The sequence below is a fragment of the Glycine soja genome, chromosome 14 (genome assembly GCF_004193775.1).
Source record: "Glycine soja cultivar W05 chromosome 14, ASM419377v2, whole genome shotgun sequence".
Lineage (NCBI taxonomy): Eukaryota > Viridiplantae > Streptophyta > Magnoliopsida > Fabales > Fabaceae > Glycine > Glycine soja.
Window position 1 is genome coordinate 43579388 of NC_041015.1, and position 60948 is coordinate 43640335.

Genomic DNA, 60948 nt, shown 5'->3' on the forward strand with positions numbered 1-60948 from the left:
CTATTAACAAATTTTAACTGATCAAAATAAAATAATTTAGAATCTCTCTCTTCCCTAAAAATTAGTCAATCAATATCATCTTTTTTAAAATTAACCAATATCAGAATTAATGTCATTTAAAGTATTTTATTTATCCCAAAAAAGTAAATCCCTATTAACTTTCCTTTAACCCATCCCAATTCCCTAACTAACGTATCTCACTCTCCAGACTCCATTCTTCACGTTTTTTCATCTCCTCATCTTCTGTTCATAAAAAAAATCTATTCTTCTCCTTCCCTTGAATGAAACCTATTGTCTATTGATCAAACTTTGTCTTCGCAGCTCAACCTCTCTGGATTTGACATCGTCTGGATTCTGAACGCCTATAAACCGCATACATCCTAGCGTCCCGCGTACGGAGCCTTTCATCTCCATCCCGGGGGATTGGTGGAACGATTCATTTCACGGGCATGACTCTGGGTATGCAGCAATACAACACGTATCACGTAATACTCTTGTGCCTAACACAACATCTAAACAACAAAATCTCTGTCTGTTTTCAATTCCAAGTTCTATCGTTCTGTTCATCGATCATCATTTTCTATATTTATTTTAGAGTTTAGTTTATTTAGATTTCTTTAATATTTAGTTAATTTTTTTATTTTGATTATTTACAAAAGAAAATGTCAAATAGAAAGTATGAATCTAGTTATGAAAAATTGAAGAAAAAACGAAAAGTTGAAAAGCTAATTGAATCTCAACGTGGTGCCCTTGATAAATTTTTTATTATTCATAAAAATGATGCAGAAGCAAGTTCAATAGGTGAAAATGTGATAGAACAACCACTGATAGATCATACTGACAACGAGGAAAATGTTATAGAACAACCACCTATAGATAATACTGACAACGGTGTAGAAAAATCACCTAGAGATGATACTGAAAATGGTGAAAATGTGATAGAACAACCACCTATAAATAATACTGACAACACAAATAGTCATAATTTCAATCAAGAACTAGAAGACAATATTTTAGAAATAGGAGTAGAAGGGAATGTTGAGCATAATAACACTTCTAGTGAAGTACCTACAAATATTTATGACCCAGGACTATGGAAAAATATTGATGGAAAATTTAGAGATTTAATGATATAAAAGGGTCCTATCAGACATGACAATTTTCAATATCCAAAAGATGAAAATAATAGATATTTCTATTCATCATGTTATCAACGAACACTGTCAAATGGAGGAAAACATGATAGAAGATGGCTAGTTTATTCTAAAGATTTAGACAAAGTGTATTGTTCTTGCTGTAAGTTATTTGGTTCAACAAATGTTAGTCAACTAGCAAATGAAGGGACTAAAGATTGGAAGAATCTTGGTTCCAAACTTAAGAGTCATGAAACAAATCATGAACATATAATTAATATGACCAAGTGGATTGAACTAGAAAAGAGATTGACAACAAAACAAACAATTGATAAGCATATACAAGAACAAATTAACAAAGAAAAGGAACATTGGGAAAAGGTTCTACTTAGGATTATAGCTATAGTCAAATATCTTTCTAAAAATAATCTTGCTTTTCGTGGAACAAATGAAAAGATATATGAAAAAGGTAATGGTAATTTTTTGAGTTTGATTGAGATGCTTGCGGAATTTGATCCAATTATGCAAGAACATGTTAGGTGCATAAAAAGTAATGAAACTCATAATCATTTCTTGAGTAATACCATACAAAACGAGCTTATAGAAATGATAGCCTTCCAAGTTAAAAAGTCAATCATAGAGAAAGTTAAAGATGCAAAATATTTTTCTTTTATTCTTGATTGTACTCCTGATGTAAGTCATCAAGAACAAATGACTCTTATCTTGAGATGTGTTGATACTTCTAAATCTCCAATTAAAATCGAGGAGTATTTTTTAGAATTTTTAAAAGTTGATGACACATCAGGAAAATGTCTTTTTAATGAGCTTGTTAATGTTTTAAAAAAATATGGCCTTAATATTGATGATATAAGCGGACAAGGTTATGATAATGGTTCCAACATGAAGGGTAAAAATCAAGGAGTGCAAAGAAGATTATTAGACATAAATTCTAGAGCATTTTATACATCGTGTGGGTGTCATAACTTGAACTTAGTTTTATGTGATATGGCTAGTTCGTCTCCTAGAGCTATTTCTTTTTTTGGAGTTCTACAACGTATTTATTCTTTGTTTGCTTCATCTACCAAACGGTGGAAAATTTTGCAAGATAATGTATCTAAATTTTCTGTTAAATCATTATCACAAACTCGTTGGGAAAGTAGAATAGAAAGTGTCAAAGCTATTAAGTTTCAAGCTCCAAAGGTAAGAGATGCTTTGACTGAATTATCAAAAAATTGTGAAGATCCTAAATTAAAAAGTGAAGCCATGTCTTTAGAAACTCATGAACTTGAAGATTTTGAATTTTTATTAGGAATGAATATTTGGTATGATACTTTGTTTGCTGTCAATTCTGTTAGCAAGATTCTACAATCAAAAGATATGCATATAGATGTTGCTATAGATCATTTAAAAGGTCTTATCACTTATTTAAAACATTATAGGAAAAACGGGTTTGCATTGACTTTAGAATCCACAGAAGAAATGGCTATCGAAATAGATATAGAGCCAAAATTTCGTGAAAAACGTAAAATTCATAGAAAACCTCATTTTGATGAAAATATTAGTAATGAGATCACACATTCACCTGAAGAATCTTTTCGTATTGAGTATTTTTTATACATATTAGATCAATCAATTAATTTTATTGAGACACGATTTGAACAATTTTTTACAATGAGACTATTTTTGGTTTTTTATTTGATTCCAAAAAAATTAAAGCTTTAGATGAGGATGAATTGAATAAATACTGTACTAATCTTGAAAAGTTTTTAAGGTTTAATAAATACTCTGATATTGATGGTCTTGATTTATTTTCAGAATTGAATGTACTAAGAGAAGTGTTAAGAGAAGAAATTAGCACACCAGTAAAAGTATTGAGTTATATTAAAACTTTAGATTCTTTTCCAAATGTTTACATTGCATATATAATTTTATTGACAATCCCTGTAACAGTTGCTACTGTTGAAAGAAGTTTTTCAAAATTAAAATTGCTTAAATCATATCTAAAATCAACAATGTTACAAGATAGATTGAATGGGTTAGCTATTTTTATCTATTGAAAGTGAAGTGTTAGAATTGCTTGATTATAAAACTCTGATAAATGATTTTGCAGTTAAAAAAGCTAGAAGATTAATATAAAAATTGATATTTTATATAATATACTAGGTCTCTTTAAAATTCTTGTAAAAAAAAGACCCCTTTAACATTTTTGCCTTAGGCCCCAAAATGTCTGTACACGACCCTGGTAAGATTGTATTCTTTCTCACCGTATTCAAGAGCAGTAGCCATCCAAAATCATTCCCACGATGACACTCATTATACCATCAAGTGCCAAATTCTGTCACTTTCAACGTGCTTCTCACTCAGCACAAAATTACCTGTAGTAGCCTGGTAAGCAACTTTGTAATTTACTTGCCAGCAATTCCTTATCTTCCAAGTTTTAAATTTCATATATTTTTGACATAACATTATTTTTAATATTAGGACGTTCCAAGCACCATGTATTATTTTCTTAAAGACAAAGGCTTGACTCATTTGAATTTGGAGGACATTGCAGAATGCCCAATTGTGTTCAATCACGAGAGAAAGACAACTAAAATTGGAGTTGGATGGAAATATTTTTGTGAAATCCAGTCCTTCAAAGCTGGCATGGAAATTGTCTTCAAATTCCCTTATCCAACAGTTAACTATGTTTTATTTTGGCCATGTTTATGAATTAAATCCAAAATTATTAGGACTTGGAACATTATTCCTTTTAGCTGTGCTTTTGCTACAAACAATTTGTCAAATATTATCCCTTTGTTAGTTACCAGTTTCTTATATAATAGTTATTTTACAATGTCTTGATCATATTTTTTTTGCAATATTGAAGTAACATTGTGCGAAAAACACTATCTTTTAGTAATTATTTTGGCCATGTTTATGAATTAAATTATTTTCAATTAATCACACCATTAATTTTTAAGGAATCTAATGTTAGTTTTTTGTAATTTTTAAAATTTTATATATTATTATTTTTTTACCAGTCTAATTACTAAATACATTTTTTTATACCACTATAAAATAATATCACCAAATCAATATTTCTAAAATTGCTAAAACTATTACAAAAAAAATTACACTACAAAACAAATTAAATATATAATTCATATAATTTTGTTTACAATTAAAAAAAAATTAGAAACCTACGGATTATCAACCCCTATGGTTCATACAGATCAGCAATCCGTATGAACCATACGGATTAACAATCCATATGTTCATACGAATTGCTGATCCGTATGTTCATACGGATTTAAGGCGTACCTCTTCTTCTTCTTCTTCTCTGATGATGAATAGGAACCCAACTTCATCGTATACTCCTAACAAAGCACGTACACCACCAAAGACCAAATACGCTTCGAAAACGACCCTAATAGAAGCAACCTCAACTATTGGAGTGAGATTTCGTGGAAATAAAAAAGCGCTGCATAAATGAAAAATTGATTATGCTATTTATAACAGGGTATTTTCGGCATTTTAGAAAGTTGTTGGGTCCCCCAGCAAAATGCTGGGTGCCCCAAGCAGCTATCTATATTCAACCATACATAATTTACAAGTGGCCAAATTAGACATGTTGATAAAAAAAAGTTCTATTTTAAAGGGTTAGCTTAGGCCCAACTAAACACATTTCGGTCTCAACAAATTCAAATAAGACAATAACATTCTCTCAATAATTTGACAATAACACAAATATTCAATACAAGATCTCATAGAGTTAACAATCTATTATCCAAAACATCAAATATTCAACACTTTGTTATCTATAAGTAAGGATGGTTACAAATAAATGAAACAACAAAATACTAACACTATTCTTGTTGATAACAAACAATAACTACTAACACATGATTTTGTATTTCAAATACAAAATACTTCAATCCGTTCAACAAAAAAGCTGAATCATTGATCCAAATGCAATGGATATTGCATTAGCTTTTTTAATTTGCAATATGGCTTATGTGGGCAAATTTATTGTAGAGGGTCACCATTACAAACTATTTACGTAAAGGGGTCTCTTTTCTAAGTATTTACGGAGGGGGTCAGTTTTTGAATGGAAGCCGCCACCAGCAATTGTGATACCACTGATACCGCCATCAGAAGTGGCGAGAATGGTGCTGACATGGCTGGGTGTCGCCAACACCAACAGCGATACACCCCATGCCGCCAATACCAATGGCGGGACATGTGCCAACGTGGACAGTCCCGCCAGTGGCTCCTGCGAGACCCCTAGAAAGCCCATGCCGCCAATACCAATGGCGGGACATGTGCCAACGTGGACAGTCCCGCCATTGGCTCCTGCGTGACCAAGGTGGACATCAATCAATCAGTCAGAAAACTAGGGCACTGTTCAGCCTTCTAACTAGGGCATTGCAGGAGGTTAGGGCATTCAGGCTAGGCATGCAGCATGTCACATGCATTGCAGGTTACAAGTTAGGGCATTCAGGCTAGGCATGCAGGAGGTCACATGCATACAGTTTTGCTTTAATGGCGTGTAAATTTACGTTGCAGATCACATGCATGCTTCAGCTTTGGTGTAAATTTTCTTTAAATAGAGCACTTGCAAAATTTGACACTCAGCACTTGCAAAATTTGACGCTGAAGAGAGTAACAAAGTAGTGTGAAGAGAGAAAGAAAGGCTTTCGTTTTGCTTGAAGTTTGTTGATTCTATAGTAAGAATATTTTGTATTTATTTAAAGAAAGCCTTCTTTCCTTTTGTTTATTTATCATGTACAAATTTTTTATTTTGAAGTAATAAATTTTGTGGTTAGAATCAAATTTGAAGCTCAAATTTAAGTGTATTAATGTTGTGAATTAGATTTTTTATTTAAAAATTATTAGCAGTAATTATTTGTAAGCCTTTTTTTTTATGGTTTTGCGTCTGAAATTTTTTTAAGTGTAACCCTTCCATTTTGTGTCTGAAATTTTTTTGAAGTTGAAAGACGCTTTTAAAAATGACTAACCTGTGTCCCAGTGGTTTATTTTCTACTTGGGAAGGAGTCCTCTTTGGAGCCAAGGTTGGACATCGTTCCCATGCCTCATTTGTAGTAAGATGCACATACCTCCGATTGATTTAGTTTTACAATCGGTGGCACTGCACATTTCTCTGTATAGAAAAGCAAGTACGGCAGCTCCCCATGCATATGTGCTACAGTCTTCAAAGTCACGTAAAAATTGAAGGTACCTTAGCGAAACTTTGTTACTGCTTTTGTCAACGAACAAGACACCTCCAATGAATCTTAGTATCCATGCACAGGCAAACCTTCGTACTTGTTCTTCGTCGTCGTGGTTATTTATTTGTGCAAAATGGTGAGCCAGCCAACTTAATTTAACCACACTACCTTTAATTTCACCTTCTTGTGGTCTGACTCCCAATAATTCCTCACATAAATCAGCCCAATTAAGATTTGTTGGACCGATTAATGGTAAACCATCCACACGTAGACCTAACAATACAGAGACGTCTTGGAGAGTAATAGTACACTATCTGCATCTCATGTGAAACGTATGTGTTTCCGGCCTCCATCTTTCTATCAAAGCACTAATTAATGAGGCATTTATTTTCAAGTATCCCATCTTCATAATCCAGTAAAAACCAGATTGTCAAAGAAAAGGAAAAATTTGCTCTGGAATTTCTTCTTCCCCTTGATACGTGGGGACAACTCGTTTGATATGTAATTTCCGATCTTCTTCCCCATTCCAAACATGTTCAGAAACATGCTTAGGTTGCATCCATAATACATCACTGTCGATCGGGTCAGACTTAATTTTAATATGTGATGGACATGACGATGAAGATGCCATTGATACTGCAAAATAAAATATAATACAATAAATTCACAAAACAATTTATACATTATTTGTAGATAATATAAATTAAACTATGCAGATTTATAAAAACATTATTACATATATATAAATAAATTTGAAATAAATAAAACTGGGCAATTTTGAATATATTCTATAGATAAATTAAAATACATGTGAAGACAAATTTAAATATATAACAAAATATATTTATTTGATAACAAAATATATTATACAAATAATAAAATTTAAATATATTCTACAAATAATTTCAAATACATACACACAAACAAATTTAAATAAATAACATAATATATTCTACAATTAACAAATAAATAATTAAATAAAATATGGACTACCAAATAAATTAAAATACAAACAAATATTGAAATGCAAAAAATTATTTAAACAACGTGTAATACAAAAATAATAATAATTTACAATGTATCATATATTTAATCGCGTAATTTTCTAAAACAAATAATGTTAACCTACAAACTAAAACTAACAAATAATATATATAACATTCTAACTAAAAATAATTAACTCAAATAATATTAACTTATCAACTCATTTATTTAAAATTGTACTATCTATATATAACATACAAAATTATAATACTAAAAAGATAAATTTATGTGTGTGAAGTGTCTAATATTACAATTATTTATTTAGGTGTGAAGTATTTAATATTACAAAAACAAAAAATTTACGTGTGCCTAAAATTTACAAATATATACCTAAAGCTAATATTAACTTGAGCTAATATCACGTGTGACTTGGCTAAAGTATCATGCGTGTATAAGCTAAAATATCATGCGTGTAAATATATATAAACTTTACGTGAGCCTATGAATACTAAGTAACCTACTATTTTTATAACTAACCTATTTTTACATGAGCCTACTTTTATAACATACCTATTAATACTAACTAACCTACTATTTTTATAATTTAACAACAAAATATATATCTTATTTAATTTGAAAACCACTTACCAAAATATATAAATTTTACGTGAGCTTAAAATTTACAAATACATATCTAAAGTTAATATTAACTTGTGTCTAATATTACAAAAACTTATATTAAGTGTACCTTAACTAAAGTATCATTCATGTATATATATATATATATATATATATATATATCACATATATAATATCTAAGAATATATACAATAACTAAATAATATTTTCATACTCACTAACCTAACCTTGAAATATCTATTAATACATAAAAATTAAGAACAGAAATAGTTACTAACCTAAGCTTAGAATACATGCTAATTAACCTAAACTTACCATACCTATTAATACTAACTAACCTAACAGAATATAAAAACTTTATTTAAGAAAATCACTTACCAGGAATTATGGAAAAGAAAGCACACAACAAAACTTTAAGGAAGCGCACCGCGCACACACTGAAACACTCAAAGGATACTCAAGAAAGGAGAAGCTGAGCTTGGGAGGAGAAGTGTAGTATTTACGTTGATGGAGGTTTTTTTTATAGCAGAAAACGTAAACAAGCAACGGTAAAATGGCTACTCTACATTTTTAGGTCCAAGTTGTAACTTAGCCTGCATAAGGCTGCAGCCCTAAACACTGCTGTGACTGACCTTGGGCAAGCTGTAACCTGTAACGTGAAGGTCTGACCCTGGGCAACAGTGAAGCTGCAACGTGAAGGTGTCTCGCCAATGGGAGAGGCGAGACTCTATGTGACGTGTCTCGCCAATGGAGAAAGCGGCTCCCTCCACGTCAGCCAGTATCGCCAGTGCCACTGGCAGCACCTTCCACGTCAGCACTGTATCGCCAATGGCAATGGCGGCTCATGCTTTCTCGCCATTATCGTTGGCGGCTTCCATGCAAAAAGTGACCCCTGCGTAAATAGTTACAAAACAGACCCCTTTGTGTAAATAGTTTCTAAATGTGACCCCTTTGCGTAAATTTGCCGGCTTATGTGAATTTCAACCCTTCAAAACGTGCATCCTTTTCAGAAATATTCTTAACCGCTGCTCTATCATTTACCTTCAATTTTTTTTTTAAAAAAAAAGGTGATTTAGTAAATGCTTCTTCCTATTACATTAAATGTAAAAAAATATACAAACTCCTAACATGAATTGATTTCTAAATATCAGGTTGCCTGGTATATGATCCAAAATATATAAAATATCAACACTTCACTGAAAATATTGCAATTGATATGTTGTAATCTAATTTATACCTTGTGTAATACAAAAAAATATAAAATATTTGATAAAAAAATGTACCTTCTATTTCAGTGTTCTATAAATTTCGAAAAAAAAACGTAGAGTAGGCAACATTTTTAGTGGATTTGCATACTTTTCCATCATCATCGAAAATCAACTTTTTCAATCTGTTTTGATTTTACTCTAATATCACAAAGATAGTTGATTCAGTTTCATCAACAACATGCACCTTAACATGATACCTTGGGACAAATCCAAAATTTTATTAGAATTTTATCAAAGTCAAAAAACGTAGCATCTAGCAAAGTTAAACAACATATTAGACCATTCATTAATTTAATTAATTTGGATACATCCAAATAGTCTGGAACAACCTTTTTGACATGCCTATTACATTTATCACAAAACCATTGTTTTTCGTCAAGATAGACAGACTTATTGCACAAGCACAGGGTGTAGCACCAATCTTCATTATCGATGATATGCTTCATAATTCCTATTACCAGATAAGAATATTTCTGCACATATTCCCGATATCATTATCAGTTAACTAAATGGGTTAACTAATGCAACATAGATAAAATAAACTAATCTAGAAAAGAAAGCATTGAACTAACAAGTCTCCCATCCTTTAACTGATCAATTGCTTTCCTAGCACCCATATCCAAAAAATCTTAAATAACACTAACTTCAGAAGAACTTGTCAACTGACTCAGAGTCTGACTTGGGGATTCCATCACTTCTAACATCCTTTAAGTAAAGAAATGAGTTAAGCATTATTTATTTTATCAATTAATGTATAAAAAATAAAATAATATTCACACAAATAAAGAAAGTTTATAACACCTTTTCCTAAGATTGGTAGCCTCATCAAAGTTGGGATTACACATAACCTTCGTAAATTTATAGCAATTATGGACATTAAATTTGTCTGTCAAAGAATCCATGGAAACCAACTTTGTTTACAACTCAATATACTTATAATCCAGGTGGAGTCCGAGTTAAATACTCATGACCCGTATTTCTCTTTCCATTAAAACGAAAGAAGTGGTCAACATAACTACCTTGAAAAGTCTTAACTTTTCCAAGCAGTACCAACACAACTTTGTTCCTAGGCTCACTAGTCCCTTGAAATAAGTTAAGTTCATCAACAAAAATCTTGAAGAAGGTGATCTCAACCTTAGACCTTTAACTAAAATGAAATGCTTTCCATTGCAGATAGTAGAAAAGTAAATCAATCTTGCGAAAAATGAAACTAATTACCCATCAGCTTCAAGTTGGATGACTTTCATTTTGGTTTTCCTTTCACTGTTTAAAAGATACCTTTCAGTTCCAACACTGATAAGCAAGCCTATAAAAATCTCAGATACAAAATTCAGAGTTAATACTGTTTTATAACAATAATAATGTCAACAAAAAGCAAACAATATTTTGAACATACCCACTAAATAATCCATGCTAGACCCTCCACCAACAATATACGAAATTGACACCAAGTTGGTATACACATTTTTTGGCACTGTATTATTGGCAGCTAATACCATCTTAGATTCATATTGGAAAGTTAACATCTCTTCTACATGTTTTATAACTCCCAGAATTTTCAGCAATTCCCATATTGTGGAATGAGTAAATAGAATCATCTTTTATATCCTTTTGAAACCTATATACCAGTGTTTTCTTCACGTGAGCATGGATTCTTTCACCCTACAAAAGAAAAAGCTTAAGCGAATTTGATTTCTGTCATATGATGCAATTCAAAATAAACGAAAATCAAATCATAAAACTACAACCTGTGAATCCATAAGTAACATCTCCAAAGACAATGGTAGTTTTTTTTATTTCAAATCAGACACCACCCAAACACGAACTACCCTCACTACCAAAGACCAACGTTCCTTCTCAACACTAATCTAAAAATCAAACTTGCTTTGGTAGCCATTATCACTTTGCTTAAGCTTCCCTACTTATCTTACTTGTCTCTCTAGACATCGCTTAACCAGTAGTGTAGTTCACTCTGTACTTCTCACTTCATATGGATAACTTTCAAATCGAAGATTCTTACCAATATTTTCAAATTTTGAATTTATGGATTCAAAATACAAATTTGTATTTGAAAGAGAGAAAAAATAAATTTGGTGTCCATACCTTTTTCACAGAAATCCATACATGCATGAAACCTGTTGGAAATAAATTTATGCCAACGATGCAAGTCATCATGTAATCAATTCTAATTTTAATAATAAAGTATTATTTTATTTTCATTGTCATATTTCACTATTTGATTAAATGGTCCATTTGATAATGTCCTTGATTAAAATTAAAGACTTGTTATTAAAATAGAGATTATGATAATGAGAAACAAGTTTATTCCAGTTATCTAAGGCTCTGTTTAGATCCTCACTTGCTGCAAACGAAAAGGTTGGACCTCATGTTCTTAAGATGATTGATCTCATAGAACAACTAGAGAAGTTGGGATGCACTCTTGGGAAAGAGCTTTCTCAAGATTTGATTCTACAATCACTTTCTGATTCATTTTTGTTGGATCAAGTGGCCTTGGAATAATTAAGAAGGGGGGTTGAATTAATTATTAATGTGTCTTGACTAATTAAAAATTTATCCTTCTTAATATTACTAGATTCAATTAGGCTTTACTACTAAGTTATGAGAAAGTAAAGAACAGAAACAATAACTTAGACAAAAGTAAAGCGGAAATAAAAAGTGCACAGCGGAAAAGTAAAAAGTGTAGGGAAGAAGAAAGCAAACACAAGATTTATATTGGTTTGACCACAACCCGTGCCTATGTCCAGTCCCCAAGCTACCCACGGTTCTTGAGATTTCCAATAACCTTGTAAAATCCTTTACAAGCAAAGAGTAACAAAGGATGTATCATTTCTTGTTCTCTTTGAATAACCAAGTAGATGTACCCTCTACTTGAAGCGAACCACAAAGGATGTACCCTCCCTTGTGTTCACTATTACAACCAAGAAGCTACCCGCTTCTTACACAGAATTCTCATACGGTTATTTCTTTGAATTCTTTTGGCAAGAAGGAGAAGGAAAAAATCAAAAGAATTCTCAGATGGTTAGTTCTTTGAATTCTTTTGGCAAAAGGGAGAAGGAATGAAGAAGAAGAATAACATAAGTTTTTGGCCAATGAACTTTTCTTGAATAAAAAAGTATTGAACAAAAACTCTTAGAATGAATGAATGAAATCTGTTCTCAAAAACCTCTTTTTAAATGAAAGGAATCTATTATGTAAAATTTGTGCCATGGTCACATATTTATAATCATTTGCTGACTCAAGTTAAAGTTTGTGACTCTTGACAATTTCTTTAAAACTAGTCACTTTAAAAGTTGTGACTTTTTTGAAAACTAGTCACTTTAAAAGTTGTGACTCTTTTTAAAAACTAGTCACTTTAAAAGTTGTGACTTTTGAAAAAATCTTCAGAAACTAGTCACTTTAAGAGTTGTGACTTTTGGTAATTTAATTTTCAAAAATAAGTCACTGGTAATCGATTACCATTATAGTATAATTGATTACACATCAACAGATGTGACTCTTCATGTTTAAATTTAAAAATCAAAACATTTAGAAACACTGGTAATCGATTACATATATTGTGTAATCGATTACACAAGTTTGAAAATGTTTTATCACAAGTTGTGATTCTTGAAATTTGAAATCTCAACGTTCAAAAACATTGGTAATCGATTACTGCTTTGTAAATCAATTTGAAAAGAATGTTGGCTACTGGTAATCAATTACTGCCTTTAGGTAATCGATTACCAGAGAGTAATGTGGAAGCAATGCCTTCCAAGATTATTTTGATGATGCCAAAGAATCAAGAGTCAAACAAGTTTCAAAAATCAAGATCAAGATTCAAGAATAATCAAGATCAAGATTCAAGATTCAAGTAAAGAATCAAGACTCAAGATTCAAGAATTAAGAGAAGACTCAATCAAGATAAGTATTAAAAGAGTTTTTCAAAAACTATTGAATAGCACAATTTTGTTCAAAAGAATTTTTCAAAAGAAAAATTTTACCAAAGAGTTTTACTCTCTAGTAATCGATTACCAGAAGACAATAATTGATTACCAGTAGCCAACAATCTTTTCAAACTGATTTACAAACCAGTAATCGATTACCATGAGCATGTAATCGATTACCAATGTTTTAAAATGTTAGATTTCAAATTTCAAGAGTCACAACTTGTGATAAAACATTTTCAAATCATTTTAAACTTGAGTAATCGATTACACAATACTTGTAATCGATTACCAATGTTTCTAAACATTTTGATTTTCAAATTTCAATATGAAGAGTCACATCTATTGATGTGTAATTGATTACACTATGATGGTAATCGATAACCAGTGACTTATTTTGAAAAACAAATTACCAAAAGTAACAATTCTTAAAGTGACATGTTTCTTAAGATTTTTTCAAAAGTCACAACCTTTAAAGTGAATAGTTTTCAAAAGAGTCACAACTTTTAAAGTGACTAGTTTTCAAAAGAGTCACAACTTTTAAAAGTGACTAGTTTTGAAGAAATTTCCAAAAGTCACAAACTTTAACTTGAGCAATTAAATGACTATAAATATGTGATCATGGCATGAATTTCAAGAACTGATTCCATTCATTCAAGGACAGATTCCTTTCATTCAAAAAGAGATTTCTTTCACTCAAAGCATTCTTCTAAAAGTTTTTGTTCAATACTTTCTTTATTCAAGAAAAGTTCATTGACCAAAAACTTGTGCTATTATTTTTCTTCATTCCTTCTTTCTCTTGCCAAAAGATTCAAAGGACTAACCTCCTGAGAATTCTTTTGATTCTTCCTCTTCCCTTTAAACAAAATATTTTAAAGGACTAACCGCCTGAGATATCTTTTGTTTCCCCTTACAAAGATTCAAGGGACTAACCGCCAAAGAATTCATTGTCTTAACACATTGGAGGGTACATCCTTTGTGGTACAAGTAGAGCATACATCTACTTGGGTTGTAATACTGAGAACAAGAGATGATACCTCTCTTGTGGATCAGTTCAAGTGGAGGGTACATCCACTTGGTTGTTCAAAGAGAACAAGGGAGGATACATCCCTTGTAGATCTTTGCTTGTAAAGGATTTTACAAGGTTATTGGAAATCTCAAGAACCGGTGGTTGCTTGGGGACTGGATGTAGGCACGGGTTGTTGCCAAACCAGTATAAATCTTGTGTTTGTCTTCTTCTTCCCTACACTCTTTATTTTTCCGCTATGTACTTTTTATTTCCGCTTTACTTTTGTCTAAGTTATTGTTTTTGTTCTTTACTTTCTCACAACTTATTAGTAAAGCCTAATTGAATCTAGTAAGGATAAATTTTTCATTAGTCAAGACACGTTCATAATTAATTCAACCCCCCTTCTTAATTATTCCGAGGCCACTCGATCCAACAAGTGGTATCAGAGCAGGTATCTTGAGAAAAAATTTTACAACTTCAAGTCCGCAAATTCTCTGTTTCCCCAAGGAAACTCCATCCATAGGCCACCTATCTTTAATGGTGAGGGTTACCACTATTGGAAAACCCAAATGCAAATCTTTATTGAAGCCATAGATTTAAACATTTGGGAAGCAATAGAAATAGAACCTTATGTACCCACCATAGTAGATGCAAGCACAAGCACAACAACAGAAAAACAAAGAGATAAATGGTCTAAAGAAGATAGAAGAAGAGTTCAATATAATCTTAAAGCCAAAAAGAATTATTACTTCTGCCCTAAGACAAAATGAATATTTTAGAGTGTCAAACTGTTCAAATGCAAGGGAGATGTGGGATACTCTCCAACTTACACATGAAGGCGCCACTGATGTGAAAAGATCTAGATTCAACACCCTTACACATGAATATGAATTATATAGGATGAACACTAATGAGAACATCCAAAGCATGTAGAAAAGATTCACACACATAGTTAATCACCTTATCTCCTTAGGAAAAACCTTTCCTAATGAAGATCTAATTAGTAAAGTTTTGAGATGCTTAAGTAGGGAATGATAGCCCAAGGTAACTGCCATTTCTGAAAGTAAAGATCTTTCTTCTATGTCTCTTGCCACCCTTTTTGGAAAATTACAGGAACATGAGATGGAACTTCAATGGCTAAATCAAAATGAAGAAACCGACAATAGGAAATGAAGCATAGCACTAAAGCGTCCTCATCAATGCAAGATGAAAATGAAGATGAAGAATCAGAAGATGAAGAAGACTTCTCAATCTTTGTGAAGAAGTTTCACAAATTTGTCAAGAAGAGAAGAATCGAGAAACATCAAAATTTCAACCATGGAAAAAGATTCCAAGAAGACTCTCCAACTCTTAGATGCTACAAGTGCAACCAATTTGGTCACATCAAAGCAAATTGCCCCTCAAACGAGCAATGGCCTGAGAAGAATGAGAAGAAAAGTCATGAAGAAAGAAGATCCAAGAAGGCGTATATTGTATGGGATGACAATGACTCATCTGATGGTTCAGAGAAGGAGATCAACCATCTATCCAAGGACTATGAGAGCGATGAGAACATCTCTTAAGAAGATTAAGCAAAAAAGCAAAAGTCCGACTTCCATCTTTAAAGATCTATGCACTTAAATCATGAAAAAGGTAACATCAAAACCATTCTCTTTTAAATTAAGTGGGTTGAAATTTTCTTCTAAATTAACTTGATATATGATGACTAACAAAATTTTATTTGTTTGTCTTGATTGATTGCTATTATGAGTATGTGCTTATATGTTTGATTGAGTTATTTTCTTTCTCAAAACTTGAAGTTTTTTTTTAAAAAAAAAAACAAATGTTTGATGATGTCTGTGTTTGAATTACTTGATTGATTGTTCAATTTTTTTATGTTTTTCAAAACTATTATATTTTTATTTCAAATAAAATTATTTTGATATGATAAAACCTTCTATGTTAACAAAAAATTCATTTTGGTAAGTGTTGATAGTCAATTAGCACTTAGTCTTAGGAAATAGTGTCTGGTAATCGATTACAACATTCCTGTAATCGATTACGTAATCGACTACAATATTCTTGTAATCGATTACAACATTCTTGTAATCAATTACAGAGTGTCTCTACCTATATATCTGAAATTTTCAGAAACCGCTAAGATGCGATTTCTGCAGCAACGCGACCCTAAAATCCCTAACCTTTAGAACTTGATTTCTCCCTCAATTCTTGACCAAATCACGTCCTACAAAGCCTAAAATTCATCATTTTTCATTCTCTTTCATCTCCACCGATCAAAACTTTCATACAATCCTTCAAATGGCAGAACCATCGAAGAAGCAAAAAGGAGTTTCAACTTCATCCACAGTCACTGGAACTCGAAGTCACGGATCATCCAAGGCGCAGACAACCCAAATTCCTCCCTCCATATAATCTCCTACATTATTTTCCTCAGAAGAATAATTTATCCGGTACAATTCTCTCTTTTCTTCTCATTCCATTATCGACCCTAAGTTCGTAGACTTAGCTTTCTTTGATGATGAAGTGTTTGATTGCTTTCAAACATTTCAAAATTCTGGTTTAATTCAGTTTATCTCCATGAAACTTCCTTTTTACCTTGAATTGGTTAAAGCCTTTTTTTCTAACTTGGAAATTCAAGAAGATTCCTTGATTTCCAAAGCTTATGGGATTAAGATGGTCATAGACCAGTCCCTTCTCTTTGAACTCACTTAATTATCCAGTGACGATGTACCGTTTTAGGGTACACTTGATGATGAGTGGAAGTTCGATTTTTCTGTTTCTGATGCCCGCTGGATGGTTTGCACCAACCAAGTGGTTATGACCGAAAGGCTTCTTGTTGGTTCATTGGCATTCGAATGCCGCATCATGCACTACTTGATTGTGTGTATCCTACTCCCTAGATCATCCAACCTTGCACAGGTTTCTGAGGAAGATTTGATAATTATGTGGGTTTTCTTAACCGGTCGTCAAATCGACTGGACCCATCTTGTGTGATATCGCATGCATAAGGCATTGCGATAAAATGCTCCACTCCCATATCCCCATCTGATCACCTTGTTTCTACAACATTTTAATGTCCCTCTTGACTCTGAGCCCTTTTTCAAAGTCAAGAGATCATTTTCTATCGGTGCGAATGTAGTCTCCTTTTTCAGATCCCGCAAAAAGAGGGATGGCTCTTGGGTGAAGAAGGATGCTCCAGTACAGGCCGCTGAAGACCGCTCTCCATCCCCACATCCTCAGAGAGATGACTCTTCATCTCTTATGCACAACATTCTTGACAGGTTGGATGGACTCCACACTTTCGTCGGAGAGTGCTTTGACTCGTTGGATAGTCGTATTGATTCCATGGATGCATGATTTGCAGGGATGGACACACGTATCACCAAACTTGAGGAGGATGTTAGCTTTGTTCGTCAGTGTTTTGACCTTCCACCACCATCCTCATAGATTTAGATTATTATATTTTGTTTTTAAAGCCTTGTATTTGGCTATGTTTTTTTTTATGACATATGAACACTTAGTATTTCTTTTAATATTTTCTTAGTATGACTAAACATGATGATTATATTTACTTGCTTTTGGTTGTTTATGGTTATGTGTGTTAAACTTAATTATTTTTTATGATATATATGTCTAGTGGTATGTACTTACATTTGGTATTGTACTGTGTGTATGTTTTAGAATTATTCATGTATGTTTTGTTTTACGCACTTTGGCCTTTTTGATGCTGCCAAAGGGGGAGAGAAAATGGGTATTTTAGAAATTAAGATATTATATTTTCAAAGCTTTTAAATTAAGCATAAATTCAAAAAGAAAGGGGGAGAAAGAGATGAGTGAACGATAGAACAAAACTTGCATGTATTCTCTTGATTTCAGGATTGTCATCATCAAAAAGGGAGAGATTGTGGAAGCAATGCCTTCCAAGATTATTTTGATGATGCCAAATGTGGAAGCAATGCCTTCCAAGGTTATTTTGATGATGCCAAAGAATCAAGAGTTAAGAAAATTCCAAAGATTCAAGAATCTAGTTTCAAGAATCAAGATTCAAGTTTCAAGAATCAAGATTCAAGAATAATCAAGATCAAGATTCAAGACTCAAGATTCAAGAATCAAGAGAAGACTCAATCAAGATAAGTTCTAAAAAAGTTTTCCAAAACATTGAGTAGCACAAGAAGTTTTCACAAAATCATTACCAAAGAGTTTTACTCTCTGGTAATCGATTACCAATAGCCAGCATTGTTTTCAAAACTGATTTACAAAGCTGTAATCGATTACCATAATCATGTAATCGATTACTAGTGTTTTAAAACGTTAGATTTCAAATTTCAAGAGTCACAACTTGTGTTTAAACATTTTCAAATCATTTTAAACTTGTGTAATTGATTATACAATACTTGTAATCGATTACCAGTGTTTCTAAACGTTTTAATTTTCAAATTTAAACATGAAGAGTCACATCTGTTGATGTGTAATTGATTACACCTTGATGGTAATCGATTACCAGTGGCTGATTTTGAAAAATAAATTTCCAAAAGTCACAATTATTCAAGTGACTTGTTTCTGAAGATTTTTTCTAAAGTCACAACTTTTTAAGTGACTAGTTTTAAAGAAATTTCCAAGAGTCACAAACTTTAACTTGAGTCATCAAGAGATTATAAATATGTGACCATGACATGAATCTTTCAATTGTTTTTAATTAATTTTTCAACAATCTTTCAATATCTTCTTTCATCTCTTTTAACACTTTCAACAGAATTTTCTAATTCATTTTTCTTCATCTTTCTAAACAGTTTTTGTTCAACACTTTCTCTTTCAAGAAAAGTTTTTTGTTCAAAAACTTGTGTTATTCATCTTTTTCATTCTCTTCTCCCTTTTCCAAAAGAATAGAAATACTAATTGCTTGAATTCTTTTCTGTCTCTCTTCTCTCTTCCAAAGGATTCAAAGGACTAACCGCCTGAGAATTCTTTTGATTCTTCCCTTCCCCTTAAACCAAAGATCTCAAAGGACTAACTGCCTGAGATATCTTTTGTTTCCCCTTACAAAGATTCAAAGGACTAACTGCCTGAGAATTCTTTGTCCAACCACATTGGAGGGTACATCCTTTGTGGTACAAGTAGAGGGTACATCTACTTAGGGATTGTTATACTGAGAACAAGAGAGGGTACATCTCTTGTGGATCAGTTCAAGTGGAGGGTACATCCACTTGGTTATTCAAAGAGAACAAGGGAGGATACATCCCTTGTGGATCTTTGGCTTGTAAAGGATTTTACAAGGTTGAAAGAAATCTCAAGAACCGCAGGTTGCATGGGGACTGAATGTAGGCACGGTTTGTGGCCGAACCAGTATAAATCTTGTATTTGTCTTCTTCTTCCCTACACTCTTTAATTTCCACTGTGTACTTTTAATTATCGCTTTTACTTTTGGTTAAGTTTCTATTTCTGTTCTTTACTTTCTTAACTTAGTAGTAAAATCCTAATTGAATCTAGTAACATTAAGAAGGATAGATTTTTAATTAGTCAAGACACGTTCATAATTAATTCAACCCCCCCTTCTTAATTATTCCGAGGCCACTAGATCCAACACCAAAGAATCAAGAGTCAAACAAGTTTCAAGAATCAAGATCAAGACTCAAGATTCAAGGATAATCAAGATCAAGAATCAAGACTCAAGATTTAAGAACCAAGAGAAGACTCAATCAAGATAAGTATTAAAAGATTTTTTCAAAAACTATTGAATAGCACAATTTTTTTCAAAAGAAAATTTTTACCAAAGAGTTTTACTCTCTGGTAATCGAACAAAGCAGTAATCGATTACCGTGAGCATGTAATCAATTACCAATGTTTTAAAACATTAGATTTCAAATTTCAAGAGTCACAACTTGTGATAAAAAAAATTCAAATCATTTCAAACTTGTGTAATCGATTACACAATACTTATAATCGATTACTAGTGTTTCTAAACATTTTGATTTTCAAATTTAAACATGAAGAGTCACATCTGTTGATGTGTAATCGATTACACTATGATGGTAATCGATTACCAGTGACTTATTTTGAAAAATAAATTACCAAAAGTCACAATTCTTATAGTGACTTGTTTTTGAAGATTTTTCAAAAGTCACAACCTTTAAAGTGAATAGTTTTCAAAAGAGTCACAACTTTTAAAGTGACTAGTTTTCAAAAGAGTCACAACTTTTAAAAGTGACTAGTTTTGAAGAAATTGCCAAGAGTCACAAACTTTAACTTGAGTTATCAAATGACTATAAATATGTGACCATGGCATGAATTTCAAGAACTGATTCCATTCATTCAAGGACAGATTCCTTTCATTCAAAAAGAGATTTCTTTCATTCAAGGCATTCTTCTAAATGTTTTTGTTCAATACTTTCTTTATTCAAGAATAGTTCATTGGCCAAAAACTTGTGCTATTATTTTTCTTCATTCCCTCTTTCTCTTGTCAAAAGATTCAAAGAACTAACCTCCTGAGAATTCTTTTGATTCTTCCTCTTCCCTTTAAACAAAAGATTTCAAAGGACTAACCGCCTCAGATATCTTTTGTTTCCCCTTACAAAGATTTAAGGGACTAACCGCCAAAGAATTCTTTGTCTTAACACATTGGAGGATACATCCTTTGTGGTACAAGTAGAGCGTACATCTACTTGGGTTGTAATGCTGAGAACAAGAGAGGGTACAACTCTTGTGGATCAGTTCAAGTGGAGGGTACATCCACTTGGTTGTTCAAAGAGAACAAGGGAGGGTACATCCCTTGTGGATCTTTGCTTGTAAAGGATTTTACAAGGTTATTGGAAATCTTAAGAACCGGTGGCTGCTTGGGGACTGGATGTAGGCACAGGTTGTTGTCGAACCAGTATAAATCTTGTGTTTGTCTTCTTCTTCCCTACACTCTTTATTTTTCCGTTGTATACTTTTTATTTCCAGTTTACTTTTGTCTAAGTTATTGTTTTTGTTCTTTACTTTCTCATAACTTAGTAGTAAAGCCTAATTGAATCTGGTAACATTAAGAAGAATAAATTTTTAATTAGTCAAGACACGTTCATAATTAATTCAACCCCCCTTCTTAATTTTTCTGAGGCCACTCGATCCAACAAGTAAAACTCTTGGTAAAAGATTTTTCTTTGAAAAATTCTTTTGGAAAAATTGTGCTATTCAAACTTTTCTTTTGAAAAAAATATTTATACTTATCTTGATGCTTTTCTTGAAGTTCTTGTATATCTTGAGTCTTCTCTTGAATCTACACTTTAATCTTGAATATTGATTGAACGACTCTTTGATTCTTGATACTTGCTTGACTCTTGATTCTTGACTTGAGTCTTTGGCATTATCAAAATAAACTTGGAAAACATTGCTTCCACAATCTCTCCCTTTTTGATGATGACAATCCTGAAATTAAGAGAATACATGCAAGTTTTGTTCTATCATTCACTCATCCCTTTTCTCCCCCTTTCTTTTTGAATTCATGCTTAATTTTAAAACTTTGAAAATATAATATCTTGATTTCTAAAATACTCATTTTCTCTCCCCCTTTGGCAACATCAAAAACCCAAAGTGCGTAAAATAAAATCATACATAAAGCATAATTTGAATATCATAAAGTTTAAATACATACCACTAGTCATATATCATCAAAATAACCAAGTTTAAACACATAATCATAAACAACTAAGAGCAAATAAATATAATCACCATGTTTAGTCATAATTAACTAAGTGCCAAATACTTAAACATAACCAAAGTTCAGAGAATAATGTCATAAAACATAGCCAAATACATGGCTTAAAATAAAATATAATAATAATCTAAATCTATGAAGATGGTGGTGGAAGGTTGAAGCACTGACGAACATAACTCATATCCTCCTCAAGCTGAGTGATGCATGTATCCATTCCTGCAAACCGTGCATCAATGGCATCAATGCGGCTATCCAAGGAGTCAAAATGCTTACCGACAAAGGTGTGAAGACCATTCAATCTATCAAGAATGTGCTACATAAAAGGTGAAGAATCATCTCTCTGAGGAGGTGGTGATGGAGAGCAGTCTTCTGCGGCCTATGCGGGAGCGTCCTTCTTTACCCAAGAACCATCCCTCTCTTTGCGGTATCCAAAAGAGGAGACCACATTCGCACCGATAGAGAAAGATCTCGACTTTAACAAAAGGGCTCAGAGTCAAGAGGGACATTAAAATGATGCAGAAACAAGGTGATCAAATGGGGATATAGAAATAGAACATTTGATTGTAGTGCCTTATGCTTGCAATATCTCACAAGATAAGCCCAATCGATTTGACGACCGGTTAAGAAAACCCACATAATTATCGAATCTTCCTCAGAAACCTGTGCAAGGTTGGATGATCTAGGAAGTAGGATGTGCACAATCAAGTAGTGCATGATGCGGCATTCGAATGCCAATGATCCGGCAAGAAGCCTTCCGGTCATATCCGCTTGCTTGGTGCAGACCAATCGGCGGGCATCAGAAACAGAAAAGTCGAACTTCCAATCATCATCAAGTGTACCTTTAAACGGTACACCATCACTGGATATCTAGCTGAGTTTAAAGAAAAGGGATTGGTCTATGACCATCTTAATCCCATATACCTCGGAAATCAAGGAATCTTCTTGAATTTCTAAGTTAGAATAAAAGGCTTTAACTAATTCAGGATAAAAAGGAAGTTTAATGGAAATAAATTGGATTAATCCAGAATTTTGAAATGCTTGAAAACAATCAAACACTTCATCATCAAAGAAAGTTAAGTCTACAAACTTAGGGTCGATAATGGAATGAGAAGAGAAAAAGGAATTGTACCGGATACATTTTTCTTCTGAGGAAAACAACATAGGAGATGATATGGAGGGAGGAATGCGAGTTGTCTGTGCTTTGGATGCTCCGTGGCTTCGAGTTCCAGTGACTGCGGATGAAGTTGAAACACCCTTTCGCTTCTTCGATGGTTCTGCCATTTGAGGGAGTTTTTGGAAGCTTTGATTGGTGGAGATGAAAGAGAATGAAAAATGATGAAATTTTGGGCTTTGTGGGACATGATTTGGTCAAGAATTGAGGGAGAAATCGAGTTCTAAAGTTTAGGGATTTTAGGGTCGTGTTACTGCAGAAATCGCGTCTTAGCGGTTTTTGAAAATTTCAAATTTATAGGCAGAGACACTATGTAATCGATTACAGGAATGTTTTAATCGATTACACTTAGCCTAACTACCTATAATTGATTACATGTGAAGGTAATCGATTACCAGACACTATTTCCTAAGACTAAGTGCTAATTGACTATCAACACTTACCAAGATGAGTTTTTGTTAACATAGAAGGTTTTATCATATCAAAATAATTTTATTTGAAATAAAATATAATAATTTTGAAAAGCATAAAAATATTTTGAGCAATCAATCAAGTAATTCAAACATATCAAACAAGAATCATATAGGGATTGAAGGATATAGAACACAGACATCATCAAACATTCAAATTTGTTAAAGGTAATTTAAAACTTGGAAAGTTTAAAGAAAACAATCAATCATTTTAAAAGCAATCCCAAACCAATAAAAACATGTTAGTCATAATGTTAGCAATTTAATTCAAAATTAATGAACTGAACCACTTAATTGAGTAATTGGATAAGATAATACCTTTTTCGTGATTGGAATGTTTGATCTTCATCATTGGAATGAAATGGAAATCAGATTGCCATCTTGATTTTAATCCCCTTGAGTGATGTCCTCTTCACTCTCATAGTCTTTTGTTAAAAGATTGATTTCTTCCTTTTCAGATCCTTCTGATGAATCATTATCATCCCAAGCAATGTACGCCTTCTTGGTCCTTCTTTCTTCATAGCTTTTCTTATCACTCTTCTCAAGCCATTGCTCGTGTGAGGGGCAATTTGCTTTGATGTGACCAAGTTGGTTGCATTTGTAGCATCTAAGAGTTGGAGAGCCTTCTTGGAATCTTTTTCCATGGTTGAAATTTTGACGTCTCTCGATTCTTCTTTTCTTGACAAATTTGTGAAACTTCTTCACAAAGAGTGAGAAGTCTTCTTCATTTTTTGATTCTTCATCTTCATTTTCCTCTTGCATTGATGAGAAGGCTTTTAATGCTACGCTTCGTTTCCTCTTGTCGGTTTCTTCATTTTGATTTAGCCATTAAAGTTCCATCTCATGTTCCTGTAATTTGCCAAAAAGTGTGGCAAGAGACATAGAAGAAAGATCTTTACTTTCAGAAATGGCAGTTACCTTGGGCTGTCATTCCCTACTTAAGCATCTCAAAACTTTATTAATTAAATCTTCATTAGGAAAGGTTTTTCCTAAGGAGGCAAGGTGATTAACTATATGTGTGAATCTTTTCTACATGCTTTGGATGTTCTCATTTGTGTTCATCCTAAAGAGTTCATATTCATCGGTTAGTGTATTAATCCTAGATCTCTTAACATCAGTTTTGCCTTCATGTGTGAGTTGAAGTGTGTCCCACATCTCCTTAGCACTTGTGTAGTTTGAAATTCTAAAATATTCATCTATTCCTAGGGCAGAAGTAATAATGCTTTTGGCTTTAAGATTATATTAAACTCTTCTTCTATCTTCTTTAGGCCATTTATCTCTAGGTTTTTCTATTGTTGTGCATGTTCATGTGCTTCCATTTATTAAGGAGGAAACATAAGGTCCTATTTCTATGGCTTCCCAAATGTTGTAGTCTATGGCTTCAATAAAGATTTGCATTTGGGTTTTCCAGTAGTGGTAACCCGCACCATTAAAGATAGGTAGCCTATGGATGGAGTTTCCTTTGGGAGACAGAGAATTTGAGGAGGCCATGAATCTTGAAGTTGTGAAACTTTTCTCAAGATACCTGCTTTGATACCACTTGTTGGATCAAGTGGCCTCGGAATAATTAAGAAGGGGGGGTTGAATTAATTATTAATGTGTCTTGACTAATTAAAAATTTATCCTTCTTAATATTACTAGATTCAATTAGGCTTTACTACTAAGTTATGAGAAAGTAAAGAACAGAAACAATAACTTAGACAAAAGTAAAGCGGAAATAAAAAGCGCACAACGGAAAAGTAAAGAGTGTAGGGAAGAAGAAAGCAAACACAAGATTTATATTGGTTTGACCACAACCCGTGCCTACGTCCAGTCCCCAACCAACCCACGGTTCTTGAGATTTTCAATAACCTTGCAAAATCCTTTACAAGCAAAGAGCCACAAAGGATGTACCTTCCCTTGTTCTCTTTGAACAACCAAGTAGATGTACACTCTACTTGAAGCGAACCACAAAGGATGTACCCTCTCTTGTGTTCACTATAACAACCAAGAAGTTACCCGCTTCTTACACAGAATTCTCAGATAGTTAGTTCTTTGAATTTAGTGTTTGGGCAAAGAATTCTCAAAAGGTTAGTTCTTTGAATTCCTTTGACAAGAGGGAGAAGGAAAAAATCAAAAGAATTCTCAGACGGTTAGTTCTTTCAATTCTTTTGGCAAACGGGAGAAGGAATGAAGAAGAAGAAGAATAGCATAAGTTTTTTCCCAATGAAATTTTCTTGAATAAAAAAAGTATTGAACAAAAACTCTTAGAAGAATACTTTGAATGAATGAATGAATGAAATCTGTTCTCAAAAATCTCTTTTTGAATGAAAGGAATCTGTTATGTAAAATTCGTGCCATGGTCACATATTTATAGTCATTTGATGATTCAAGTTAAAGTTTGTGACTCTTGGCAATTTTTTCAAAACTAGTCACTTTAAAAGTTGTGACTTTTTTGAAAACTAGTCACTTTAAAAGTTGTGACTCTTTTTGAAAACTAGTCACTTTAAGAGTTGTGACTTTTGATAATTTAATTTTCAAAAATAATTCACTGGTAATCGATTACCATTATAGTGTAATCGATTACACATCAACAGATGTGACTCTTCATGTTTAAATTTAAAAATCAAAACATTTAGAAATATTGGTAATCGATTACATATATTGTGTAATCGATTACACAAGTTTGAAAATATTTTATCACAAGTTGTGACTCTTGAAATTTGAAATCTCAACGTTCAAAAACATTGGTAATCGATTACATGCTCATGGTAATCGATTACTGCTTTATAAATCAGTTTGAAAAGAATGTTGGCTACTGGTAATCAATTATTGCCTTCAAGTAATCGATTACGAGAGAGTAAAACTCTTGGTAAAAGATTTTTCTTTGAAAAATTCTTTTGGACAAATTGTGCTATTCAATCTTTTCTTTTGAAAAAAATCTTTATACTTATCTTGATGTTTTTCTTGAAGTTCTTGTATATCTTGAGTCTTCTCTTGAATCTACACTTTAATCTTGAATCTTGATTGAACGATTCTTTGATTCTTGATACTTGTTTGACTCTTGATTCTTGACTTGAGTCTTTGGCATCATAAAAATAAACTTGGAAAGCATTGCTTCCACAATTTTCACAATTTATTATGAATTTCAACATGAATAAGATGAGTTGTGACTTGCATGGGATGCTTAATCTGCTAATTGATTATGAGAATCAAATTGCTTTTGAGAAGAAGAAAGGAACTGTCATGGTAGTTGGCAAGAGCTCCATGGCGAAATGAAAAATACCAAAAAGGAAGCATCTTGGACCTAAGGGTGGTATGACCAAACCCAAGAACAAAAGGAACAAGATTGACCAAACTGATGTTGAATGTTTCTTCTGTAAGGAGAAAGGTCACTGGAAGAGAAATTGCAAGAAGTATCTTGATTCTTTGAAAAACAAGAAACAAGGTAAGACATTAATGAAAAATGTTTTCATGATTTCTTTAACTGTCACTGATTCTTCAATGTGGGTATTAGATACAGGCAATAGTTTTAATATTTGCAATACGTTGCAAGGACTACAAATAATTAGATGGTTGAAGAAAAGAGAAATAAATCTACAAGTAGGGAATGAAGCAAATGTTGCCACCTTAGCTTTAGGATCAGTTTCTTTAATAATGCCTACTGGAAAAGTACTAGTGTTAGAAGATTGTTATTATGTTTCGAAATTTGTTTGAAACACTATTTCAATTTCCATGTTGGACTAGTGAGGTTTTCGCATTATCTTTAATAATAACATTTGCTCAATTTATGATGATGATTATTTATATGTGAATGGTTATCTCCAACGCGACATTTATGTCTTACTCGATGTGAATCATAACTCGATTATGCATTTTTCTTCTAGTTTCAAAAGAAAAAGAGATAATCAAGTAAATAAAACATATCTTTGGCATTATAGGCTAGGTCATATTGGCGAGAAAGGAATTAACAAGTTTCACAAGGAAGGTTACCTTGATAATTATGATTATGAATCATATGAAACTTGTGAATCTTGTCTCAAAGGAAAAATGACTAAATCTCTATTTATTGGAAGTGGAGAAAGAACTTTTGAGTTATTGGGACTAATTCATACAGATGTTTGTGGGCCCATGAAGATTCAAGCCAAAGGAGGATATTCTTATTTTACCACCTTCTTTGATGATATGTCTAGATATGGATTTTTGTATCTTATGAAACATAAATCTGAATAATTTGAAATGTTTAAAAGATTTCATAGAGGAGGAGAATATCTTAGTGATAACATTATTGATTATCTAAAGGAGAATGAGATTCTCTCTCAGTGGACACATTCGGGAACACCACAACACAATGGTGTATCTGAAAGAAGAAATCGAACCTTACTAGATATGGTAAGATCTATGATGGGGTTCACCGATCTTCCATTAAACTTATGGGGATATGCTTTAGAAGCAACAACCAACTTGCTAAATAAAGTTCCTACAAAGGCAGTCTCTACAACTCCATATGAGATATGGAAAGGAAAGAAACCAAGTCTTAAACACATCAAGGTATGGGGTTGCCCTGATTATGTTAAAAGATTGCAAACAGATAAACTTGAGGCAAGGTCTGATAAGTGTAGATTCATTGGTTATCCTGAAGAAACAATGGGATATTATTTCTACCAACCTTCTAACCATAAAGTGTTTGTGATGGAAGCTTGCTTATGGGGCTTCTATGGAGGCTGGATCTTTGAGCTTCAATGAGGTCCTTTAATGGTGATTTTCCACCATGGAGATGCAGCGGAAGACAAAGGAGAAGAGGTGAGAGGAGGCGCCATCCACTAGGGAATAAGCCATGGAAGAAGGAGCTTCACCACCAAGATGAGCCTTGGATAAGTAGCTTGGAGAGGATGCTTCAATGGAGGAAAAGAAATAGGGAGAGAAAGAGAGAAGGGGGAGCATGAAATTGAAGGAAGAAAAAGGGAGAGAAGTTGAACTTTGAGTTGTGTCTCACAAGACTCTCATTCATCAAAGTTACAACAAGTGTTACACATACTTCTATTTATAGACTAGGTAGCTTCCTTGAGAAGCTTTCTTGAGAAAACTTCCTTGGGAAGCTAGAGCTTAGCTACACACACCCCTCTCATAACTAAGCTCACCTCCTTGAGAAGCTTCCTTAAGAAGATTCCTAAAGAAGCTAGAGCTTAGCTACACACACCTCTCTAATAGCTAAGCTTACCTCCTTGAGATGAGAAGCTAGAGCTTAGCTACACACCCCCTATAATAGCTAAGCTCACCCCCATGACAAAATACATGAAAATACAAAAAAAGTCCCTACTACAAAGACTACTCAAAATGCCTCGAAATACAAGGCTAAAACCTTATACTACTAGAATGGCCAAAATACAAGGTCCAAACGAAGGAAAAACCTATTCTAATATTTACAAAGATAAGCGGGCTCATACTTAGCCCATGGGCTCAAAATCTACCCTAAGGCTCATGAGAACCCTAGGGCCTTCCCTTGGATCTCTGGCCCAATCTACTTGGAGTCTTCTATCCAATGACCTTGCGGGGTAGGATTGCATCAAAGAGGAGCAACCTTTTTGGAAAGAGAGTTTCTTGTAGAAGGAAACCATGGTAAAGAAATTGAACTTGATGAGACTCAAGTCACCAATGATAACATAACTGAAGAACATGAGATGAAAACTGAGAGGCCTTTCTTTGATGTTTTGAAATTAGGACAAAGCTCTTCAACTCAAATGATTATGGCTCAAGAACCAACTATTGTTCAAGAACAAGTCGTTGTTCAAGAAGAAGTTAATGAACCAATCTTATAACAATTGCAGCAACCTTTGAACCCAACACAAGAACCTCTTAGAAGATCTACTAGAATGCATTGTGCACCTGATAAATTAAACTTAATGGTGCAAGATGACATGTCAAATGAGGTTTATCATAATGATGATGACCCTAAGAGCTATGAAGAGGCCATGAGAAGCTCGGATTGCAACAAATGGCAAAAAGCCATGGAATCTGAAATAGAATCAATAAAGATCAATAAAGTATGGACTTTAGTTGAAGCTTCAAAGGATATAAAACCAATTGGTTGTAAATGGGTTTACAAGAAAAAGATTGGATCAGATGGAAAGGTCGAGACTTATAAAGCTCGCCTTGTTGCTAAAGGATATCATCAACAAGAAGGAATAAATTATGACAAAACATTTTCTCTTGTGGCAATGCTCAACTCAATTCAGATTCTATTTGCCATAGCAGCATACTATGATTATGAGATATGGCAAATGGATGTGAAACCAACTTTCCTTAATGGTGAGTTGAAAGAGGAAGTGTACATGACACAACCTGAAGGATTCACATCATTGGCTGGTTGTAATGAAGTTTGCAAGTTGCAACGATCTATATATGGATTGAAACAAGCTTCTAGAAGTTGGAACATTCATTTTAATAAGACAATCAAAAAGTTCGAGTTTGTTAAATGTGAGGAAGAACCATGTGTTTACAAAAAGGTCAGTGGGAGCGCAATTATTTTCTTAGTGTTATATGTAGATGACATATTACTAATTGGAAATGACATACCAACATTACAAGGCACAAAGATTTGGCTATCAGAACAATTCTCCATGAGGGATTTGGGAGAAGCACTCTATATTCTAGGTATAAAGATTTATAGAGATAGATCTAAAAGGTTGCTTGGACTCTCCCAATCTATGTACATTGATACTATCTTAAAGAGATATAACATGGATAATTCCAAATGAGGTTATTTGCCTGTAGGTGTTGGAATTACTCTTAGTAGGGAGAATTGTCCAACAACTCTTGAAGAAAGTGAACACGTGAGTAGAGTACCATATGCTAGAACAGTGGGAGCTATCATGTACACCATGACTTGTACACGTCCTAATGTTGCTTATGCACTAGGTGTAACTAGTAGATATCAAGCAAACCCTGGTGAAGAACATTGAAAAGTGGTTAAGACCATACTTAAGTACTTAAGAAGAACTAAAGACCAATTCCTCATTTATGGAGACTCTGAATTGAAACTAAAGGGTTATACTGATGCAAGCTTTGCATAAGACAAAGATGATAGCAAATCCATTTCAGATATGTTTTCACTTTAAATGGTGGTGCAGTAAGTTGGAAAAGTTCTAAGCAAGCTACGATAGTAGATTCAACTACTCAATTTCAGATGTGATCATTTCAGATCTCATTTATTAATTTGTATATATAGATGAGTCACATGTTGATGTGATCATAGAACTGGCTCAATTGAAATTTTCTAATGGTTAAAATTTACCATAAACTGTCAATAGAAAATTCTCAAGAAGAGGCATAATAATTTTCTTTGACCTGAGATTGTCATAGTAATTAACATGTTATTTGTTGTATTTTGATTCCGGACACCTAATGCTTTAGAGCACTTGTTGAATGGATATTAGATATGATTAAATACTTGTAGAATTAATGATTAATCAAGAAGGAATCCATCAACTCTTGGTAATGAGTTTGAGCTCTATGAATAAAATTATATTCTGGCCAGGAAAATTAAATGAAAGAAGAAATGAATTTCTTAAGTCATTATGAGTTAACTCAAAAGGGTTTGACAGTAATACCATACTCTAGAGTTAACCCAGAGCTATATAGATGGAAGAAATTATTGCACTACTCTTCTAATGGTTCTTAAAAGTAAAATGCTACTTTATGTTATCCGGACGTTAATGAGTGTTGTTAGACACATACCTTGATTAATATATTAATTTGATTAATATATTATCGGCTTAGTATTAAACCTACGAGGTTACACACAAACGAGTGTTCTAATCTGTTAAAGAAATTATTTTAATATTTGATTATTAATTAAATTAAAGAATTTAATATGATCAAATGATTAATTGATTTAAAAAAAGTGGGATATTATTATATTTTTGCTAGCACTGAAAATATAAATAATATGAAAGATTTGGTGAAAGAAGAAAAACAAAAATGTATGATTTTGTATTTGGAATTTGGGTTGAAAAGACGGCTAGATACAAGTTTGACTTGGTTAATTATTATTTCAATTTTAATTGCTAAATGATTAGTAATAAAAGGTAACAAAAAATAATATAGCTTAAAAAATAATATTATCAATAATGATTTTGATTTGATAAAAAATTTGGGATCCTTAGCGTGCTATAAATAGAGCCTTAAGCTGCACGTTGAAATAGATCTCAATATCACTTCTATATTCTTATTTTTCCACTTGTCAAAGTTGTTGACGAATAGAGATTAGTTTCGGTGTGAATACACGTAGAGTTTTTACACTATTGAAAAAAATTTATGCTTCAAGAGCTCATTAATAAATATATTTTTTAATATGTCATCTGTTAAATACAAAATAGATCATTTTATTTCAAAATGTATGTTTTTTTAACACCTTATGATCCTTCAAAACCCTCTCTCCACATGTCAAATGCTGAATTTGGACACTTGAAAGCTGGATGGCTTCTTTTCAAAGTGCTGGCTCTCAACACCGAATAGTAATAGGGATATTTCACTCAGGCTCTGAACTGTATTTTCCCTCTCCCTAAGAACACTACAGAGAACGTGGCTCCCAATACTTTCATGTTTGCGGCAAAAAAAACATAGTTGTTGACTTCATATAACTTGTGCATTCAGTTTAATCAACTCAACTAGAATTTCTCGGTTAAATTTTTTTCATGTCAAATGCTGAATTTGGACACTTGAAAGCTGGATGGCTTCTTTTCAAAGTGCTGGCTCTCAACACCGAATAGTAATAGGGATATTTCACTCAGGCTCTGAACTGTATTTTCCCTCTCCCTAAGAACACTACAGAGAACGTGGCTCCCAATACTTTCATGTTTGCGGCAAAAAAAACATAGTTGTTGACTTCATATAACTTGTGCATTCAGTTTAATCAACTCAACTAGAATTTCTCGGTTAAATTTTTTTTATACATGAGACAAAGTCAAACGATTTAAATAACTTACACACCCTGCCTGCACAACCATATGACTAGATCCCCTGACGGCTTTGAAAATACTATAGTGTTGCCTACCTCATTGTTTGATGTGGACCAAAATATAATGGGTTAAAGCCACTTTTGTTGAACCCTGGTTAGTAGTGAATCAAGCACTCTCATTAGCAGCTTAAATTTTCGTTGGCTATCCAGTTGGATTGAGAGTCCTTTCTCAAAACAGTTAAATTTCAAAAAAATGGATTTTTTTGTCAGGCTGTTAATTTGTTGACACATGGCCAATGTTGTCCCAAAAGTGGGTTCCAAGTGTTGGATATAGAGACCTGATACTTGTAAATCTTTTTATAATAACGATCATTTTTTCCAACCAAGACAAAAATTAAAATTTGTTAATTTACAAAGACTAAAAACATTATTTTAGATAGCACATATCTTCCAAAGAATTAATACAGAATTTTAATTTAACTCCTTGTGAACTTGGAAGAATGGCATTGGCATATATGGCTTGAATGGCACGGCAAGCATTCATTCCATTCCACTTGATAAAGAGAAACCCTCTTTTCTCTCCTCCAATAATCCTTTCCTTATTTCTTTTCGCCAGTCTCACCAAGCCACTTTGTTTTTTCTTTCTCCCTCAACCTAACCTCCTTTCACTTCACTTCACCCTTCTCTTTCACTATGGAGACAACTGCTACAGCTACTACTTCCGCACCCAACACTCGACGCCGCTCATTCCGCTGCTCCTTCGTCACACGCTGCTGTCGCTGCTTCTGCTGTTTCTACTCCTTCCCTTAAACTAACAAATGCACCACCCAACCCGGTTTTCTCACTGCACCTTCTCGTTCCGCGCGAATCTTATTTCCAATCATCGCTGCACACACATTACAACCTTCGAAGCGTTCCCTTTTAGGTTCTCTACTTCCGCAAAGTGTGGGATTTTATTTTTAAATTTAGGGTTTTAATTTAGGACTCGTATGTTGTTTAGGGATTTTATTCTTTTTCTAGAATTGTTCTATTCCAGCTTTGATTAGGATTATCTTGTAAGTCTGTTTAGCTTAGATAGGGTCCTGGTCTTGTTATATCGTCGATTGAAGTAATGGCTTATATGTTTGACGTTATGGTATAAGGCCTTGTTTGGATAATTTTCTCCGTTAACACTTATAAGAGAAGAAAATAAGAAGCAAAAATGAAAAAAATGAAAAAAAAAAAAACTTCTCCTGTAAGCAAAAATTAGGCTTTTTCAGTTCTAATAAGCTTGTATGCCTATGCCAAATGTGCTGTCCTTTCTATTGGGTTGGTTTTGTGAGGGATTATAAATTTAAATATATTAAGAACTGTTTTCTTTCTTTCTTTTTTTTTTTTTTGGCAGGAAATTTCTAGTCCATTTGATTACTGTGACTGCAACCCGTAAGAGTCTTCAAAGTCCATAGCGTATCATCTTTTACCGAAGAGGGACAAAACCCAGGAAGCAAGGCAAGGTTCCAAACTATGGATATGACCCTAGTTGTCATTTTGAGGAGAAGATAAATTTTGCTTTATTTTTAATTAATTACACTGCTGCTCCAGCCATTGCTTTAGAACAAGGTAAGGTTCCAATGTACAAATCATATATGTAACAGGTGAAGAAAAGTACAAATGCATTAGCGTCTGCTTTGTTGGAAAAAAAAATGTAGATTAGTGACAAATGAGACTCACAATCATCTGTTGTTGTGCGATCTAACAATACTTGGATTAATTGGTAATTTGGTATTTTTTTATTCCACATTTTGCAATATGTTTCAAAGAATTACAGATTTGAAATGATTATGCTGTATTTCCATAATAAAAATTTATTATTTGGTGTGCTGGTGGTGGGAAATAGTGCAATTATATGAGCAACTTAGAATTTATGACTTTGTCTCTAATAAATTAAAATTGTATGATTTATATATAGAAAACGAAGGGTTAATATATATTAAGAGGAATAACTTATTCACTGATTGTTCTAATAACTTTGATTTGGCATTTTGGCTTGTTTTACTTTACCACCTCGTGGTTTACAATGAATTTGCTCCTCTAGTTAGCACATAATCCCTGTAGATTTTTCTCTTCAATTCTTTTTGCTGAATAAGCTTATGATCAAGTGCTGTGCAAAAAAAAAAGCTTATGATCAAGTAACCCCATTGACTAAGGTGGAAATGTATTGTGATTAGTGATTACACCCTAAATTAACTTCATGCGTAGTTTTTATTTATTTATTATTCCCAGGTAATAATGCATTTTTAGAACTATGAAGTTGGGGTCTTATTTTCTATGATCAGATAATTTTTTTCCCCTTATGTAGGTTTCTCCTAATTTAATATTTTTAATTGATGTAAAATATTTAAAGGAACTATTTAAGCTTTTAAGCAATTTGGGTGAGATTTTTAAATTTAGGGATAGGTTAAGACTAAGAAACAGGTGGATTGAGTTTTATTAAAAATGTCTTAAAACAGGGTGGCCTGGAAGATATTTGAAGATTAAGGACAAAAGTTTGGGAGCTGTGAATACTTCTTATGACAGAAGATTTGGTGGCGTCTAATGTGGGTTGTTGGCCATTCTTTTTGGGTCCTTGGTTTTTGGCCCATTCAAGTGAAAACAAATTAGTCCTATAGCAGGAAACGTTAAACTTCTGTTATTGTCTGGTAATAGAGACAGATCCACGAAAGACTTAATAGTAAAGAAATTAGAAGTTGAAGAAAGAGAGGATAAATAGCTTAGGTTTCTTGCATTAAAAATCTAAGTGGTGCAATCTTAAATAACTGAATTTAGACCTTTGTTCATATATCATTACTATTTAAAGTTCATGGTTTTATCTATTTCAATTTGATATTTATGCTATTCTTATATTTATATTGTTGACTGGTTATATATCATGATTCTCGGTTGACTGGTTGCAGCACCTCTAGACTCATGTATTTAATAGCTCTAGGATGTATTGGAATCTAATGTACCTTAATCCAATATGCGCTTTCTATAAAAATCATGGATAGGCCTAGAAAGTGTTACACAAATTTCCAATTTGAATTTAATGGGGTATTTTCTTTTGCAAGCGCAAGATATTTGTTTTGTTTGTCTCTGTTTTTCTTCTTGTGTTTTGGAAGCTATATTCATGTAGCATTTGTAGAAGGTTGGTTTGGTAGGGGCCAGGAAGGAGAAGAAAAACAAATCTTATTTTGTTTTCTTGGCTGATCCTTATCTTCCATCAAATCATATTGTTTTGGAATAGTACAGATCCATTTGTTTTACTTGGTTTGTTAAACTATGTATTCCCTTATGTGTCTTTGTAGGTGTATTTCACTCATGCTTCTAAATGCCCTTTTTCCCTACTGTAAATTATGTCTTTGAAGTTGAAGTTGACATGAGAATACTCTCTAAATCATTTTATTATTCAAAGCAGAAAAGAATTATGAAAAAGTCTGTGAGGTGTGCTACACCATGCTCAAGAAATGTGCTGTTTATAATTCTACATTTTCTGGTGGAGTGAAAATTGGTGAGTAGCTCTCCTATTTTCCTGAATATCTGGTAGTTTCAGTTATGCTTAATTAAGAATATATGGAACTTGTGATTTTTTTTTCTTTGGAAATTTGTAAATCTTTAAATTCAGTCTCCCAATCAATAAAAATTCCCTGAATTCAATCAATTTCACTTGGCATCAACTTCCACATATTAAGTAAATAGTCTTTCCAATCGATTTTGTTTTGAGGGAATGTATACTAGCTGAAGAATCTGTGACTATCTTATCCATCTCTTGCTTCTGCTCGAGGAGATATTCATAGTCAGGGCACTGCCTAAAATATGCAACAATCAGATGCAAGTGTTGTCTTATGCGCTGCCTATGTGATCCATATTTTTGTCGTCATATTAATTCTTGTACTCTAAGCCAATTGCTGTGTGGTCTCTTTGTATAAACAAGTTACTATGCTGAAGCCCTTTAATTTCTTTCCTATTCTGGTACTCCAGGAAATAACAGTGACATAAAGATGTTATTGAGCTCGGAAATGAAGTTGAGACATTTGCTTCCAGTTTGCAATGCCAGGATTCAGTATTTGATTTGAATTTGTAAAATCAGCCGACTCCATATGTCTCCATTAAATCTATTATGATAAGTATTGGCTTACAACATATTGTGTGGTAAGCCATTTGGTTTTATTCCTTGCTCATATCGTCACATAGTTAGCTTCTGTAAAATAGAAGTGAGACCATATTGCCAAAGCCATAAATCGCATCAACAGTCTGCTTAGTTCTGACTTTGATATTGTACAAAGGTTTCTCTTCTCAACCATAATTTTTGTTACTTTGACTGGGATGAAACTTTGTTATGTAGTATGTACATGTTACTGCTGAACAGACTAGTACATAAATGAGAGATCTTATCTTTCAGTGCTCATCTTGTTAAGTCATTTCAAGTGTGCATGAGATTATTATTTTATTTATTTTTGACTGAATGCATGAATTATTTTATAGCCAAGTATGGATATATTGTTCTCTGCTTATGCTGTTTCTGGTATAGATGAATTAAATTGAGAACACCATTGGATTCTACCTAAAGCTATATCACTGTTTGTATATTAACCATGATGACACTTTTTACGCAATAGAATATGGTTATTCACCTTACGACCACCATTGCTTAATTAGAGGGAACACCATTTATGCCTCTTTGACATCTGGCATGCTGGACTTTCACCAATATATTACACCTTTTTTCGTCTGCAATCTGCATGCTTGCTCCTTCAGTGTTATATTTTATTGTTTTGTTTTAAAGCAGCCCTCATACATATGAACCCTTGTAAGGAGGCAAGCCATGAATTTCCGGCAAGGGACAAAAAGCATGAGAAGCAGATTAGAAATGAGAAAGTGACCGCTGAAATTCTGTGAAAAATATTAAACAACCCAACACCCCAAAATAAATAAGTGGAAGAATTTTGAAACACAAAAAATCTGAGGAAAGACTTGTCATGACATGGTGAGCATTTTTCATCATCATCTCCGTTGCTTTCAAGGAGAACCGAATCAGACAAAAGCTTCCTAGGAGCAAAAGAAGTTTGCTTTTGGCGTTAAAGCGTTTCAGGAATCTCAGAAGTGCTCCTTACAGCCCCTAAGCTTTCCATTCTATTATTTCTGGAGTAGAATGATTAATCATTACTATAACAACTCACGAGAGCATTATTTTCCTTCTTTCTTTCAAATTCAATAGTAGGTTGGGGTAAAATAAAATCTGTCACCGCTAAAGTAAAGGAATTTTAAACTTATCTGACATCTTTGCTTTCTTTGGTCATTTGAGATTCCCTTTATTGGGTTCTTTCCACATTTGTCTTTTTTGTGTGGTTAATAACTTTCATGTTTTTGGCTGTAATATTAGAGAAAGAAGCATAACATGTCAACATCTAGTTTTCGTGCTAGCCAATGTTAATCTGCTGTCGGTTTGTTTTTAAACCCATAACCCCATCCAATTAGAGAATCTTCTTCACTGCCCTCACTTCAGCACCATCACCTAAGTTTCAACAACGATAACTAACTTTTGTTTTTGGAGTACAACAACTACGGTAACTAACTCAGCAGCATCAAAATGAAAAATAATCTATCGTTTAAAGCGAGATCAAAATAGTTATACACAAAATTGAAATTATACGCTTCAAATAATTGAAAATATTAAAAGGGTACAACATTCTTCAGCATCTGAGAAGTGAATAACTGATTTTTCATTTTTCACCTACTCTACCTTGATTAGTTCCTCTTTTTCTATTTCACATTTTTGGGGTCAACCTTTTGTTTCTTTAACACCCACTTCGTTTACTTAACACAAATTTCAAACCGAGGTCAACCTCTCAAGTCTCAACATCTTAGCTTTAGAAAATATATCAGTTAGTAATTCCCTTCTGACTGCAATTGCGATCTCATATTTCCATCTCATCAATCAAGTGTACCCGTAATTACCAAACCTTAACCAAGAATCAAACAAATCATCTGATTCATTTCTTGCCCTCAAATTAAAAAGTGAACAAAAAAACGGAACAAAGGAAAAACATTTTAGCTTTTCATTTTTTTTTCAACTACATGCCCCTCTTTAATCGATCAAACAAGAAAGGAGAACATTTTTTTCTTCTTTCTAAAAACTATTTACTACCATTTATTTACCTATGACTGCAAAAATCCAAGAGTTTCTTCCTCCCCTCGACAATCTCATCAAAGAAATCATCAAGCTGGCAAACAATGTTCTCAGCCCCAGATCTGAGCACCCCAAAACACACCCTAACACTCTCCACTCTCTCCCTAACACCACCCTCCGCCTCCTCCAATTCCCCTCTCAGCTCCTCCACAGCCACCCTAGCCCTCCTAAACTCGTAAAGCAAAATCCCCGGCCCGGCGGCGCCGCGCATCTCCGCGGCCACCCTCTGCCTTAGCCTCGCCGCCGATCCCAGGAACATCCTCCCCCCCTCGTACCCTCCCGAGACCAACTCCGAGGTCTCCGGCCAGCAGTACACTAAACCGTGCAGCAGGATCATTAAAAGCATCGAACTCACGTTCCTCATTGCGTAGAGAACGCCCCTGAAGCCGTTGAAGCCGTTGAGCTTGGACTCCACGGATACCCTCTCGTCCAGACGCAGACACAGCGTGTGGACCCGAGTCTCCATCAGAGCGCGGTTCTGCTCCTCCAAACCCAAAGCCTCCCTTCTGCACCCTGATATAGCCCTCACTACCTGTAAAAAACACCACATAAAACAACCTTCAGAAATTTAACTCTGGACACAACCACATATGTCATGCACCTTGGTCTACACAATCATATTAATTTCAAAATTCCGAAAAACCAAGGAAGCTTAATTCAGATGGTTGAGCATTGTGTCTGAATTTTTAAAATTCCCTAGTATTCCTGAGGATTATATATAAAAAAAAAATATTCGGCCACCCCTGTTTTCGCGACAACTATTGCAGCTGCATCCACCGCATTTGTTCTCCAACAATCATGACACCGCAATTTTAAACCTTGATTAATATGTTGAATCAAAGTTCGTCTCAAATTTTAACATGGTAGAAAATTGCAGACAAATACGACGGACGAAGTCACGGTTACTTGTCATGTTGCAGTTGCGAAGTTCTTAAAAATGTTGATATTGCAGCCGAAATCACAGCCGTGGACTATTTTAGAAAACGGTTTTGTATTAAGTTGAGTTAGGCTCGTAAGCCACAACACTGAGTACTAAGATGGTATGAGACTAAGATAATAATTTGAGCTTATAGAATTGTTGGGAAAGTGAAGAGTGTGGAGACTAGAGAAGAAAGTGGTGTTGACCTGGGGGTGGGATGAGTCGAGGGAGGAGAGAAGGTTGAAGCCCTGGGAGTAGAAAGGTTCGAAGTTGGAGATGGCGGATTTGAGGAGGTGAGAGGTCTCCCAGAGCTTGGAGGTCTCGTCCATGTACTCGTCGAGCCACTTGTCGCCGAGGGGGAGGTGGAGCTTGTGGACGAGGAGGGTGAGTTGGGTGTGGAGGGAACGGAGGAGGGAGAGGACCTTCTGGAGGAACTGGAGGGAGATGAAGCTGTTGTTGGCTAAGAAGGCTCGCTCCAGCTCCTCCATTCCCCGGCTCACGAACGTGTAGAACCCGTTCACGGTGTTCGTGTTGGATGAAGGACAAGGGTCCATTATGGAAGAAGAAGAAGAAGAAGAAGAGATTGATGGCCTATACGGTAAACGGTGGGGGAGTGTGGGATGGGAAAGGAGGGAGATATTTAAATTGAGAGGTTTAATTAGGAACAAATCATGATTTCTTTACACTGATATGTAAAGATAACGTATAAGTAGAACAAGTGTAGAACATGCCTTTCATCGATTAATTGATAGAGTTATTTGAATTTAAATAGAATCTCGATTTTGAGTTTTTTGTTTTATTATTTTTGTTTCTATGATATTATATTTGTGGGTTTATTGATGTTTAACTTTTATCTTTAAAATGGGTTGATCCCTGTTGGATGACTCTTCTTTTTTAATGATATTTTTTTTCACTCGAGAGAGTCTAAACTCAAAATTTCACTAAAGGAAATCAAACATTATTCTTTGGATTAACGATTTATTGTCTTAAATATTTTTTTTTTAAAAAAGAGTTTTGCTGTCTATATGGCTTTATTTAATCCCAAACAATTTCTATAAAAAATACTTGCAATTTAAAAAATAAAAGTAAATTTTAATTAATTTTATAATTAGTAATTAAAAAAGTTTAAATTAATATCTTAGCTACGATAATTTTAATTATTCTCTTAATTGTGTTACTAAGAAAGTTAATGAATATAATAAGTCATAAAAACAAAAAAACAAAGGTTGAATTAACAATTAAGTATGATTATAATTTTATAGTTTGAAAAAGAGAGAGAAATTTATGGAACTATGGGATTTAAGTAAACAAAATGGAAAAAAAAAAAAAAAAAACGTTGGCAGAGGAGAGGAGAGAGAAGTGGAAAGAATAGAAGAGAGGGAATAATCTTGGAAGCTCAGGTTTCTAAGGTTGAAAAGGATTGTTGGGGGCAATGATGGGTGTTTCCTACAGAGGGGAAAGGATGATTGGTAATATGCCATTTTCATTGTTTAAATGGCCACAGTGGAACAGAGGTAAAAATGAAAATCGAAAGAGACTGCAGGTTTTTGAAAATAAATAAAAATATGTACTGAAGATAATTATCATTTATCAGTATGAGAGATTGAGAGTTTTCGCTTAATGAGAATTTATTAAATAAGTAATAATTAAATTGTTTAACAAAGTAGGCCAAAGTCATCTTTAGCTGCTGGCTGCTGCATCTTGGTTTTTCCATTTCTTTCTATGGTTCTGTATTGCTCTAAAGTCTAAAAAAAGTATTATCCAGTCTCATTCTCAGACTACCTCTATAAATGATTTCATATAAGAAAAATAAAATACAGTCGTTTTAATTGGTGTGCACAAAATTTAATTAGATATAATTTTTTAGAAGAAAATTTAGATATATAGTTGTTTAAGTATTTTTAGTGTTATTTGTCAATTAAAAATATAATTTATCTTGATATTTTATATTTATTTTTAATATAATTTTTATCACATAAGTTACTAAAACAAAATTTTAATTTTAATTAAAAATAATGCTGAAGATACTAAGAAACTATACTTTTTTTCTCTTTTATATAAACTAAATAGTACGTGTATTAAAAGTGTAAAGAATTTTTGTAATTATTTAAGCATAAATTAACATGGTAAATTTGTTGATTTTATAATTATTATAAAGTTATTTATTGTATAATTTTTAATTAGTTAGATAGTGTAAAAAATCATATTAATAATGTATAGAAATTAACCGGTGGAAAAGTGTGCGAGTCACAATGAGATTGAGGCTTTCATGCCTCATGCAAAGTTTTTCTTATATATACGTCACCCTTTTGTTTTGAATTTTAAATGTTATTTTGTTGATTCTGTCTTCAATTTCATCCTCGGGTTACTGAATTTAATTTTTTTTTTCTTGCATTATATTAGAGTGTAATTGATATTATTAGTAAATAAACCAACGAAAGTTAAAAGTTAGTTGATTAAATAAAAAATATTTGATCAAAGAAAAAAATTGATAGTGAAATGAGGATATATAATATATAAGAAAAACTAAAATTGTTAGGAGTTTATAAAGTAAAACGTTACAACCTAAAGGAATAATTTTCTTTTACCAAATAACTCCATTTTAGTCAAACAAATTTTTAAGTTGGTCCAATGAGTTAGAATTTAACTTGTTTAACTTATAAAAAGCTCCAGTAAAATTTTTTATAAAAAAGCTAACAAAGGACTTATTTATCTTGTTGAACACACTTTTAGTGTTGTTGTTTTCTCCATAATTCTATATTGTTTTCTTGAAAATATAGACAACTTATATTAACTTATTTTAAATAAATAATTACATATTTTCTTTAGATTTCTAAGACAATTGAAAAAAAAAAGCCTGAAATAATGACGTTGCTTATACCTGTGTCTTTCGTGATCTTCTAGTATTCTTCCACAAACAAGTCCTATGAAGCCACACCAGTTAAATTAATTATTAATCATCCCACTATCTTTGGTTTTAGGACAAAACAAACAGCGAAGCTTTTTTCCCACTCCTTTCCCACATTAGTAGTATAGTCTTTGAGTATATTTATTTCCAAATTCGTGCTTCATAGTTAGTGTAATCCAAACCAGAAGTATCATTGCAATTGTATATTATCCATATGACAAAATAATAGGCCTTAGTTATTACTACCCCATCAAAGCGATAGATAGAGATATCGATAGAAACACGATTTTTGAACTGTATCTGCTTGCTTCGTGATCGTGCAGTATAGGAAGCGGGTCCCATAATACGTGTCTCATAACAAACGCGTTTTAATTGAATGATCGTGTTTTTAGTCGCTAACTAAATGATGACCACAGATTTATTTATTTTTCTTAAATCATATTATCTTTGTCACAATCTTATTTCAACGGGATAAAATTATTATAGGCATCAAAGTTGTTTCACCAAGTATTTCTCTTGTTAAGTATTTGTAATATGATCAATTTGCTATAGACATCCTTTCACATGTGGAAAGCTGAAACCGTTAAGATATATTTCAGTTTGTTAATGTGGAGGAAAAATATGTGATCCATATTAATTAATAGTTTTCAAATATATACTTAACGTAACAGTATGTTTAGAATTTAAATCCAAAACATCTAATAAAATTTGGACAACATTATGATAATTAATTCATACGCTTGGTGGTTCATAAGATGTTTGTTTGTTTAGTGTAATTAGTATTTTTTTTTCTACCTTCCTTTATTCTCTTGTCAAAGTACAGTGTGATATAGTATGTGTATGGGATGTGATTCTTCTTATTCATATGATGGAGCTCTCGGGGCAGTTGGAAGAGTGGGGAATAGGGGACCATTACCAACCAAACAACGTAAATTAATTATGCGTTGGGTTGTGTAACAACTTGTACAATTTGCCTAAGTCGAGTGCTCGTGGGTTTTCGGAGAATAGGACATCATAGAAGCATGTTGGTCTTTCTAAGATTTCATTGGAAAGTGAATAAGGAAGGACTTAGTTAGAGATAAAGAAGATTGCCCAAAAACATTATTATTATTATGGGCGCCCCTTGTAGTACTATCTTACATTACATAACTAGCTCTGCTTACGTGTAAATTTGTCCTTTATTTTCCTTTGATAATTCCAATTTAATCTAGATTCGGTGTAAATCTAATTTTCTTGTCACATCTTTTAATTACCGTTTCTACTCCTTATAGTATAAAATAAACATTGAAATGTGATTTGGTCTCCTATAATTTTACATTCATATTTTTTTTTCTTTTTATTTTTAAATCAAAACATTTAACTCTTTATTTTTTATAATAAATAATTTTAGTACTTCTATCTATAACATTTCAAAGTCTTTTGATGTGACATATTGATCCAAACATAATATTTATGTAGGCTATTGAGAAGGGATTAAATAAAGCAAAAAATAAAAAAAAGTTTTAATAAAAGTTAAACTCACGATTTTCTATTTAAAGAGGAGATAATAAATTTCAAATACACCTACTTTAATTAATTAAGTTTATAAATATTATTTTGTATGTATCATTAGTTAAGAGCTATTAATTTTTTAAAATTATAAAAATTTATAAATTAAAAATATCTAATATATAAATTTTTTAATTTTATTTTATATCATTTTATATATTTTTATTTTGAATAGTTTACTCATTTTTATTTTTATTTTACCAATTTATAATTAAATTTCATAAATTAATATATAAAATGATTTTAATATACAGATTATTTTTACTCCAATTATGTAATCAATATAATTACATCGATTAATATATAAATTATACAAATAACATAAATTTATTTTAATATGCAAATTATTTTTATTCTAATTATATAAACTAATAAAATTTTAATATTTAATTTTGTAGGAAACTTACATGTTAACATTTTTTTAACTATAAAAAATTATTTAGTAAAAGTTTTTTAACACCAATAAATCTAGAAAATTACATAAATTAATTTCAATTATTTATATAAATTATTTTATGTAATTTACAAAACTATGTAAATTTAATTTTTTATATAAATAATAAAAAATTTATTTTAATTATAAAAATTAATAAATTTTTAATTTTTTATATTATTTAAATATTATTGTAAATTTACATAATTTCTATAAATTGCATAAAATAATCTATATATTAGTTTATGTACTTTTTAAAAATTATAATTAATTAAGAATAATTTTTATATATAATAATTTATTAATTTTTATGAAAATAAAATTTTATAATAAAGATAAATACATGTAAAATTAAATATTAAATATTTTATTTTAATTTAAAATATTTATAATTAAAAAAATTGATAACTCTTTACAAATCTTACATGTAAAATAGTGTTTATAAAATTAATTAAACAAAATAAATATTTTAGTAGTTTATTGTTTTGTCTTTAAATAAAAATTCATGAGTTTAATTCCTATTAAGACTTTTATTTTATTTTTTCAATTTATTTAATTTCTTGACACATAAACATCATGTTAATAGTCTACATAAATACTATGTCATCACCAAATAGACCACATCAAAGTTAACGAAATTGTTTATTTTAAAATAGGGTGACTAAATATCTTGATTTAGAAATAGAAAAACCAAAATCGTAAATTTAAAATTATAGGGGAATCAAAATTACAATTTAACCAAAAATAAATAAATGAGTGTATTTATTCAAATTAATTTTTAGATATATTAATTACTAATCACAAAAATATATATTAATTACTTAACGAGACATGAACTCTTCGTACACATAAATGTATTTATTGTTTGATTTAAATAATATAAACCACACTCATTGCTAGGACAAATTATTCTTGTAATTACGAGTTGTGTTATTAAATGTAATTATCATTTAAATCATTTTAATATATGGATATTTCTTGAAATAAATTTAAATTTGTGATATTATTGATTAAAATTTAACTTTCTTAACTGTTTGTTTTGATTTTAATGAATTAGTTGTTTATTTCTTATATAAAAAATTATTGATATTATTATGTAGTGAGTGATATATGCTATCTACATCGCATTTGGTTTGACATTTTGGAAAAAAGAAAGTTTAATTTTGATTTTTATTTTACAATATTAATGGAATATTAAATATTTTTAAATATCCTCAAATATTTATTGTTGAGTGAGAAAATAAAAAATATAGAAGAGACGGAAATTGTATAGTAATGTTTTTCTTATAAATTTTTTATTATTAATTATATTTCTTATTTTTGTGTCAAAATTTTAAATGTCAAAATTTAGTCATTACACTCCGTTGACGAAGAGTCAAAATCGAGTATTAGAAGAAGTAGTGCAGAGTTAATTCAATTGTAGGCTACAAAACCAACCTCCACTAGAACAAACAAGTCCTAGTATTGTTGTTATCACCGAGTGTCTGGTCACAACACCGGAGAGTGTGCTACCCTTAAGGATAACATAGAAAAGTTGATCTAGAAAAGATAGTTGCAGAGATTCGTAAAGGATAAGAAACCTTCATGAGAGAAAGAGAGGGAACGCGATAAAAGTCGAGAGTGCAACTAGACTTGGGAGACAATGGAAGCACAACGCCAGGATGAGACTTCTCCATCCGAAACTTAGATTTGAGGTGTGATCAACACGATAGCAGAAGGATTTGCATGAGGTGGAAACTAGAACTTAGCGCCCAAACGCTATGTCCCTAGCCTTATGTTTGTCAACTCGGTCGCAATTGGAAAAAAGGTCACCCCCCATCACTTCAACGGATGAGGATTTTAAGGGGATAGAGTTGATGCACAATGATCTCATGGTCATCAAACTAGAGATTGCTAACTTCTTAGTATGCAAAGTCTTGATTGACTTAGGGAGCTCGACCGGTATCCTCTATTGGTCTACCTTCAAACAATTGGATATCCAAGAAAGTCAGATTGAGTCATTCTAATAACAACTCATTGGCTTCTCAGGAGAGACAATTGACACGATGAGACACGTCAACTTGCTAACCATTTTTGGAGACAAGAAGGGGTCCAAAACCATCATGATCTAGTACCTCTTAGTCAATGTTCTCACTTCCTATAATATATTAATTGGGTGTCCTGCACTTAATGAATTGGGGGTTATCATTTCAAATCCCCATCTAGTGATGAAATTGTCGAGTGCAAGTGGCCAAATTATCATTGTTAGAGCCGACCAAGTGATGACACAAGAATGCTACATTGCAAGTCTCAAGATTGCTAAGGAAAAGAAGGTGGCAAAGCCCAAAGAACAACTAATATCATGCACCTTTCTCAACAACAATCTAGAAAAAGTAGAGGTCTACCCTGGAGAAGCAGTGCAAAGAATAAAGCTTGCCAAAGAAGTAAAGCTTTTTCAACTCGACAAATAACCATCTCAGTACACCAAAGTTGGATGCCAAATGAGTACTAAATAACCATCTCAGTACAACTTTAGTACTCATCTGGCATCCAACTTTGATTGTCACCAGCTAGCCATCTCCCCTAAGGCTACACCATAGAGAAAGAGAAAACTCATCCCCAAGAAAGGAAATGTTGTTGATGAAGAGGCAAAGAAACTTTTGAATGCAGGATTCATCAGAGAAGTACAATACACCACATGGTTGCCCAATGTGGTAATGGTAAAGAAGTCTAATAATAGGAAACTGAGGATGTGCACTAATTATGCAGACTTAAACAAAGCTTGCCCAAAAGACTCGTACCTGCTTTTGCTTGGTTGGTGGAGCATCCAGATTTTCTATCCTTAGCTTTTTAGATGTTTATTATGGGTATAAAAAAATCTCAATGTTCAAGTCCAATGGTGAAAAAACTACATTCATGATGGATACGACTAACTATTATTACTCAGTTATGGAATTTGATCTTAAGAATGTCGAAGCAACATATCAAAGACTAATGGATAAGATATTCGTCAAGCAACTCAGGAGAAATCTAGAAGTCTATGTTGATGACATGGTGGTCAAAAGCACGAGCACCACTTCTCACACAGAAGACTTAGCAGAGATCTTTGCAGAAATGAGAAAATACAACATGAGGCTAAACCTTGAGAAATGCATATTCGGTGTATAGGGCATAAAATTCCTTAAGTTCATGCTTACTCATAGAGGAACTAAATCCAACCCGAATAAGTGAGTAACCATCATTGAGATGAGAAGCCCAAACCCGTTGAAGGAAGTCCAAAGGCTTACATGATGGGACATGGCTAGGTCTTTCTTCAAATTGGTGAAGAAACAAGATGAGACAGAATGGAAGGAAAAGTGTGAATCTAACTTTTAGAAGCTCAAAGAGGTCATCACCTCACCACCTATCCTCACAAGACCTTAACCAGGAAAAGATATGATTTTGTACTTAACGATGTCAAAACACGCCTTAAGTTAAGTAATCGTGGTAGAAAAGGGTAAAATTCAAACCCATGTCTACTACATTAGATGAGTCCTAAAAGATGCAGAGACATAGTATAAGATGATTAATAAATTAGCCTTAACTCTAGTCACTTTTGCTAGAAGACTAAAGCCATATTTTTAGAGTCATCAGATAGTGGTTTGAATTGATCATCCTATTCAAATGGTGTTGAAGAAACCAAAACTCGCAGGTCGAATGATAGCTTAGTCAATCGAGCTGTCAAAATTATGAATAATACAAACCAAGAGGGCCTATGAAGGCTTAGTGCCTAACATATTTTGTAGCTTAGTTAATAACTGCTATGAAGGTAGAGTCATTATGATGGGCGCCAAATGTTCTTCCCAAATTTAGTATAACCTCCTCACAATGATGCTCCTTCGTGAGCTCCTCCACGAACAGTGGTGGGATGTACTTGCAAAGACACTCTGACGCTTAAGTTAGTGGCACAGAGGTAAGAGCAAGTATCTTAAAGTAGGTTGGAATAAATTTTGTTTACCTAGACCTTGAGAACTCCGTTTATAGAGGTGAAATAGAATGATAAAATCTCAATTTCCCTTGTAAGATAATGTAAATAGAGAAAGATATGATTCTATCTTATCTTTCCTCTTATAATAAATAACTTTCAGTATTTAGGGATATCTCTATCTTTCTGGTTGAAGATTGAATTTTCCTCTTATCTTAATTCGATCGACTAGATTCTCTAGATTCCGAATAGACTACTTGGTTGACCATCAAGTATAAAGACTTGCCGAGTCCGAGTAGTTCAAAAATAAAACAAAATAAGAGGAAAAGAGTATAAATTAACTTAATTTTCTTCTATAGGTTTTTTATAAGCAGTTCTTCTGGTTATTATCTCAATTTTTGTTTTTCTAATTTCTTTAGGTAGTATGTTTTATTTTTTTTTTCATAAATAATGAGATGTTTCCAACTCATTCTAAAATTATGCAATCATTACTTGAGTTATCATCCAAACAACTCAATTCTCATGTATTCCATATTGTTGAACATTAAAAATGAGTTAACTATATGTTGTCCATTTTTATTTTGATGTAGTATAATTTTTATGTGTAAATATAAAAAGAAAAAAAGAAAAAAAAGTAAGTGAGAAATAAGTCAAAATAGATCGTAAGTCCCCCAATTGGTCAAATTATATACAATCTTAAGTTAATATTTTAATATATGTTTAAAACTCTCCCAACCATCTATAAATATTTTTTAAGGAAAAAGAATCTTGAGAAATTGCTCTACTTAAAGGCAAAGATATACCCATGCTTGCTTGCATGAAGGTCTACTTTAGATCAAATGTGCATATTAATGATTATTCTTGTCAATGACTCGGAAAGAGAGATATTTCATGTTTTAGTGGAATGCCACCACGAGACATGTTTGTGGGGCTGTACAGAGTATGGGAGAAGGTAGAAGTGTAAAACCCTTTCTAAGAAATATTATGATGGAACAGATGTATGTAATGTTAGTACTCTTTTCCTTCTTTCTTATGTGTGTGCGTTTAAGGTTATTAGGTAAAAATCAAGAAAAATAATAATATTTTTATTCTAATTAAATATTTATAAAATTCCTTTTTTATCTTATTTTCTTCTCACATCACTGTAAATGTATATGTAAAATGATTAAGACTTAAAAATATTTTTAATACTTAATAAATATTTGTTTTTTGTATTTACTTTCTAATAAATTTTTGTTTTACGTTCAATATCTAATAAATCAATAATTTGTTTTCAATCTTTGATATTTCTTTTAATCTCTGCTAAATTAACAAATTTTATGTTTGCTACCTAATTTTTATTTCATTTGTAATTATTTGATACTAAAATAAAATTTACTAATTTATCAAAGAATAAACATACAATTTGTTAATTTATCAAGGACTAAAATAAAATATTAAGGACCAAAAAAAAAATTATTGTATTATTAGGAACTCAACGTAAAATAAAAATTTATTAAAAAATAAACACAAAAATTTAGTATTTATTAAGGATCAAAAATATATTTAAGCCAATAATTAAATATTAGAAAACAAATAAGGGTATACTTGATGAAAAAAAAGTAATTAATATGATGTTCAACTTTGCAAATGACATATAAATTGAAACAATTTTTTTTTTAAGAAATCCAACATTTAAAAAGAAATGGAGAGAGTATTAATTATTAAACTCCGGCTCATCATCATTTGATTTGGAACATTGGGCTATTGATCCTTTTAACAAGTCACCTACTCTTTTTGGAGTAATTTTAGGCTACGTTTGGTAAGTCTTTTGAGGAGCTTATAAGCTCCTTTAACTAGCTTATAAGTTTCTTTTTGTCAAAATAAGTTTGTTTGGTACACAAACCTATTTTAATAGTTTATTTTTCATAAGCTACTTCAAACAGTTTATTTTGATAAGCTACTTCAAGTAACTTATAGAAAATAAGTTAGCCTATAAGCTACTAGTTTTTTTTTCTCAATTTTTACTTACTATTTTTTTTTTTGAAATTCCATTTTATTCTTTTATTCAATTTAAAATTTGTCTTATCTTGTTTGTTTGTTGTCTAAAAATATTTTCATATATAATTTTACATTCTTACTCACACACGACAATCAACTCGTCAATTCTCATCACTATGTACATTGTTCCTTAAGGTTAGAAATTATTTGTCTCGAGCAGTGTAGGATAGAATGAGAGAAGAGAAAATTAGAGAGAAAGAGATCTTAGAGATCGTGTGGTTAAGTGTGAGTGTCTGAATCTCCCTAGTGTGGTTACAATTTATAGTGTTGGTACCGTGGCTCTAATAGGCATGCGACTTATTACAAGTGTTTGTGTTGGGGGTCCTATTCTGAGGGCTGTCCTAAAATTATCGTATGCCTATATATATATATATGTGTGTGTGTGTGTGTGTGTGTGTGTATTACAAGTCGGTTCGTGCTAAGACATCTTCGACTTGTGTCACTATTGAGCTTGTCACCAACTTAACTTGTTATCCTTAAGTTGACCAATATGCATTAAGTCACATGCCACGTGTCCATGACGTATAAAGTTGATATTTACTCTAGAACAATTGCCCCTTAGTCGAAATTGTCTTAGAGAGGCAATGTTGGCTTAACAAGTAGAAAATTGATATTTACCTTGGAACAATTGTCCCTAAATTGATATTGTCTCAGAGAGGCAATGTCGGCTTAACAAGTAGAAAGTTGATATTTACCCCAAGGATAAAGCAATGTCTTTAAAGATATTTATACTTCTTTTCACATATGGAAACAAAACAGTTTACCTTGAGTTGATATTTTCTCAGAGAGACAATGTCGGCTTAATGACTATAAAAGCCTTTCCTTTATCCTTTGTCTACATACAACTTTGTTGGCGCTATTAGTTTCTCTTTGGAATATTTATGTTATTCTCTCCTCTTTATTTCTCTGATACACTCGTGTGCGTTAATTTGGTGTAACTGACTACTTACTTCATTAAATATTTCTACCTTTCTCTTATTCCAAAAACTGCTCCTGGAGTTTTGCTGACACAAAATGGATTTCACATTTATCTTCATTCATTAATGCTTTCTTTTCTTATTGGTTGGTTCTAGAATTCTATTTGTCTACAAATCATCCAAGTTCTTTTTGCTTCTTCTTCAATCTTGTTCTTTGTTTTGCTTTCTTCATTAGTCATCCAAAATACCTTGAACTTTTTGTTTTCAAGTTGAAGGTATTTTGGGGACTAATGACAATGCTAAATCAACTTTCATGTTTTCTCTTTCACTTCTTTCTTATGTTGAGAACTCTTTTTATTGTCTACTTTTTTCCAGGTATTTTTCATGACTAAAAGTAAATGTGACCAATTTCAAGGGCTACACATTTTTTCACATTATAACACTTGTTCTTTTAAATGTAACAACTGTGAAATAAAACAGAGGAATATTGATAATTGTGAAATTCTGGCTAAGAATGATTAGAATTCCTTTACTTTACTGTTGTTTTTAATGAAATAATGAGAAATTTAATATCATGTTAATTTTTTACCAGTAGGATTCAAAGGAAGAAAATTTCAAGTGCTTTGGAGGAAAATTGATGCAAAAACTTGAAGAAAAAGCCTTGAAGAAAAGTTGAAGATTGGGACAGCTCGCTTAGTGCACAAGACAGGCCCAGCGCGTCTCCTTGCTTAGCGCAAAAAAAGCCCACGAGGAAATCCAAAGGTGCGCTTAGTGCGAATCCCGCGCTAAGCGCGTGATCACCGCCATACTTGCTAAGCCCAGATGTTGTCGTGCTCAGCGTGTGATCACACAGCCATTCCCACTAAGCCTAGAAGTGCGCACTTAGCGTGAGGTCGCGCGGATTTTAAGCTACTTAGGCCTATAAAAAGAGTAGGAAGCAAAAGGGAAGACACCCTGAGACTCAGAGCTCTCTATTGAATACACCCAAAGACTAAGCATCTCTCAAAAGGGAAACCTTCTCTCCCTAGTCATTCTCCCCTCTTCCTTTATCCATCCCTCTTCTTCTTCCATCCACATTAGCCCCTAAAGTGTAAAGCCTCTCATGGCAATGAGAGGCTAAACTCTCATTGTTGGGAGCCTAGCACCCAAAGGTCCTTGTGATGTAACCTTTTCTTACTATCTATTTAATGCAATGTCAATTTTTATTGTTTCTTTCATGTGCTCTATTGTTATTGTATGGCCTAATCACCCATGCATCTGTTTAAAGATTAGGCATCGGGAAGTGTTAAATTTCTAAAGAACCGGGAAATGGCATCTAAACAACTCATTACAAAGGATAGAGTGATCTTGTTTTTCCTATGCATACATCTCCAAACTCCATGCAATTTATTGTTTTATCTCTACAAAGGGATTTGAGAGAGAGAAAAGATAAATTAGGCTCTTCATCATGAGGGATCAAGGTTGAGTATCTTAGTAGATGTGGGTGGAATAACATTAAATAGAGAAACACATTAATATTGCATCAAGGGTGGTTAGGCATGCTAGGCCTCAACATATTTAAATTCTGAAGTTATGATTTTCATTTAATCTTGTTATTTTACTTGTCTTTTATTTTCTAATTCTTTCTTTCTTCTTTCCATTACAATTCCCTATCTCTTGCTTTCAAATTGGATATACATCAACTCAAGTACAAACAAAGTTCTTGTGGATTCGACACTTGGACTTTCAAGTAAATTTTACTACTTGAGACAAAATTTAGTGCACTTGCCAATGAGTTAACAAGTTTTTGGCGCCGTTGTCGAGGACTTTGTTCTTCGTACATGGTTGTTCACATATCCCAATTTGAAAGCAATCTTTCTTTATTCTTTAATTTTTTTATTTAATTATTTTACCTTGATAACCTGCACGGTAATGTATCTCTTTCTTGTATGCGAGGTACATTTGCATGGGAAAATCTTGTTCCCTTGAATCCAGAGATCGAAGCGACTTGTAGAAGGAACAACGCTGCAAGAATAAGGAGAGGGCAACAAGAGGTGCATATCAATCAAAAAGAAAGAGGACCCTCATCTTAATTATCCTCTCGCTCTCCTGTGATCAATCCACATCCCAATCTGGAAGAACGCATCATGGCAGAAGACCTTCCACAAGGGATGACTCTAGAGGATTACTCTAGCTCTGCTACCCCTCAGTACTTCACTAACATAGCCAAACTAGAAGTTCAAGCGGTCAATATCACATACCCACATTCCCTCATCTAGCTGATCCAAGGGAATCTATTCCATGGCCTACCAAATGAAGATCCATATGTGCACTTGGCCACATACATCGAGATCTGCAACACGGTGAAGATCGTGGGAGTTCCAAAAGACGCCATCCGCATCAACCCATTCTCATTCTCCTTGGTCGGTGAAGCAAAGAGATGGCTTCACTCGTTCAAGGGGAATAGCCTGTGGACATGGGAAGGGGTGGTGGAGAAGTTCCTGAAGAAGTACTTTCTAGAGTCCAAGACCGCTAAGGGAAAGGTGGAAATCTCATCCTTCCACCAATTCCCTGATGAATCGCTAAGTGAAGCACTTGACCACTTCCATGGGTTGCTCCAGAAGACTCCTACACATGGGTTCAGCGAGCCAATCCAGCTCAACATATTCATTAACAACTTGCAACCCCATTCCAAGCAGCTACTCAATGCCTCTGCCGGTGGGAAGATTAAATTGAAGACTTCAGAAGAAGCCATGGAGCTGATAGAGAATATGACAGCCAGTGATCACGTCATCCTCCGTGATCGAGCATACGCACCCACAAAGAAGAGTGTTCTTGAGCTCACTTCTCAAGATGCTATGTTATCTCAAAACAAGCTCTTGGCCAAGCAATTAGAGACCCTCACAGAAACTCTGAGCCAGCTCCCTCAGCAGCTGCATGCAGTGCATCTTTCTCCATCTCCAGTCATGCACATTAAGGGATGCAATATCTATGGTGGGGTTCATGAGTCAAGCTTATGCATGGCTCAAGACGATGCATTCAAGGAAGTCAACTACAAGGTCAGTCAGAATCATCAAGGATTCCATCAAGGAGGTCTGCCAAGGTACTATCAACAAGGAAATTTCTCTCAGGGCCAAGGTTGGAGATCCCATCCAGGGAATAACTTCAACAAAGACCAAGAAGGTTCATCCAATAGACCTCCTAAACAAGGCCCAAATCTATATGAGAGAACCACCAAGTTGGAAGACACGCTGACACAGTTCATGCAAGTTTCCCTGTCAATCCAAAAGAGCACTAAGTTAGCCATCAAGAATTTGGAGGTGTAGGTGGGCCAATTAGCTAAACAACTGACTGAAAGGCCCACTGTAACTTTTGTGGCCAACACTGAGAAGAATCCCAAGGAGGAACGTAAGGCAGTTGTCACTCGAAGCCAGAAGAAGGAGAATGCTGAGGAAGAAAAGAGAGTTGATGGAGTACTAGAGGATGTGAGCAATGAGGAAGGAAATGATACAAAGAGGGAAGAAGATGATGAGAGGAAGGAGAATGACAAGAAGATCTTAATCCCTAAGACTAAGAGTCAATTAGCTCGGGAGGCTAGAAGAGAAATACCACCAGCCCAAGTAAAGGAAGCCCCGTACCCTCTGGTGCCATCAAAGAAAGATAAGGAGCGCTACTTCGAGCGGTTTATAAACATCTTTAAGAAACTTGAGATCACCATCCCTTTTGAAGAGGCCCTACAACAGATGCTATTGTACACCAAATTCCTAAAGGACCTTCTCACTAAAAAGGGAGTACATCAACAACGAGAACATTGTGGTAGAGGGCAATTGTAGTGCAGTGATCCAGAAGCTACCACCCAAGTTCAAAGATCCACGAAGCGTGACCATCCCATGTTCTATTGGGAATGTGTCCATAGGGAAGACTCTCATTAACTTAGGAGCAAGCATCAACTTGATTCCCCTTTCCATGTGTTGAAGAATCGAGAACCTAAAGATCGATCCTACAAGGATGACACTTCAACTAGAAGAATGTTATATCACAAGACTGTTCGGGGTGGTTGAAGATGTCCTGGTCAAAGTCTGTCACTTCACGTTTCTGGTGGACTTTGTAATCATAGACATCGAAGAAGATGCTGATATCCCCTTAATCCTGGGGCGGCCATTCATGCTAACTGCAAAGTGTGTGGTGGACATGGGGAATGGAAACTTAGAAATGAGCGTGGATAATCAGAAGGTGACCTTCAAACTATTTGAAACAATTAAGCATCCCAACGACAACAAACCTTGCTTCAAGGTGGAGGCAATTGAGCAAGAAGTCGACCTCGCTGTACAACACCTGACTACCCACTCCTCACTTGAAAAGACCTTGATAAATGCAGTTGAATGCTTGACCAATGAGGAGGAGAAGGATCTCGAAGCCAGTCTTGGAGCGATTGAAGGAGATCCCTACAAGGGAAGATGCTGTAGAAGATTTGAAGAAAGACAGCCTTGCAGAAAAAGCCAAAGGTGGAGTTAAAAGCCTTACCCACGTATGTGAAGTATGTCTTTCTGGAAGAGAATGAAGTCAAGCTGATTGTGATCATCAATGACCTATCATCAGAAGAGGAAGCATAGTAGATAGAAGTTCTCAGAAAGCACAAGGAAGCTATTGGGTGGCATATCTCAGATCTCAAGGGAATCAGCCCGACCTATTGCATGCACAAGATCATGATGGAGGAAGAGTACAGACCAGTGAGACAACCATAGAGAAGACTCGATCCATCCACAAAAGAAGAGGTGAGGAAGGAAGTCCTCAAGTTGCTTGAGGCTGGACTTATCTACCCCATCTCTGACAGTGCTTGGGTACGTCCAGTCCAAGTGGTGCCCAAGAAAGAAGGAATGACAGTAGTCCGTAATGAAAAGAATGATCTCATTCCAACTTGAACTGTCACTAGATGGAGGATGTGCATCGACTACCACAAGCTCAATGAAGCCACAAGGAAAGACCATTTTTCGTTGCCATTCATAGATCAGATGTTGGAGCGGCTAGCAGGACAACCTTTCTACTGTTTCTTGGACGGATACTCAGGGTATAATCAGATCACAATGGATCCCATGGACCAAGAGAAGACAACTTTCACATACCCTTTTGGTGTCTTTGCATACAAAAAGATGCCATTCGGATTATGTAATGCAACAACAACTTTCTAGAGGTGCGTGCTAGCTATTTTTGCAGACATGGTAGAAAAGTGCATAAAGGTCTTCATGGACAATTTCTCAATTTTTGGGCTTTCCTTTGACTACTTCTTGACTAATCTAGAGCTCGTATTGCGAAGATGAGTTGAAGCAAATCTGGTGCTGAATCAGGAGAAGTGTCATTTCATGGTCCAAGAAGGAATAATATTGGGCCACAAGATTTCAGCCTGAGGCATTAATGTGTACAAAGCCAAAATTGATGTCATTGAGAAGTTACCGCCACCAATAAATGCCAAGGGTATCAGGAGTTTCCTTGAACACGCAGGCTTCTATCGGAGGTTCATCAAGGACTTCTCTAAAATCGTCAAACCATTGAGCAACTTGCTGAATAAAGAGGCAGTCTTCAAGCTTGATGACGAATGCTTGGAAGCTTTTCAGACTCTAAAAGATAAGCTTGTATCCGCCTCATACTGGTTGCACCTGACTGGAGTAAAGAGTTCGAGCTAATGTGTGATACAAGCGATTATGCCATGGGTGCAGTGCTAGGACAGTGACAAGACAAGATATTCCATGCCATATACTATGCCAGCAAAGTCCAGAATGACGCATAGTTGAATTATGCTACCACTAAAAAGGAGATGTTGGCCATTATCTATGCCTTGGAGAAGTTCTAGTCATACCTGGTGGGCTCTAAGGAAGTCGTCTTCATAGATCATCCAGAAATCAAATACCTTTTCACTAAAGCAGATTCAAAGCCAAGGTTGATAAGATAGGTCCTTTTGATTCAAGAATTCAACATCATCATCAAAAACTAGAAAGGATCTAAGAATGTAGTAGCTGACCATCTCTCCCGATTGGTGAATGAAGAAGTGACTCAAGAGGAACAAGAAGTGAGGGGTGAGTTTCTAGATGAATCCCTCTTATTTGTGGCTGCAAGACCTTGGTTTGCATATATTGCTAAATACAAAGCTACTGGAGTCATTCCACATGATCTCAACTGGAACCAGCGGAATAAATTTCTTTATGATGTCCACTCCTACGTCTGGGATGATCTACATCTGTTCAAACTTGGAGCAGATAACTTGTTGAGAAGGTGTGTGACCATAGAGGAAGCTTAAAGCATACTATGGCATTGTCATAGATCACCTTATGGAGACCATTACAGTGGAGACAGAACAACTGCCAAAGTACTACATGCTGGATTTTTCTGGCCATCCATCTTCAAGGATGCTCACAACCACGTACTTCCCTGTGGTGGGGGGGGGCAGATTTCCAGAAGGAATGAAATGTCATTGCAAAACATTATTGATGTAGAGGTCTTTGACTATTGGGGGATTGACTTCATAGGCCCTCTACCATCCTTATACGAGAATATATACATCTTGGTGGTTGTTGATTATGTTTCTAAGTGGGTGGAAGCCATAGCCACTCCAAAGAATGATGTCAGGATCGTGATCAAATTTCTAAAGAGAAATATTTTCTCCCACTTTGGAGTCCCTAGAGTGCTTATCAGTGATGGGGTACACACTTCTGCAATGCACAACTGCAGAAGGTTCTAGGGCACTATAATGTTAGACATAAGGTGGCCTCACCTTATAATCCCCAGATCAATGACATGGCAAAAGTGTTAAACAGAGAGCTGGAAAGAATTTTGGAAAAGACTATTGCATCCTCAAAGAAAGATTGGGCAGCTAAGCTTAATGACGCCTTATGGGCTTACAGAACTGCATTCAAGACTTCCATATGTCTCTCATCCTTTCAGATGGTCTATGGGAAGGCGTGTCACTTGATGGTGGAATTGGAGCACATGGCTTATTGGGCCTTCAAGCTGCTAAATTTTGATGAATCCCTATCTGGTGTGAAGTGGAGACTGCAACTACTAGAGCTAGAAGAGATGAGATTAAACACCTATGAATCATCCAAGATCTACAAGCAGAAGATAAAGACGTACCATGACTAAAAGCTACAAAAATAGAAATTCCAACTCGGTCAACATGTGCTTCTCTTCAATTCAAGACTCAGGCTCTTGCCGGGAATGCTCAAGTCAAAATGGTCAGGACCCTTTGTGATAAAAGATGTCAAGCCATATGGAGCAATGGAACTCATAGATCCAACATCAAGTGAACCAAAGAGGAGCTGGATCGTGAATGGACAACACTTGAAGGTTTATAATAGGGGCCACCTAGAAAGATTGACCAGCGTCATTTATCTCTAGGACCCATAAGAAGTCCCACGTCAAGCTAGTGATGTTAAAGAAACGCTTACTGGGAGGCAACCCAGGCTTTCTTCTATCCTCATCTTGCTTTCTTTAGTTGTTTTGTTGTTTGGATTTTATTATTTTTTAAATAATAATAATAATAATTTTCTGTGATTTTGTAGGTTGAGGGGTGATGATTTTAAGGAAGAAGCTTCCGGCGCTAAGCACACCATCTCACACTAAGCACAACCATGAGACAGCGCGCTAAGCCCAGTCATCTCGCTAAACGCCAGTACCACTATCTGGGAAGGAAGACCAAGGGACTCGCATCCTTTAGGCACTAAGTGCAACAAGATGTTAAGCGCCGACACCATTAATGCAACAGTAACTATCAGGCTACACATTAAGTGCCACACTCGCTCTAAGCGCGCCACTCGTAACTGTTGGAAGTTAGAAAACCACCTAAGACTATAACTCTTCCTTCTCCCTGTTATTCTTTACGCATTTCACTCTTGTGCACTCACTTCATTCCTATGCCTCTATCCACATTATTTTTTTTTGCATCTTCCATCTTGGTTATACTTGCATTCTAGTTCTATTTGGTAAGATGAAAATTGTTTTTGCAAACATGCATTGTTTCTCTCACCCTGTTAAGCTCGCTAAGCCTGTCTCATGGCTTAGCGAGTTCTTATGTTATGGGAAACATTGAGTTTTTTGGGTTTTAATGAACGCGCTAAGCGCCCCTTGGCGGCTTAGCGTGAACTTGTATTTTTGGGTTCAATTTGATGAACGCGCTAAGCTGCAGCTACGTGCTAAGCACATTCTTGAGTCACATGCATATGTTTTAACTTTCTGGGTTTGTGTGTTGAATGTTCATGCATGGGCTTAACGCGAGACTCGCGCTAAGCCCCACTACTATTTTGTCCTTTTTGAGTCTTTTTGTTTTCATGCATGGGCTTAGCGCGCTGTCTCATGCTAAGCCCCAGTCTAAGTTTGTTTCATGCATGGGCTTAGCATGCAGTCTCGCGCTAATCCCCAGTGTCATGTGTGGGCTTAACACGTAGCCTCCCGCTAAGCCCCAACATGTTGCATTGTCATTAAGCGCCCAATGGCGGCTTACCTCCACGCTAACCCAGACTATGAAGCCATTGCAACCAAGCTGTGCACCCCATGAGGGCGATTCATGTTGAACGTAGAGGGAGCTCCGTGGAAGATTTTGTGGAAGGACCTTACCACCTTGACCTAGACCTGGAGCGTGCTGTCATACTTTAACATTGCTCCTACCTCCCACACTTTTGACATTAACGTGGATCGGGCTCGCCTGATATATGGGCTCGATGAAGATGGACATGGACGTGGGCAACATGATTTCCAAGTAGATTACACAGATCGCCCAGTCATGTACATCCAGACTTGGTTGTCCCGCACTTATTAATGCTCTATACGACGCTTAGAGAGTTAACTCTGATACACTGACATACGAGTCCCTCATCCCAGTGATTAACCTGGCCTACATTAAGAAGAATTGCTAAAATCCAGCAGATTCTTCTATTACATTTCCAAGGCCGAGGCGGGTCTAGGCCCGAGCTACTCAGGATGCACCACCACCAGTCGTCCCACCTCCAACCGAATCTTCTTCTGCCAGCCCTTCTTCTTCCTCTTCTTCCCAGTAGAAGCATCCATTAGGGCCAACGCCTCGTCGTCAAGAACTTGCACCAGCTTGCCATTAGGGCCAGTACCAGAGGACTTCATTCAGCGAGTTTCCTGGCCAAGAGTCCAGCCCTTTACTAATGGGGAGGGGTGACACCTCTGGTGTTGGAGAAGTTGCAGACGCTGGGGTAGACACTGACTACATCACTAATCACACCATCATTCCTGCTAAGCCTAGAAGTGCGCGTTTAGTGCGAGGTCTCGTGGATTTTAAGCTACCTTAGGCCTATAAAAAGAGTAGGAAGCAAAAGGGAAAAACATGTTGAGACTTAGAGCTCTCTATTGAATACACTTAAAACCTGTGGATCTCTCATAAGGGAAACCCTCTCTCTCTAGCCATTCTCTTTTTTTCCTTTATCCATCCCTCTTCTTCTTCTATCCAGATTAGCCTCTAAAGTGTAAAGTCTCTCATGGCAATGAGAGGCTAAACCCCCATTGTTAGGAGCCTAGCAGCCAAAGGTCCTTGTAATGTAATCTTTCCTTATTATCTATTTAAGGGAAACACTACCATACAGGAAA

General features: G+C 34.1%; 2 protein-coding genes and 1 long non-coding RNA gene across 5 annotated transcripts; 2 read left to right on the plus strand and 1 right to left on the minus strand.

The window, feature by feature from the left end:
- The first annotated feature begins 32946 nt into the window (after window positions 1–32946).
- On the plus strand, window positions 32947–36879 carry LOC114384734. Of its 3 annotated transcripts, none has more exons than XR_003660766.1 (4): window positions 32965–33381; window positions 33841–34055; window positions 35780–35982; window positions 36453–36879. It is a non-coding gene; the product is annotated as an uncharacterized LOC114384734 (long non-coding RNA). The 3 variants fall into 3 exon arrangements; XR_003660765.1 differs by having other exon boundaries at window positions 32969–33381; window positions 35890–35982; XR_003660764.1 differs by having other exon boundaries at window positions 32947–33381; window positions 33841–35982.
- Window positions 36880–38112: 1233 nt separating this feature from the next.
- Window positions 38113–40316, minus strand: LOC114384733. The gene is made up of 2 exons (XM_028344490.1): window positions 39787–40316; window positions 38113–39193 (listed from the first exon to the last, which is right to left on the minus strand). The coding sequence occupies exons 1-2, from the start codon at window positions 40132–40134 to the stop codon at window positions 38627–38629; spliced, it is 915 nt and encodes a 304-aa protein (XP_028200291.1). The 5' UTR covers window positions 40135–40316; the 3' UTR covers window positions 38113–38626.
- A 13179-nt stretch (window positions 40317–53495) lies between these two features.
- LOC114384093 lies at window positions 53496–55181 on the plus strand. Its single transcript, XM_028343765.1, has 3 exons — window positions 53496–53594; window positions 53628–54668; window positions 54741–55181. Exons 1-3 carry the CDS (start codon window positions 53496–53498, stop codon window positions 55179–55181), a joined length of 1581 nt encoding a protein of 526 aa, XP_028199566.1.
- Window positions 55182–60948: the final 5767 nt, after the last annotated feature.

Coding starts and splice junctions, on each gene's coding strand:
- LOC114384733 (XM_028344490.1), bottom strand. CDS start 40,134: ATGGACCCTTGTCCTTCATCCAACACGAACACCGTGAACGGGTTCTAC. Junction 39,194..39,786: donor TCGACTCATCCCACCCCCAG/GTCAACACCACT, acceptor TGTTTTTTACAG/GTAGTGAGGGCTATATCAGG.
- LOC114384093 (XM_028343765.1), top strand. CDS start 53,496: ATGGCAGAAGACCTTCCACAAGGGATGACTCTAGAGGATTACTCTAGC. Junction 53,595..53,627: donor CCAAACTAGAAGTTCAAGCG/GTCAATATCACA, acceptor TCCCTCATCTAG/CTGATCCAAGGGAATCTATT. Junction 54,669..54,740: donor TAGCCATCAAGAATTTGGAG/GTGTAGGTGGGC, acceptor AACACTGAGAAG/AATCCCAAGGAGGAACGTAA.